General features: G+C 33.4%; 3 protein-coding genes and 1 pseudogene across 4 annotated transcripts; 3 read left to right on the forward strand and 1 right to left on the reverse strand.

The window, feature by feature from the left end:
* Window positions 1-22245: 22245 nt before the first annotated feature.
* Window positions 22246-26068, forward strand: RPA70B (RPA70-kDa subunit B). Its single transcript, XM_028267095.2, has 12 exons — window positions 22246-22475; window positions 23190-23336; window positions 23427-23645; window positions 23743-23920; window positions 24002-24272; window positions 24353-24455; window positions 24538-24662; window positions 24768-24846; window positions 24932-25076; window positions 25207-25367; window positions 25479-25599; window positions 25691-26068. The coding sequence occupies exons 1-12, from the start codon at window positions 22348-22350 to the stop codon at window positions 25889-25891; spliced, it is 1878 nt and encodes a 625-aa protein (XP_028122896.2). The 5' UTR covers window positions 22246-22347; the 3' UTR covers window positions 25892-26068.
* A 2275-nt stretch (window positions 26069-28343) lies between these two features.
* Window positions 28344-33797, reverse strand: GDPD6 (PLC-like phosphodiesterases superfamily protein). Its single transcript, XM_028267096.2, has 8 exons — window positions 33527-33797; window positions 32399-32580; window positions 31611-31794; window positions 31437-31511; window positions 30840-30949; window positions 30365-30583; window positions 29524-29679; window positions 28344-28740 (listed from the first exon to the last, which is right to left on the reverse strand). The coding sequence occupies exons 1-8, from the start codon at window positions 33537-33539 to the stop codon at window positions 28498-28500; spliced, it is 1182 nt and encodes a 393-aa protein (XP_028122897.2). The 5' UTR covers window positions 33540-33797; the 3' UTR covers window positions 28344-28497.
* Window positions 33798-47760: 13963 nt separating this feature from the next.
* On the forward strand, window positions 47761-55869 carry LOC114320022 (putative mitochondrial-processing peptidase subunit beta, mitochondrial). Its single transcript, XM_082908537.1, has 5 exons — window positions 47761-48276; window positions 50774-50911; window positions 51020-51171; window positions 51282-51390; window positions 55116-55869. The coding sequence occupies exons 1-5, from the start codon at window positions 47761-47763 to the stop codon at window positions 55212-55214; spliced, it is 1014 nt and encodes a 337-aa protein (XP_082764663.1). The 3' UTR covers window positions 55215-55869.
* Window positions 55870-64783: 8914 nt separating this feature from the next.
* On the forward strand, window positions 64784-66190 carry LOC145813507 (protein FLUORESCENT IN BLUE LIGHT, chloroplastic pseudogene; annotated as a pseudogene). Its single transcript, XR_014356623.1, has one exon. The product of XR_014356623.1 is annotated as a protein FLUORESCENT IN BLUE LIGHT, chloroplastic pseudogene (transcript).
* Window positions 66191-72089: the final 5899 nt, after the last annotated feature.

A 72089-nucleotide genomic window follows, 5' to 3' on the forward strand; every position in this document is an offset into this window, starting at 1 on the left:
GTAAACCATAAAACCAAGCAACTTACAAGCAAATTAAAAATGAGATTCATGTATGGACCTTGAAAAAAACAAAGTAAAAAAAAAAAAAAAAAAAAACAGAATATTGAAGCCTTTTACTATGAAATTTGCGTGTGATTATCAATTTCACTGTGTTAATCCAACACCATTGCTTATATTTGATTAATGGTTTTAGTTCAAGAATAGGTTTAGTCTAAGAAAAAATTGGAAGGAGAAGAAAAATTAAATTGAAGAAAAAAAAAATCTTCAAACACACACACACACACACAAAAAGAACTTCCATTTGTTTTCACATCCTAAAATCACAATTGAATTTACAATTTTTAGAGTAATGTTTGATTTACAATTGGCCCTTCAATAAATTTTGTGACTTAAAAAAATCATGTATAGCAAATAAATAAAAATCTTTTATGCTAATTATTAGAATAGAAAAATAAGCTTATACAATAATTTAAACAATGCAAAAATAACATAAAGTTATTACTAATAAATATGGGAAGAATGAGTTATTTATTCGTCAGATTAAATATTGTTCAAAAAATTACCACTCTTAAAAATATGTTTAGACATCTTATTTTATATTGATAGTTGTGTAACAATGAGGAAATAGTTTTTGTTGTTAAAATTCAGTATTCATAAGTTCTATTAATTAACAATTTTGATTAGACATCTTATTTTATATTGATAGTTGTGTAACAATGAGGAAATAGTTTTTGTTGTTAAAATTCAGTATTCATAAGTTCTATTAATTAACAATTTTGATTATTAAAGATTACAAATTATTAGGGGATTTAATTTTTTAAATCTCTAACTAGGAAAAAAAAAAAAAAACCTATTTTTTCACTTGCTTTCATTTTGTTATATTTCATTGCACCTCAATTTAGGGCCCACTTAAGTCGTATATGATTTTATTTCTTTTCGTCGTTTCTCTTTTCTACAAGAGAACACGCATCCAGAGAAAAATTATTGTATACTATGTTAAAACAAAAAGGTCAAGAGCCACAAGGTTATTGTTGGGAAAAATGATTTTTGGGACTTTAATTTAATATTAAAATGTAGTGATTTTAATTAAATATTAAAGTGGGTCCTAACTATATTTTGTGTGGGGTCCAAGTGAGCCAAAAATTATTGGATTTTGAATAAGAAATTGCCAAGAAATTACTTCATGATGTTAGATTCATGAATAAGATTTTAAAGAGTATTTAAATCTTTTTTCTTGACTAAAGGGTGTGAATCCTTTGGGCATCCATACTTTTCATTTTGTGGAAATGGGCTATGGATGCTTGGTGTTTTAATGACTAGCCTTAAAGGCTGGAGGCTTTTCCTCTCTCCCCTATACATGTATAAATTGAGACCTTCCTGTCAAGTTTCAATATAGAAATTTTTGCTTCCATTTTACAAGTCAGTTTGCTTGATAGTTCCTATTGTGAGAGAGTGCTGCCATTGTTTTGTTCGCTAAGCTAGACAGATAGTGCTTCTGCCGTAGCTGGTTTTGACCGTCGTATCCTGGGAGACAGACGCCGGGTTTCCTCAAGCACTCGACCCGTGAGGCGGCGAAATCTGTTTTAAGAAAACTGCTTCCGTGCAGGCTTCGGTTTTGTCTCTTTACCCTTTATTGTTTTTTTGTGTATTTCTGTTAAAATTTAGTTGTAATTATCAGCATATGTTCTTGGTATATAATTTGTTTTCTTCATAAATCTATTTATTTAATTTCACAATTTTGAACAACAAGCTTAAAACAGATTTTATATATCTTTTCTATGAAATTGATCGAATAGATTTATATAGACTATTAGGTTAGCTTTGTATAATGTTACTAGGAATTGTTGCGAAATTGCTCACTATTTTAATAATTGTAAATTATGCAATGGTACTCTTTAATTGCTTAGTTTAATTAGAATGCTCTATTATAATTTGCATACTTAATTGTATTAGTATGATCTTGTTTTATGCGTATGGTTCATCATTTCCCTACCATGATTTGCATGAATTTTAAGGTTATAAAATATAATTTATGGATGTTGCAATTTTGACATGCTAATTCTATTCTAGTCTCAATTTGTTACATGCTTATTATTTTCTAGGCTAGATTACATAATTTAATGTATTTGGAGTTATAGAGTTTTATGAATTGTGTACATGATTAATCTAAATTATCTAATTGTGTGCATTAATATGAATTATTTAATTGGGTGCATTAATCTAAATTATCTAATTGGGTGCATTAATCTGAGTTATTTAATTAGGTGCATTAATCTAAATTATTTATTTGGGTGCGTTAATCTAAATTATTTAATTAGGTGCATTAATCTAAATTATTTATTTGGGTGCGTTAATCTAAATTATTTAATTAGGTGCATTAATCTAAATTATTTAATTAGGTGCATTAATAATTATTTAATTGGATGCATTAACTTTGAATTTGACTTATCTATTTGGAGTTATTAGTTTAAATGTTTATTATGAATTAATTTCATTCATGAATCATGAGTATTGAACTTTATTTTAAAGTTGTAATTTAATTTTGAAGTTACAAATTGTATTTTGTTTTGGTACCTTATATTAGTTGGTTACTTATATAATTAATAGTTGGGTAGATGGTTTCAATTATTTATTATAATTAAATTTTTTAGATTATTTGTTTGTATTTTGTTGTGGTTTGCTACTAACTTTCTTTGTAGGGATACCAATGCGAAAAACAAATATAAAACCAAATGAATAGAATTTGGGATGTAAAAACAAAAATGTTTGGACTACTAACGTTTGTGTTGAATAGGAATACCTAAGCGTGGAAAAGCTTTTGGACTACATAGAATCCTTATGGATTGGCTATTTTATCAAAATGTTTGAAGCATGTTTGCTTGAGATGTAATTGATTTGTTTACCAATTTGTAGTAGCAAGTTTTATTTGCTTATATTGTTGTAGCAATGGTTTTACATTGCTTGTAAAAGTTTTGGACCCAGGTTTGCTTTAACCTAGTTCATCCCTAAGAAAATTTAATTCTTAATTTGTTCATCACGGACTAGGAGTCAACATGCTCTTAAAAGTTTTGTCAAAAGGTTAACTGGGTTTTAAGTGGGACCGATGTGACCCCTCCAGTCTTCCTGGGAACTTTCTTGACCATGTTCGATTCTAGGTTTTGTGGTGAGACTAATTTTTGAATTAATTTTTCTTCTAAGGGATTTTCTAAGAGTTAAGTTTAATTTCTGGAAACACAGAAGTGATATTTTGGTGTAATTTTCAGAAATAGAAACTATCACTGATGCTGCTGCTACTGCTAATGTTAGTGGGGATTTGAACCCCGGGGCAACTAGATTGCCAACCCCTACTGCTGTGACCTCTGTGGTCAACCCTGGTGTTACTCCGGCTGTTTCGGGAGGACCGCTTAGTCACCATGAGTGCCTAGAAAAATTTGCTGGGGAAAACTTTAAGAGATGGCAGCAAAAGATATTGTTTTACTTGACCACGCTAAACCTTGCCAAGGTTCTGAGTGAGGATCTTCCAGCCGTGGCAGAGAATGAGCCTGACAGGCAGAAAGTCATGGCGCTTGACACATGGAAGCAGACAGACTATCTTTGCCGGAACTATGTGTTCAACAACTTGGCAGACTCACTCTATAGTGTGTTTTGTTCCAAGAGCTCAGCAAAAGAATTATGGGAATCTCTGGACAAAAAGTACAGGACTGAGGATGCCGGGGCAAAGAAATTTGTGGTTGGCCGTTTCCTTGATTTTAAAATGGTAGATTCTAAAACTGTGATAAGCCAAGTCCAGGAGTTCCAAGTGATTTTGCATGAAATTCATGTTGAGAGGATGCCTTTGAACGAGTCATTCCAAGTTGCTGTGATCATTGAGAAACTTCCCAATGGTTGGAAGAATTTCAAGAATTACTTGAAGCACAAGCGCAAGGAAATGTCTATTGAAGAGCTGGTTGTCCGACTCCGGATTGAAGAGGATCATAGAAAGAAATGAGGGAGTACCTCCTCAGTAAAGGCCAATGTCGTTGAGCATGGCAAATCTTCTGGGATAAGGAAGAAGCCCCCCTGTGAACAAGAGCTCTAAGCTGGGGCCAAGGGGTGGTGTTGCAAAGAAGTCGGCTTACAAGCCGCAGGAACCTGGTTATCGGTTCTTTGGGAAGTGTTATAACTGTGGTAACGAGGGGCATCGGGCTAGTGACTGCCGCAAGCAGAAGAAGCCATACAAGACCAAACCTCGTGCTCATATGGCAGACTTACAAGAGCACTCCCATGAGGAGGATGATATGCACTTGTCTGCCGTTGTCTCTGAGGTGAATCTGGTGGGTTCAAACCCAAGAGAATGGTGGATTGATACTGGGGCTACACGCCACATCTGCTCCGAGCAGAAACTGTTTACAACTTTCGAACCGGTTACAAACGGTGAGAAGTTGTTTATGGGAAACTCTGCTACCTCGATTGTTGAGGGGAAAGGAAAGGTAGTCTTGAAGTTGACGTCAGGAAAGGAGCTGACCTTGAACGAAGTCCTGTATGTTCCGGACATTCGTAAAAATCTTGTCTCAGGGTCTCTTCTTAGTAAACATGGTTTTCGCATGGTTCTTGAGTCCGACAAGGTCGTTCTTACCAAAAGCGGAATGTATGTGGGTAAGGGTTATATGTTGGGGGGTATGTTTAAACTCAATGTTATGACTGTTATCCCAAAGATGAATAAATGTGCATCTTCTTTTGTTTACATGCTTGAGTCTTCCAATTTGTGGCATGGTAGACTAGGACATGTGAACTTTGAATCTTTACGTAGATTAATCAAGTTAGATCACATACCATCTTTTAAGATTAATCCGAAACACAAGTGTGAAACTTGTGTTGAAGCGAAGTTGACAAGATCTTCGTTTCATTCTATTAAAAGAAGTTCAGAACCGTTGGATTTAGTGCATAGTGATGTGTGTGACTTAAAATTTATACAATCACGTAGTGGCATTAAGTACTTCATTACTTTTGTTGATGATTGCACTAAGTATTGTTATGTCTATTTGCTCAAAAGCAAAGAAGAGGCGATTGACAAGTTTGTTCTTTATAAGAATGAATTTGAGAATCAAGTAGGCCACAAGATTAAGGCTCAAAGAAGTGATCGTGGTGGTGAGTATGAATCTCCGTTTATTGAGACTTGTGCTCAATCTGGGATTATCCACCAAACCACGGCGCCTTATTCTCCTCAGTCTAATGGGATTGCTGAGCGGAAGAATAGGACGCTAAAGGAAATGATGAATGCAATGTTGATAAGTTCTGGATTGCCACAGAACTTGTGGGGGGAAGCAATTCTCTCTGGAAATTACATTCTGAATAAAGTACCCTAGAAGAATGTGGACAAGACGCCGTATGAGTTATGGAAAGACGTTAAGCCTTCGTATAAATTCTTACGAATGTGGGGGTGTCTTGCAAAAGTGGCGATTCCTACACCCAAACGGGTTAGGATAGGCCCAAAATCTGTGGATTGTATATTCATTGGTTATGCACATAATAGTAGTGCATATCGGTTTCTTGTTCATAAGTCTGAAATTCCAGACATACACAGGAATACCATCATGGAGTCAAGGAATGCATGTTTCTTTGAAGACATTTTTCCTTGCCGAACCCATGCAGGGGTTCCAAGGTCTTTGGAGCAATTTGATGAGCTTGCTAGTGAGGATGATCATGTTGATGATCCAGGTGATGATCAAATTGAGGTTTTAGATGAGCCCAGACGGAGTAAAAGGGCTAGGACATCCAAATCTTTTGGTCCAGACTTCTTGACTTATATGGTTGAGAACGAACCTCAAACTTTTCACGAAGCTGTGACTTCTCCTGAGAGTCCTTTATGGAAAGAAGCGATCAAAAGTGAGATTGACTCCATCTTACAGAACCACACCTGGGAGTTGGTAGATTTACCTCCAGGTTGTAAGCCTTTAGGCTGCAAATGGATTTTTAAACGAAAGATGAAGGCCGATGGGTCTATTGACAAGTATAAGGCGAGGCTCGTTATCAAAGAGTACAGGCAACGAGAAGGCCTGGATTACTTTGATACGTACTCACCTGTAACTAGGATAACATCCATTCGCATAGTGATTGCGATAGCAGCTTTGCGCAATCTTGAGATACACCAGATGGATGTAAAGACAGCTTTCTTAAATGGGGATTTGAATGAAGAAATCTACATGGAGCAACCTGAAGGGTTTTCAGCTCCAGGACAAAGCAAGAAAGTCTGTAAACTTGTCAAATCTTTGTACGGTTTGAAGCAAGTGCCTAAACAATGGCATGAGAAGTTTGACAATGTAATGTTGTCAAATGGGTTTCGAATCAACGAATGTGACAAGTGTATTTATGTCAAAGACACTGACAGAGGTTATGTCATTTTGTGTCTATATGTTGATGATATGCTCATTATAGGTAGTAACGATGAAATGATCAAAACTACCAAGAAGTTGTTAAACTCTAAATTTGACATAAAGGATATGGGCATTGCAGATGTTATTCTGGGAATTAAGATTACCAGAATCTCTGGCGGAATTGTACTTTCTCAGTCTCATTATGTTGATAAGATACTTGAGAAGTTTAGTGGATCAGCTACGAGTGTGTCATCGACACCTGTAGACTTAAGTCTACATTTTACCAAGAATAATAAAGAGAGTGTCTCTCAGTTAGAATATTCTCGGGTAATTGGAAGTTTAATGTATCTGATGAGTTGTACTAGGCCAGATATAGCTTACTCGGTTAGCAGGCTTAGTAGATACACAAGTAATCCTGATGCTTCTCATTGGAAGGGCATTGTGCGGGTGTTAAGGTATTTACGCTACACTCGGGATTATGGGCTGCATTATACTCGATATCCAACGGTGCTTGAAGGATATAGTGACGCGAATTGGATATCAGATATAAAGGACTCAAAGTCCACTAGTAGATATGTGTTCACTCTTGGTGGGGGCAGCCGTGTCTTGGAAATCTTCCAAGCAGACGTGTATATCTAGATCAACGATGGAATCAGAGTTTATTGCTTTGGATAAAGAAACGGAAGAAGCAGAATGACTTCGTCATTTCATTGAAGATATTCCACGTTGGTCTAAACCTGTGCCAGCTATTTGTATTCATTGTGATTGTCAATCTGCAATTGGTAGGGCACAGAGTAATATGTATAATGGAAAGTCTAGACATATCCGTCGTAGACATAATTCCATACGACAACTACTCTCGAATGGAGTTGTCTCTTTAGACTATGTAAAGTCTAAGGACAACATTGCGGATCCGCTAACCAAAGGGTTAAGTCGAGTGTTAGTCGAAACGTCGTCAAAAGGAATGGGGTTAAGGCCTTTGGAAGTTACCGGAATGGAAACCCAACCTAGTTGACTGGAGATCCCAAGATCTAGGTTCAATGGGACAACCTAATTGCGTGTAACGGTGGTATGTCACTGAGGAGGTTAAACCTCCAGTCATTCCTTCTATTAGTGATACCTGCAAGTGTAAAGGATAAGCTGAGCTTTTAATGACTCTTATGTGTTAAGCTGTTGAGCTAAGTATTGCAGGATACTTTAGTAGAGTCACCTATGTGAGTTTGAAGTTGGGCCGCTTCTAGAAGAATTGGGTAGGCCAAGATTCTTTGAAACCACTCGTTGAACCAGGCTAGTGTCTAGGGCCACACAGGGCACACCAGTGAGAACATAATGGTGGTAGGAGTAATTCCCGTGTGAGATCTATTGTCTCAGTTTACATAAACGGTAGAGCAGTTCAAGATGTCTTATTCACTGATCTGCCAGTAAACTCGATAGGTTTTCACTGGGAGAGGTTCAAAGCCAAAAGCTACCTTCTCTGATGTCGGGGTTAGTCCGTTGTACTCTCTCTCAGAGTCTTTATTGTTGAACGATGTCCGTTTGTTGAGTCATTCGGTCAATTTTTATTCATGTGGGGGATTGTTAGAAAAAATGATTTTTGGGGACTTTAATTTAATATTAAAGTGTAGTGACTTTAATTAAATATTAAAGTGGGTCCTAACCATTTTTTGTGTTGGGTTCAAGTGAGCCAAAAACCATTGGGTTTTGAATAAGAAATTGCCAAGAAATTGTTTCATGATGTTAGATTCATGAATAAGATTTTAAAGAGTATTTAAATCTTTTTTCTTGGCTAAAGGGTGTGAATCCTTTGGGCATCCATACTTTTCATTTTGTGGAAAGGGGTTATGGATGCTTGGTGTTTTAATGACTAGCCTTAAAGGCTGGAGGCTTTTCCTCTCTCCCCTACACATGTATAAATTGAGACCCTCCTGTCAAGTTTCAATATAGAAATTTTTGCTTCCATTTTACAAGTCAGTTTACTTGATAGTTCCTATTGTGAGAGAGTGCTGCCATTGTTTTGTTCGCTAAGCTAGACAGATAGTGCTTCTGCCGTAGCTGGTTTTGACCGTCGTATCCTGGGAGACAGACGCCGGGTTTCCTCAAGCACTCGACCCGTGAGGCGGCGAAATCTGTTTTAAGGAAACTGCTTCCGTGCAGGCTTCGGTTTTGTCTCTTTACCCTTTATTGTTTTTTTGTGTATTTCTGTTGAAATTTAGTTGTAATTATCAGCATATGTTCTTGGTATATAATTTGTTTTCTTCATAAATCTATTTATTTAATTTCACAATTTTGAACAACAGTTATGTGGGATTTTGCATTAGCAACCTGAGCCTTACATGATATTTCTCCTTTTATGATAGTTTAGGAGAGAAATTAAGGGATTATGGACATGTTTGGTGTAATTTATTATAAACTAAAAATTAATAGTTAGAAAGTATAAGTTAAAAGTTCTCATTCTTTAACTTTCAGATAATCAACTTTTTTCAACATATTTAAACTATTTATGCCTACTAAACTGTAAGCAGAATTAAGATCACACAATGTTATACAAACTTCCAAATTTAAATAAGCTATAAGCAGGTCATTTAAGTTGTAACAAACACCCCTACATTCGGTTATACTCTTTTTTTTTTAGGGTAAATTACACTAATACCTCTTGAGGTTTGAATTTAACACAAATTCCCCCTTTACATTTGGAAAATTATACTAATACCCCTAAACCTTTATAGTAGAAACTAATAAAAAAAATATAGATATTTTGTTCACGTTACTTTAGAGAAAATGACAATCACCTTGTTTGATTTTTATTTTTTAAAAGCAATTTTTGAATTTTCAATTTGTATTTTTATATATTTTTATATTTTTTACAAATATTTTAATCAAAATATTTTAATTTTTAGATCACTTAATCTTAATATACTTGAAAAGTGAAAAAATTGCACAAAAAAAATTTTAAAAATTCATTAAATACAACAAAATACGAATATGTATTGAATTTTTGTATTTATTTTATATTTGTTGAATTTTTAAAAAGTTTCACAAGTGTTGTACTTTTTAAATGTATTTAGATTATATGTATCTAAAAAATTAAAAAAATTTTTTTTTGCATAAAATATTAAAAAATTCACTATAAAAAAAAAATCAATTTTCTAGAACTAAATATAGTGAATAATACCCTTTTATGCTTTTTACCTACCCCAAGCCATATTTGGCAGGTAAATGAATTGTAAATGCAAGTGAAATGGTGTAGAGTCTATTGTGATTGGATTTTTGTTTTTGGTATATTGATAATTTTAAATAGGACATAAGGTTACAAAGGACTTTTTAAGGCTCCAAAAGACAAATCAGTCACTTACACTTTCTTTTTGCTTATGTCATCAAGATTCTTCTAACAAGTCTAACATCCACTTCATGGTAAGGAGAATTTATGAAATTAGACTATTAACGAGTGAGAATGTAATCGAGCCAAATGTGAGGAGGTGTCAATGTAATTTACCCTTTTTTATTTAGGAAAAGATAAATGAAAAAGGAAAAAAAAAAAAAAAACTTGTACAATAGGAAGAAGGATAAAAATAGAAACTACTTCATAAAAAAAATAAAATAAATAAAGTAATGACAAAATTGATAACTATCAAATCATTTCTTTCCACATTTTATCAATTTTTTTTGGAGAGATTAAAAAAAGAATTATTCGGAGCAAAAAAAAAATTCTCCATTCCTTCAATTTAATAGGAGTGACTACCGTTTCTTTCAATTTATCTCGAAATGCAAACAAAATTTATGTGTGACCTTGCTTTTGGAACAAGCACACTTCCTAATTCAACTTATTTTCAAAGGCTTTGTACCGTACGTGACCATCACAATGAAGCGCAATAGAGAAGGAGAGTGAGAAATGCCTAAAGCTACGGTAAGCCTTCAATACCTTCCTCTGTCTCACCCTCTCTCTCTTTCTCACTTTCTCTTCCCTTAGGTGACCCTTCGTTCACTTTCTACCTCTTTCTCTCATATAGATTTTGTTGATTTTTATTGCAAGGCAACGAAGAGACTGTTGATTTGGAAACTTGATATCAATAATCCAATCATCAGTCTCTTCAAATACTTAAAAAGGTAAGTCATGTTTTATTCTATTTGTTTGGTCTAGAGATATGTTTCTTTCTCTTTTCTCTTCTTGTTTTCTTGATAAATGTTACATGAAACCATAATGTTTCTTGACGGATGTTATGAAAAACCAAGATGTTCAATAATTCCCATTGCTTTCATATTTAGATTGTTATTGAGAACGTTGAGTTATGGATGAATCAAAAGCTTGAATATCAAACGTTTGCAAAATTGCAATTGTAGTAAACAGTATTAGCAATATAAATTATACGTATCCCAATGCTCAAGGCTCCCATTTCAACAGGGTCTGCGAATGGTCGGATATGTGTAGTCTTACTCTGCATGTAGAGAGACTGTTTTTGTAGTTTGAACCATAATACCTAAGTCACAATGGAGCAACCTTACTATTGCGTCAAGGCCCACCTTACCCAAAACGTTTAAGTGCATGGTGAAAATTAGAATGCCGATGTTGACATTTCTTATGTCTATGGAGTAATAATTTAACCGTAGCCTCCACCACTTTATTTTCATCTCTTTTGAGAAACTTTAAAAAACATATGAAAAAATGCAAGATCTCAACAAAAGCCCAAAAGGAGTTTGTAGGATCATTTCATAATTCAATAATAAAGGACAAATAGCTCAAATTTTACATAATAAATTGCATAATAATCTACTAGTTGTGGTGAAACATTGATTTGATTAATTCAAACTTAGGTTGTATTAACATAAATTGTAAAAACAATTAGACCTATAATTTTGCATCCAACAATACAAATTTCCCTAGAGGATTATGATACAAGAAAAGATTCCCTGCATATGTTAAAAGAAATAAAACAAACTCAAATCGCACACAAGAGAGCACACAAGGTAGTGTAACAAAAGAGCGAGACAACTTGTATTGCTGACGACCCAGTGCCTTAACGTTGGAAGTAGAAATTTTATATTATTGAGAATATAAGATAGCTTTTATCATGGTATTCACATGGAATTAAAGCTCAAAAGGAATATTAGTGGGTGATTTTTTAATTTGTGATGATTTTTGTTGTGCTCTAGCATGTATTCATTTGTACTTGTGACATGTACGACTATTATGTAAGAATATGCGATCATTATGTATTTAATCCAATACTTATAATAAACAATGCCAGTTAAGAGTAAATCCTCTCCCACCAAAAAAAAGGAAAAGAAGAAGATGATAGTAAGTGTTAAAATATCTAACTCAAAATCAATTGGTAATGAGTGCAGATGGCTCTTAAGTATATTTACCATGTTTAGATAGCTTAGAGAGATGATGTGAGATAAGTTTAACCTAAGAGCATGTCACAAGGGGGATCTTAAGTATATTAATCAAGCTTAGGTTGCTTAAAGAGTTGACGTGGGACAAATCTAACAATCCCTTGCACATGTAACCTGGATAGCATGTGAAGGTGACCAAGAGATTAGACTTCAAGCAAATACTTGACTTACTAGAGACTAAATAAGACTCATCTCGGATACCATATTAAAGCATCAAACTTAAAACTAATTGGCAATGAGTGGAGGGATCTCTTAAATATATTAACCAAGTTTTGGTAGTTTAGAGAGACGATGTAAGACAAGTTTAACCGTTAAAAAAAAAATAAAGAAAGAAAGTGACTTTTGAGTTGGTAATATAAGAGGGTGATACTTATATGTGTTTATCCATGTAATTATATATATTTATGTGTATATGTAAATAATGTACATGAGTTTTTTGTCACGGTAATCCACCTTTGGTTGACTCATATTATGTTATTGGCTATTAATTCTTAGTATAATGTTCAAGTTTTCTTTAGCAAAGGAAAAAAAAAAATTGTTCCATTATCTTTTTTGAAATTTGTTTACTCTAAACAAAAAAAACAAAAAAAGGTGAGTGGGAGTGTATGCATGGATTTTCAATTTTGAGGACATGGGAACATATTCCAGTATCTTTCAATTGTACATTCTTTTCTCCTTATATGTTATTCAAATATTCAAATTTGTTTCCATTCCATCCCTCAGTTGTCATGTTGTTCATGGATTTATTTTGTTGAGTCTTTTAAGTGAAACCTTACATACTTTATGTTTAATTCCCAAAAGAAATAATTGGTTCATGGATATGTTTTCTTTAGTCTTTTAATGGAAACTTATATACTTTTATGTTTAATTCCCAGACGAAACACAAGTAACTTACATGGTATGAGTACTTTGAACACTGAATTGAAACAAACATCGTCAGTGACAGAATTCGAGCATGAGAGCACCTCCACTAGTGGTTTGAGGATACATTTTAATTTTAGATCACTTAATCTTAATATACTTGAAAAGTGAAAAAATTGCACAAAAAAATTTAAAAAATTCATTAAATACAACAAAATACGAATATGTATTGAATTTTTGTATTTTTTTTTATATTTGTTGAATTTTTAAAAAGTTTCAGAAGTGTTGTACTTTTTAAACGTATTTAGATTATATGTATCTAAAAAATTTTAAAAAAAAATTGCTTAAAATATTAAAAAATTCACTATATATAAAAAAAAAATCAATTTTCTAGAACTAAACATGGTGAATAATACTCTTCTGTGCTTTTTACCTACCCCGAGCCATATTTGGCGGGTAAATGAACTGTAAATGCAAGTGAAATGGTGTAAAGTCTGCTGTGATTGGATTTTTGTTTTTGGTATATTGATGATTTTAAATAGGACATAAGGCTACAAAGGACTTTTTAAGGTCCAAAAGGCAAATCAATCACTTACACTTTCTTTTTGCTTATGTCATCAAGATTCTTCTAACAAGTCTAACATCCACTTCACGATAAGAGTTTGTGAAATTAGACTATTAATAGGTGGGAATGTAACCGGGCCAAATGTCAGGTGGTGTCAGTGTAATTTACCATTTTTTTTTATTTAGGAAAAGATAAAAGAAAAAAAAAAACTTGTACAATAGGAAGAAGGATAAAAATAGAAACTACTTCATATAAAAAATAAAATAAAAATAATAATGACAAAATTGATAACTACTAAATCATCTCATTTCTTTCCACATTTTATCAATTTTTTTGGAGATATTAAAAAAAGGAATTATATGGTGAAAAAAAAAAAAATCCTCCACTCTTCCTATTTAATAGGAGTGACTACATTTTCTTTCAATTTATCTCCATAGGCAAACAAAATTTATGTGTGACCTTGCTTTTGGAGCAAGCACACTTCTTAATTCAACTTATTTTCAAAGGCTTCGTACCATACATGACCATCAAAATGAAGCGCGATAGAGAAGGAGAGTGAGAAATGCCTAAAGCTACGGTAAGCCAATACCTTCCTCTATCTCACCCTCTCTCTCTTTCTCACTTTCTGTTCCCTTAGGTGACCCTTTTGTTCACTTTCTACCTCTTTTTCTCATATAGATTTTGTTGATTTTTATTGCAAGGCAACGAAGAGACTGTTGATTTGGAAACTTGATATCAATAATCCAATAATCAGTCTCTTCAAATACTTAAAAAGGTAAGTCATGTCTTATTCTATTTGTTTGGTCGAGAGTTATGTTTCTTTCTCTTTTCTCTTCTTGTTTTCTTGATAAATGTTACATGAAACCATAATGTTTCTTGACGGATGTTATGAAAAACCGAGATGTTCAATTATTCCCATTGCTTTCATATTTAGATTGTTATTGAGAATGTTGAGTTATGGATGTATCGAAAGCTTGAATATCAAATGTTTGCAAAATTGCAATTGTAGTAAACAGCATTAGCAATATAAATTATACGTATCCCAATGCTCAAGGCTCCCATTTCAACAAGGTTTGAGAATGGTCGGATGTGTGTAGTCTTACCCTGCATGTAGAGAGACTGCTTTTGTGGTTTGAGCCATGACACCTAAGTCACAATGCAGCAACCTTACTATTGCGTCAAGACCCACCCTCACCCAAAATGTTTAAGTGCATGGTGAAAATTAGAAAGCCAATGTTGACATTTCTTATATCTACAGAGTAATAATTTAACCGTAGCCTCCACCACTTTATTTTCATCTCTTTTGAGAAACTTTAAAAAATATTTGAAAAAATGCAAGATCTCAACAAAAGCCCAAAAGAAGTTCGTAGGATCATTTCATAATACAATAGTAAAGGACAAATAGCTCAAATTTTACATAATAAATTGCATAACAATCTCCTAGTTGTGGTGAAACATTGATTTGATTAATTCAAACTTAGGTTGTATTAACATAAATTTTAAAAACAATTAGACCTATAATTTTGCATCCAATAATACAAATTTCCCTAGGGGATACAATAAAAGATTCCCCACATATGTTAAAAGAATTAAAACAAACTCAAATTGCACACTAGAGAACACACAAGGTAGTGTAACAAAAGAGACAACTTGTATTGCTGACGATCCCGTGCCTTGACGTTGGAAGTAGAAATTTTATATTATTGAGAATATAAGATAGCTTGCATCATGGTACTCACATGGAATTAAAGCTCAGAAGGAATATTATTGGGTGATTTTATAATTCGTGATGATTTTTGTTGTGCTCTAGCATGATTTGTACTTGTGACATGTACGATTATTATGTAAGAATATGCGATCATAATGTATTTAATCCAGTTCTTATAAAAACAATGCCAGTTAAGAGTAAATCCTCTCCCTCCAAAAAAGAAAAGAAGAAGATGATTAAAATATCTAAGTCAAAATCAATTGGTAATGAGTGCAGATGACTCTGAAGTATATTTACCAGTTTAGATAGCTTAGAGAGATGATGTGAGATAAGTCTAACTTGATAGCATGTCACAAGGGGGATCTTAAGTATATTAATCAAACTTAGGTTGCTTAAAGAGATGACGTGGGACAAATCTAACAATCCCCTCCACATGTAAGCTGGATAGCATGTGAAGATGATGAAGAGATAGGCGAGAGATTAGACTTCAAGCAAATACTAGACTAATAAGACTCAACTCTGATACCATATTAAAGCATCCAACTTAAAACTAATTGGCAATGAGTGGAGAGATCTGTTAAATATATTAACCAAGTTTTGGTAGTTTAGAGAGACGATGTAAGACAAGTTTAACCGTTAAAAAAAAAAGTAAAGAAAGAAAGTGACATTGTGTTGGTAATATACGAGAGTGACACTTACATGTTTTTTAAAGTGAAACATATATGTGTTTATCCATGTAATTATATATATATATATGTGTGTGTGTGTGTGTGTGTGTGTGTGTGTATATAAATAGATATGTATATATGTACATGAGTTTTTTGTCATATTAATCCACCTTTGGTTGACTCATATCATGATTATTGGCTATTAATTCTTAGAGACTGTTTGGAAACCATCACTTTTAGTAAAAAAGTCAAAAAATTATTAAATTAGTCAAAAAGCCAACAACTCATGTCAAAAAGTCAAACATTCTATTTTCTCTCTACTTTTTGCATATCTTTTTGTAAAAAGCCAAAAATTCATCCCAAACATATTAGTTTTTTTTAACTCATATTTTAGCCGAATAGTCAAAAAGTTACTAAATTAGCCTGTTCCCAAACGAGGCCTTAGTATAATGTTCAAGTTTTCTTTAGCAAAAGAAAAATAAAATAAAATTGTTCCATTTTCTTTTTTGAAATTTGTTTACTCTAAACAAAACAAAAACAAAAAAAAAGATGAGTGAGAGTGTATGCATGGATTTTCAATTTTGAGGACTTGTTAGTAATATAGGTAACATGAGAACATATTCAAGTTTCTTTCAATTGTACATTCTTTTCTCCTTATATGTTATGCAAATATTCAAATTTGTTTCCATTCCATCCCTCAATTGTCATGTTGTTCATGGATTTATTTTGTTGAGTCTTTTAAGTGAAACCTTACATACTTTATGTTAATTCCCAAAAGAAATAATCGGTTCATGGATTTATTTTCTTTAGTCTTTCAATGGAAACTTATATACTTTTATGTTTAATTCCCAGAAGAAATACAAGTAACTTATATGGTATGGATACTTTGAACACTGAATTGAAACAAACGTCTTCAGTAACAGAATTCGAGCATGAGAGCACCCCCACTAGTAGTTTGAGGATACATTCTGACTCTGAGGTGAATGGTGTTGATCTTTCCCCCTCAGGGAAAAAGTTAAGATCCAGATCCTCATCCTCTAAGTCTTCATCTTCTTCACCGGACTCCCCATTTGATAACCCCTTTAAAGATGATGAACATGAAACCAACAAATACAACACAGATACTATCCCTTCTAAACCTGTTGATGATCCTCATTTGGCTTCTAATTATGGTGAAACAAATGTTTTGGGAAGTTCAATACCCAAAGATGAAAAATGTAATGTTGAATCACCGATCACCACATCACCACCAACAGTTGCTAGTGATTCTCATCAGTTAAGCTTACACAACACATCAACAACAGAGTCTCCTCCTATCCAGGCAATGGATAGTTCTGGAAACCCAACATACAGGATTCCAGATCGGGTATTTTCTAGAACCAAGTCTGCAGCCCCAGTGGAATGGAGTGTAGCGTCTAATGAGTCATTGTTCAGCATTCAAATGGGGAACATGAGTTTTAGCAAAGACAATATGCTTTGGCGATCTGGAGAATTTCCAGGAGAACATACCACATCTTCTCAAATTGTCAATTTATCACCAAACCATACCCCAATCAATAAAAGAATTGATTCAAGTAAGTCAAGCAAGAGCAATGTGGCTGAAGCAGTAGTTGAGACTATGAATGAAGTCACAAGGGAAAGTGCAGAAGATAAAATTAATGAGCAATTACCTCTTGCTCCATGCATTTCTAACCGCTCTGATATTAGTGGCACTAGTGTCAAATCCTTTGCATTTCCCATGTAAGTTATGCTAATTCAACTTCAATTAATATGCAACACAAGTATGCAACTCTAGCTTCTTCTTTTTTTGCTTGAATAAGTACTCACTCTTATATTTACTTTCATTTTATGTAAACTTATTCCTATAAACATGGATATATGTGTTATGTGTCCTAAGTTTGGCTATCACCTATCATTTTTATGTGCATATAACTTGCATTTGTATATTTATATATTAAAATTATTATGACATCATAGTTCCTGGGTGTGAATATGTACATGTTTATTTTGTTGGGTAAATTACACTTTGTCCCCTTATGTTTGGCTATTTTTTTTTATTTACTTTGGCTCTTAAAGTTTTTGTCTTTTCAATTTGGCTTTTCATGTCTCAATTTTTTTTTAATATACTCCAAAAGCTAACTTATATTCAAAATTAGACAGAAAATGATACATTTACAGCCATGTGACAAAAAAAATTAGTATATATAACTCGTACCTTTAACACAAACCCAAATTCTAATATAATAATATATTTTTCATATCATGTGACAACTAACGCGTCATTTTTGTCTAATTTTGAACATAAGTCAACTTTAAGAGTAAATTGGAAAAAAATTGAAACATGATGGGTTATAGTAGGGGAAGAAAAACTTCAAAGATTAAAATGAGAAAATGATCAAATATAAAAAGTGACAAAATATAATTTACCCTTATTTTGTTTGTGTTTGTGCATGTGTGTATGAATAAGAGTGGGTGACTTTCACTGTTTACCAGAAAAAAGAAAAAAAAGAATAAGAATGGGTGACTGAGTAAGAGAGAGAATGCCATTTCCATCTTGTTGTTTTAAATGTATCGGGGTTAATCATTTTTACATTGTAAAATAGTATTTTAATTAATAGTAGTTGTGTACTACTACAATTGTTGTGCAATACATAAAGCATCTGCAATATAGGCTTTCCATTTTTTGACATTTGGTAAAATGTGTCCGTATTTAACATGCATAAATAGGAATTATACCCATATTTTTCCATGGGTAACTTGAGAAACATGAGTTTACTGATTTGACATACATGGAACATATTTACAAGTTTAAATAAAATAATTTAGAATCTAATAAATTTATGCCTATTACACTGTTTTAGACTTAAAAAATTAGTGTTACATTATATTTTGTTATTATATTTGAATATAATAATTGGTTATCTCTATATGTGACATGTAAAATGTAAAATAAGTTGAGAGAGGGATATTGAGAGAGTAATCTTTGTATTTCAATATATCTGAAACCATATAGAGAGTCTCCATTATATAGGAGCTTTTGTGTCACAAAACATAATTATGAAAAGGGACCGAAAACAGACTAAATCCTATCTTACTTGTATCCTATATACATTAATATATTATACATTAGTTGTATTGTATTCTATATACATTAATATAACCAATTTATTGGGAAAAAAAAAAAAAAAAATCCTTTATGGCCATGACGAATGGCTCTTGCATTCCATCAGAAGAAAAAATTTATTGGTTGCCTCAACAAAATAGAACATAATATTTGAAGAACTTCTAAAATGGAGGGAAGTGTTGACTACCTAACAAAACCAAAAAGTCAGAGAGGAAAACAAAAGATGCATGGATATGAAATTAATCATTATTATTTCAATATGGTTGTTATTTTGTTAGGAAATTAATTTGATCAATTTCCTTGTATTACCCATTCTTAAAAGACAACTAAATCGATTGTGAAATTGTAGATTGACAGGAGATGGAAATGGTGATTCAACCAAGATAAGTAGTTCACCGAGGGTAGGCCCAGAGCCTTTACAACAAGAAGTGCAAACACAGACACTACCAGAGCCAAAGTCAGAGTCGCAACCAAAGCCAAAGGATCTTTCTCAACCATCTACACCTTGGACCAAGTGGCTTTCTTGTTTCACATGTTGCTCATTCTGTTCTTGACATAGTGGCAGACCCAAACCTCCTTACTTTGACAGAAAGATGCTCGTATGACTTTGACTAATCCATTCTGGTTGATCCATTAAATGGTTAAGAAATTCAAAAAAAAAAAGGTAAAAATTAAAGGAAGAATTGTTTGAATCTGGCTGTTTTTCTCTAATCAACCAGTTGACATAACATGCTTTCTTCCCACATCTTGGATTCAGGAATATAGTTTTTCTAGCAAGCAAAACAGAAACCGATACAATTTATCTCATAGAATGCTAGTAGGTAGGACCAGTTTGATTTTGAAATTGAGAGAAGAAACAAGAATATCTAGTGGAAGTAAGGATTCTTTTCCAGATATAGGATCTTTGAGTTTAGTTTTGTTCGATTCTAACATAGACGCCCATGTCTAGTTATGGTTGCTGATAATATGGCATTGTTGCCTTGCATTTATTTTACATGGTAGCTTTTGTAAAGATCTTAAGTTGTCATTATCTAGTTTTTTCTCTAATGTATATTGATTATGTAAAGTATAATAAGTTCAATATAAATCAAGAGTTGTTGAACAATGTGATTTGTTTTATCAAATGTAACTTGTGCATTACTTGCGGTTTTTGGTACATCGAATGTCGGAACCTAGAAGTGGGAGGAGTTTTGTTAGTGAACCCTTTACTTCCTAGTAAGGTGAAGGCAATATAGTAGACCCAGCTGATTTTGTATTTTTGATTCTTAGGGTTCATTGTTTACTTTTACATTTTTTACACAAAAATTTTTTAACTCAAATTTTTTGTTTCAGTAGCATTGTATTGAAAGGAAATGTTAATGTTGTTAAATACCTACTCATATCTACCAAGTAAAACTCACAAATTTGTCAAGATGATTATTATTATATTGTATAAGACATGAAAGATTGAACATTAAACCAACCTGATGACATCATAATAATGTACACATTGTAGGAACATATATTAGTTTTTGTGCTATTGTGAATGTTTTGAACACTACACAGAAAATAACTTGTGTTGATATAAATAAAAAAAAGTATATGAATTAAATAAAAACGAAAAACTCACAAGCTATATGAATGTAGAGAACAAAGATGATTAAGGCTAGTGTTGAACATTAAAGTCTTTGAGTCAGATAATAAGATATTATATTAGGGGTGGATAGATCTAAGATCAGGATGACTCGAATTTACACTATATAAGAGGATATGTGTCATTCTAACCCTAGCATGACATCAAGCTTAAACTAGTCATCTCAAGTTCGATCCTTAAAAAAATTTAAATTATAAATTTGCCACTTAACCCAATAAATATGAGTTATTAAATTTTTATTTTTTATTTATATTAAAATATTAATTTTTTAAATGTATTATTTAAATTTGGAATATTAACAAAATTTAATGGTAAAATAAATATAATTTTTAAAAAATGTTTTTAATTTGAACCTTAAAAAATTATACTTTATTTTAATATTGAATAGTATAAAATTATAATTAATATTTTATAAATAGACAGGTGGAGTGGGCACTCTTATCCCATACTCAACCCATTTCTTAAATGAGTCTAAGGAATGTTCTGAGAAGTTGATAAAAAGTTAATTTTTTTGACTTTTTTAGTTTATTTTGTCTTTTTGTAAGTAAGAAATGTGAGTGGTAAGAGCATCTCCAATGGTTCATCAAAATTTTCACCAAATTTGAGTAAAAAAATGACCATTTTCTCAATCTGATACAGACTGCTTCAATGGTTGTTATCAAAGCAGGGGTCGACCGGCCGGTCGATCGGTTAGTGTATTTTTTTTTTACCTATTTGAACCTTTTGACCTGTTTGAACCAAAATATTTACAAGGGAACCGGTCCACTGGTTGGTTAACCGGTTGGTCACCCCCAACGGTAACGCACAGTGAAATGGTGAAATCTGGAGCCTATTCTCATTTTGGTGAAACTTTTGGTGAATTCTCGATTTGAAAAAATCGTTGGAGCACCAAAAAGTCACTTTTTCACCAAAAATTAAATTTGATGCCAAGTTTGATGAAGCGTTGGAGATGATCTAAGTGAATCAAAATAGGTAAAAAGCTAAAAGTCGGCTTTTTACCCTCTTCCCAAAAGACCCCTAAGTCTTGTTTGGCAAGTGAGTTAGGCCTCGTTTGGCAAGTCGTTATTTTAGCCAAAAAGCCAAAAATCACTAAAAAAATTAAAAAACCAACAACTTATACAAAAAAGTCAAAGATTCTATTTTCTCTTTACTTTTTGTACATATTTTCATAAAAAGTCAAAAAGTCATCCAAAACATACTAGTTTTTTTTATATCACATTTTAGCCAAAAAGTTACTAAAAAAACATGTTCCTAAACGAGGTATAGGGCTTAGATTGAGACTAAAAAAGCACAAAAAAAAAGAGAAGAAGTTAAATAAGCCAATAAAATATCACATATAAATTATAATTATTATTTTTTTCTCTCAAAAAAAATAAAAAAGTTAATTTTTTTTTTTAAATGGAGCTAATTTAGATTGGCCAAAAAATAAAAAAACCAATTAAAAAAATTCTTTCCAAATGAACCCTAAATTTCAACTAAACCCCTACAAGTAAAATAAAATTTTCAAAACTTAAAAATATCAAGTTGACGGACTATCGGACCCATAACCACCCTATATTGTATATGTGGGACAAAAAGAGAGAAAAAAAAAAATAATACTAATCGATGGGTAATTATATTCACCATTGCAAATCTGGTGGCGCCAAAGCCAATGTATATTTTAACCCTTTTTTAAAAAAAACCTCGCAATACTGTGAATAGTTCAAAAAAATTGCCGCGAAAAAATTTTCATATAGACTATTGCTATTACCAGAAAAGTTGTGAATTTTGCCAATGCAAGGTACAAGCTTTTTGATGCACACCGTAGTTCTGTGTACTCTGGTAAAAGTTACGTTTTATCTGGCAGAAACAACCCATATATTTAAAAATAAAATGAAAAAAACTAGCGGCGATGAAAAAGTTTTTAAAAACGACTTCGCGCCAAAAAAAAGGCGTACAAAACAGCCCTCGCTTCTGAGGTCCTTTTCTCTCTACATTCATACAATTCGATTCTAGAGAGAGAAAGTGAGAACCCAGAGAGAGAGAGAGAGAGAGAGAGAGAGGAATGGCGAATAGGGTAACCCAAGATGCGATTTCGACTCTACTGGCAAACCCATCTCCGGATTCTTTATCGGAACCCCAGGAAATGGTGGTCCAAGTCCTCGATCTGAAGCCTACCGGAAGTAAATACATGTGAGTTCTCTCTCTCTCTCTCTCTCTGAATGTTTGCTTTTTTCTCTTGGATTTGTTGGGAAAATGTGTTATAGTTGCTTGATGAGAAAAGGGTTTTGGTTTGATTGACAAATTTTGATTAGTTTTTTGGGTTTCATTTGCTTGGTTGCCGAGAAAAATGAAAAAAATTGAGTTTTTTTTAATTTTGTTTTTTTAAAGTCTGTTTATGTTGTTTTTGGCTTCCAAAACTAAGAAACTCAATCTGACCGATTTTTAGCATTCATAGTAATCTGGATTGATATTTTCCTGTATTTTCTCGGAAACCAAACATAGCATTCCTTTAACTTGTGGTGGAATAGGAATTTGGGTTATGTTATCAAAATACAGAGACATACATGATCTGGTTGCTTTAATTTTTGATTCACCTGCTGAATTCTCTTCTAATCTCTCAAATGTTTTGGGATCTGTTTGTTTGATTGCCAACAGATTTGTAAAAATCTATCTTCATAGTATCAAATATTTGGGTATTTTATGTTGTGTTTGGATCTTAAATTTGTGATGGTATTTGTGGATGGAAAATAAAAGGAAAGTCATTTGTGAAACAAATTTAGCTTATGTGTCAGTAATTTTTCTCTCTGCAAATCCGTTCCCAAACATAAGATCCGAATACAACCTTAAAGTCCAAATCTTGAATGGAAACTGAGCAGTTGCCTATTTCATCATGTTTGGTTGCAGGTTTACGGCTAGTGATGGAAAAATGAAGCTAAAATCACTTTTACAATCTAGTTTGTCGTCCGAAGTCTTGTCCGGAAATATTCAGAACTTGGGTCTCATTTCCATTCTTGATTATGCAGTCAATGACATTCCAACAAAGAATGAGAAGTGAGAATTTCAGCAAAAATGTCATACTTTTAACTCTTGCTAATTTGTGGGTCTTGAAGTTTATTCAAAGTGTATTTCAACTTATTGTAGGTTTTTAATTGTCATAAAATGCGAGGCGGTATCTCCTGCTCTTGAATCAGAGATCAAGATTGAGCAGAAAAGTGTAGAATCTAACATTATTCTGAAACCAAAACAAGAAATTGGTATCAAGAGTGAGCCAAAAAGTGCAGGTACTGGCATAATTTTGAAGCCAAAGCATGAAATGGTTGCTAAATCAGCAGCTCAGATAGTACATGAACAGAATGGGAAGTAAGTAATAAGTACCCATTTCAAGTACACATATCTAAAATGGTCATGAGAGCTATTGGGTTTTGAGGACTAATGCTGTATCATTTTGAAATTTCAGTATGGCACCTTCTGCGCGAATGGCAATGACAAGAAGAGTTCATCCACTTGTTTCTTTAAACCCATACCAAGGAAATTGGACCATAAAAGTCCGGGTTACAGGCAAAGGAAATATGAGGACTTACAAAAATGCCAGAGGAGAAGGCTGTGTTTTCAATGTAGAGTTAACTGATGAAGATGTAAGTAAACATTTGCTATTTGTGAAGTGTTCATATAGAAACCTCTGTTGATGACGAACTAAGTTGATTGTTTTGGTGCAGGGTACACAAATACAAGCAACAATGTTTAATGAAGCTGCAAAGAAGTTCTTTGACAAGTTTCAGTTGGGGAAGGTTTATTACATTTCAAAGGGAACACTAAAAGTTGCTAATAAGCAGTTCAAGACAGTCCAGAATGACTATGAAATGACTTTAAATGAAAATTCTGAGGTGGAGGAAGCAAGTAATGAAGCAGCTTTTATTCCTGAAACAAAATTCAATTTTGTCCCCATTGATGAATTGGGTCCATATGTAAATTCAAACGAGCTTGTAGGTAGGAAACTCCTCCCTTAGTTTCTTTGATTTTATTTATGTCTCTTTCTTATATGATTCATTCATTGTTATGAATTGCAGATGTTATTGGTGTGGTTCAAAATGTGTCTCCAACATTGAGTATTAGAAGAAAAATTAACAACGAGACTATTCCAAAACGTGACATAACTATTGCAGATGAGACGTAAGCTTATGCATAAATTACAAATTTTTTTTTTTTGATTTTATTGTATGTTATATTTAAACTTTGAATTATTGTGCTTTAGGAAGAAAACAGTTGTGGTGTCTCTATGGAATGATCTCGCTACTAACATTGGACAAGAACTGCTGGATATGTCTGATAAGTCTCCTGTAGTTGCAATTAAATCCCTGAAAGTTGGAGACTTTCAAGGTACTGTAGATTACCTTCTGCCTCTGGGCTTATCTAGTTAGTACCAAATTCGTAAGTATATAACTAGCTTAATAATATTTGATTTGATTTGTTTTGTTGTTTCAGGTGTATCTTTGTCAGCCTTGAGCAAGAGCATTGTAGTGGTAAATCCAGACACACCTGAATCGAAAAAGTTGAGATCTTGGTAAGTGATAGTCCCTTTAGTTTAGTAACTTGGTTGTTTTTTCTTTCAAAAGTTGCGGCAAGTCATAATGTTGTTTTGTATACAGGTATGATTCTGAAGGTAAAGAGGTTTCAATGGCTTCTATTGGATCTGGAATGAGCTCCACAACCAATACTGGAACAAGATCTATGTACATTGATCGCGTCACTCTTTCTTACATAACCCAAAACCAATCCTTGGGTGAGGACAAGGTAATCATATCATCAGTTCTTCATGGTTGTTTTTAACTCTTTGAATTATTTATTTAGAGTTTTGTGTATCATAACTTGAGTTGAATTTGGAGTTCTGAGTTCTGACACTGGACTTTATTATGTTGGGCAGCCGGTATTTTTCAGCATGAGAGCATACATTAGTTTCATCAAGCCGGATCAAACTATGTGGTATCGTGCTTGTAAGACATGCAACAAGAAAGTTACTGAAGCTATTGGATCTGGTTATTGGTGTGAAGGATGCCAGAAGAATGATGAAGAGTGCAGTTTAAGGTTTGTTTGTTAGAAAAAGTAGAGACTTAAGAATTTCACAACAGCATTACATATAGTAAGCTATTCTACAAATGTTTTAACCCATTCCTATTTCTTTGTCTTAACTTTCAGATATATAATGGTAGTGAAAGTCTCTGATGCAAGTGGTGAAGCTTGGCTCTCTGTGTTCAATGAACAAGCAGAGAAAATTATTGGGTGCTCTGCTGATGAACTTGATAAACTCAAATCCCAGGTAAACCATTCATACATACCAAATCAATTCCAAATTTGATGCTTCCAGGAAAGCAATTCTGAGCTAATTTTGTTAATGTTTTTCTTTCCAGGAGGGAGAAGGAAATCCTTTCCAACTGAAACTGAAATCATCTACATGGGTACCTCATCTTTTCCGAGTCAGTGTTACACCACATGAGTACATGAATGAGAAAAGGCAAAGGATAACAGCCAGAGCAGTTGTGCCAGTTGATTTTGCAGCTGAATCCAGGTTTTTGCTAGAGGAGATATCAAAGATGAAAGTGTCTCAATAGTGTTTTGTCTTTTGGTTTTGTTGAAACATGATGTTTTTTTGCACCATGACTTCGTATTATTATGTTTGAACATGAAGTCTAATCCTAGTTAGGAAGTGACTATTGGTTTTTCAAACCAGTGCTTGTAATATATATCACTGTTTTGGTTTAAATTTTTTGAATTCAATTTTTTATAAATTGAATTTTTTATTTTTTTGTTTTTAATGAATATTTTAAAATTGTAATTAATTTTTTTAATTTTTTTTAGATGTATGTATTTAAAAAGTAAAATATTTATAAAAATATATTTTAAAAATTAATAAATATATAAGAATACAAAATATTTATAAATAACCCAAATCCTTTGGTTTTGGGTTAGGGTCACTTTTTTTAGAGTGGGTTAGGTGATTATTTATTATTCTTGGTATCAAAATATTAGGTTATTTTTCAAAAATCATGAGTTTTTTTATTGTCATTTTTTTAAAATTCATTATTAATACAAAAAGTATAATTATGACAATTGATATTTGTAAAAAAAATACTATCAGAGGATAATTTTAAAAAATTAATTTTTTTAAAGTACAATAATTATATTATCAAAAAAAGTTAAATTTTTTTAAAAGGAATTATTATTTTAGAATGAAGAGAGTAATAAATATGAGGAGAATTACATATATTCTTTTTGTTTTAAAATAATAATCATTTTTGGAGAATTTAATTTTTTTTGATAGTATAATTATTATATTTGAAAATATCAATTTTCCAAAATTTTTCTATAATAGTATATTTTTTTGGAAATATTAATTATTATAATTGTTTTGTGTTATTAATGAATTTAAAAGAAAGATAAAATAGTAAATTCACATTATTTTATTTTTTAATTTTTAAAAAGGGAGACGAGAATCTAGTTTGCTTTTTAACTAGGTACTATGATTTTATCTTTGTTTTGGTTTTTTTTTTTTTTTTTAGTATTTTCAATGGTGTATCAATTTTTTTATTAAATTTAAGTAAAAGTTTCATTTGATATCAAGTGTTTCAATAGAAGATTTTGGAGTTTTATCAAAATATCGGTTGATTGGGTTGATGTTTGACCTATCGATTGGTCAATGTAATTTTTTTTACAAATTTTTGCGTTGAAGTGGTCATTTAATAGGGCATTCGAAGGACATCCGGTAATGAAAATCAAATGATTATGAACAGTGATTTGATGAAAGGTACATTCGTCCTTAGTTTGATGAAAGAAAAAAGAAATTCTAAATTTAATACTATTCGATGAAACTGTTGGAATAAAAAAAAAAAAAGAAGATAATTTTTTACCAAATTCAAAATTAATAACAAATCTAAATAACCATTGGAGATGGTCTTACTCCCATCTCCCTTTTTCAAGTGACTTACTTGCACTACTATGTTCAATGGTTCAATCATTCACATATTCAAAGGGGGGAAAACAGAAACTAATTTGCTTTTTAACTAGGCTCCATAGTGAAACATGTTTTTAAGATGTAGTATTAATAGTGTATTTGGATTATAAATTTTAATAACGATTAAAAAAAATAAAATAAAATGATTCCTAGATAACGAGTCTTAAAGGTTTTTAACGTGTAAGGTTAATGAATTTCCAGGATGAGATTGTTGTTGGTTGATCTCAAGAGACTCATTTTGTTGATTCAAATTATTCACTTATCCAGCTCCTAGAGAAATTGAAATTTTTTGATTAATCAATAATCGTATCCACGTGATCAAATCATATTTGTACTCAAAATCATATTTGATGTCCAATTTTGAATAGAGTAAATTACATTGACCCCTTAAGATTTGAAAAAAAATACAATAAGCCTACAAATTTGACATAATTTCATTGACTTCCTTAAACTTTTAATATAACATTTGACTTAATTTTTATCAAAAATTTGTTAGATGTATGGAAGAAAAAAAATGATATTGTCGTCTTTTTTACATTGAAATGTATATTTTATTTTATTTTGTGTAGAATTAATGTAATTATGCCAAAATGGTAAAAGAAGTCATTGTAATTTACCCTTTTAAATAATAAAGGTGATATGGTCAATGGTTGCAGCTATCCAATCAATTTGATTTTTTAAATGAATAATTTACTTAAAAAATCTTACAAAATAAATAGATCGTCAAAATGAGTACCGTGGTGAGCCACCGAAGCCAAAAAGTACAGTCAGGTGGCAAATCCCATCTCATTCAATAACACCACCTACACTACAAGTTGCTAAAGGCAGCTTCTTTCTGTTTTTCTGGGTAAATTAAGGAGGCATGTCAAACACATAATATTCAGTCATAATTTTCTTTTTTATATTCATAATTTTGCAAGAATGAATATATAACGACCGGTTGTTTTTTCCTAATTTACTGTCCCTTTATTCCCTGTATAATGTCAAAAATTGAAGCAACTCGGCATCATCTTTGAACGAGAAATCTTTCGCAAAAAGACTCAGAATCATATGGAAAAAATTGAACTTCCTATGGGTTCCAAAAAATTTGTTTCAGAAAAATCTTTTTCTATTAAAGAAGTAACAAAAAATTATTAACACTAATCTACGTGGAAGAAACATCTGAAAACTAATGTCTAAAAAATGACAAAAACAAAATCAACTATCTCAATTCTTTTGATACTTTGAGATCAACGATGCAATCTTACGCAACAGTGTAGACGACTTATCTTCATGATTGACAGAGAGAGGGGTGTTCCATTCCTGATACTCGTGGAGGCTGCCTGTGAAGTCTGTGAAGAGTCCGTCCACGCCTATCTTGTTTATCCAGTAATCGTATTCAACAAAGGGGTCTTGTTTGAAGTTTAAGTGTAGGAACATGTTCTCACTGCGGAAAGTGTATGGGTGAACCTGGAATGAAATCACAGAACCAAGTAAAGTTTTGAATTACATAAATTGGAAATTAAATGATAAATGAAAATCTCAGCTATAATGTAGTCAAGCAAACAAAAAAGAACAAAAAAAAGAAAATAGGACAATTTTAGCATACTCTTTGAACAAGATTTATTACCTTCTTGAGTTGATAAGTACACTCAATGTGAGTAGTAAATCAGGTGTAATTTCTTAGGGAAGTTCAGAAAGTCACATCTGAAAATCTTTTCTAGACTGCATCATTTTCTTATAATGCTCAGTTTGTTTCAACGGAAACATTTTCTGAGAAAATGAAAATGCTTTCCTAATATTTGGTTGCAGCATTGAAACTAATGTACTAGTACTCCTATTAGTGGTGGTGCAGTTGCATTAGTAAGGTTTTAGTCTGGAAAAGTTTTCCACCTTTTAGAAGTGAAAAACATTTTCAGCCCAACTAATCTTTTTTTCATTGACAACACTTTCTTTTTCTGTAGTACCAAACACTAAAAAATGCAGAAAACATTTTTCATTGAAACAAACGGAGCACAATATTGTGTCAAATTTATTTTGAAGAGTTACAAAAATCACTTAAACATATGTTTTACATAATCATATGAAATCAATAATCCTGTCAAGATAAATTTGGTAACCATAAACTTGGCTTCTTTCGACACATGAGATTAGTAAAATACAAACCAAAGAGAAACAATTCGTGAGATTTTTTTGACATTATAAGCTTGATATAATTGTCCTACCGGCAAATTTCAAAGAACGCATACGCACCTGTAAGTTGCAGGCATGCGCTTTGGCGACAATATCAGTAGGTTTTTGCAAATAATTATTCACCACAGGTACCAAATTATCCTTCCAGGGTCCAATTCCCACTACGTAATCTTTAATGAAGTTGAAGTAAGCGTCTGAAGTGATTTCCGAAAATGACTGCATTTAAAGAATAGCAAATTACTTTCATATCATTATTAACACAGTTCACAATTTCAAAATGAACAATTCTCATATAAAACAAATATCTGAGGGTTAAGAGAAAAATCATTAGAAGAGCTCAAAGTTGTGTAACTATGGGCCTAGGGTAGTAAAATGAACCAAGTTAGTTGAGCTCACCTTACTGTTCGATCCTTAAAAGACAAACGAACAAAGGTTGAATACATTTTTAAAACTAGTGAAGTGTTCAAACCAAGCTTGAACGACGTACTATTTGACTCGACTTGGTTTGTCTATAGCCAACCCTATACAGGCCACAGTGCATGCCAATTAAATGGGACCAGTTGGGTGAATCTTAATTGTGTAAAGTTGGCACACCAGATGACAAAATTTGTCCGTAGACTCCTTGTAAAAGATTTAAATTTAGATAAGGAAATCTTCAACTCAAACCGTGATCTGATAAAGAAAATAAAACTAACTACAAAAATTACAGAGTTCATATACTCCAAGTTCCATAAAACATGGATATTATGTCTCAGATTGCATAATTTTTCAACTCTTATGTATAAATTGATGTGGGAAGGTTCAAGTCACAGTGTGTTTGTTGGTTTAGGCCAAGCAAATTATTTATCAAAAAAATAAAATATAAAAGGGAGGCTAAGAAAATAATTTAGTAAAGAAGAACCTGATTTGTGTCCTGGGTTGGTATTGTCACGTCATCAATTAAAAAGAGTTTGGGCAAGTCTGTCTGGTTTGAGATGTAAATAAGCGACGTTGGAGCAAATGACTGGACAAATGCAGGTTGTCTCAACCAATCTTTCGACATATATGAACCTTTGTAGCCATACTTCTGAAGTGTCTCCACGAATATGTCCTCGTATCTCTTACCACCTGGCCATTTCACCTGTTGCAAAGCAGTAGTTTGAAAATAGGAAATGTGAAAAGTAGTCACTCTATTTGGTTTCGTTTCCAAAATCTGTTTTCTGAAAAAATTTCAAAAAAAAATTCACAAAAAAGACTAAAAACTAAGAACTAGCTAAGTGAGTGTTTTTGGCAGATAATAATAATCTGATTCAATCCTGTCAATATCATACTAAAACAGAATTTTATTTTTTCATAAAATCATTTGGCAGCAGCATACCAGACGAAGGTTTACTCACATGCTGGTTCATTAATACTGGATTTTTAATCTCGGGATAAATTCCAACAACTCTTGGTGCATCCAAAGCAATTGAAATGTACTCCTCAAATGTGATGATCTGAAATTTTCCTGCATTGTACATCAAAAAAGAGATCTTAGGAGACTATTGCCTCACTTTTGCGAACAGTTTCCTTTTACAATCACTTACAGAGAACCTATGTCTGATGGTACAAATGTGTGCGTATCTATTGTTAATTTGATATAAGATAATATAATTATTTTATTGATTGGAAAATAAAATGTGCTCACTTAATATAAGCAATAGTCATCACGTCATATTAGAGAACAGTTTTGATCTTGCTAGAAGAGACCGACTCATCCAACTTTGGTCACGTTAAATTTCGTCAATATAGCATATTTAATTTGTTGTACAATGAATATTAGTAAAAGAGAATTGATTTGGACTTTAGATGGTGTAAGAATTAGCTATCATAGATTTTTCCGTATTTAAATTTCCCTTGTAATCTCATTAGATAAAATATTAGTTTTTACAAGTTGAATAGAAGAAATAAGTGGGAAGACTTGGGCTCATGATAAATCTCAAAAGGGAACTTACCATTATATTGCTGATCCCGGAAAGGGAACCTCTGCTTCAACCTCAATGACTTTAGTTCTTTTAGTGTAAAATCAACTGCATAGGATTATTAAAAAGAAAAGTTCACCCGCAATGACTTTAGTTCAACAAATGAATATTATTATTACATTACAAGCATGAGGTAAACGAAATTACCAGTGAAAAAACCAGTTGTGTTGACCCCTTGGACGTTGTAGGTCCTCTTCCGATTTGCAAACTCCTTGTGTTCTGCTATATCAGTAGTAGCATCAAGCGTTACATCATGCATGCATATAAGAAAGCCATCTTTGGAGGCTAGGATATCTGATTCTATGAAGTCCGCGCCCTCTTCAATAGCTTTCTGCAAGAAAGTCATTTTTCAAGAATAAAAGTGATGCAGAGCATGTGATAAAGAGGGGCAAATTTGAAATTTGACATGGAACCCACTTCAAATGTTCTATATTAACTTGCCTATGGTCAATTTGAGTCCTATTATTATTCTTGGGTAATGTTTACATCCTTAGAAAAGTCACTTTTTCTGCCCAAAACCCTATTAATTGCACCAAATCAATCCTGACCCTCTTTCCCCTATTTATTGGCCTTCAATCAAACCGTTAAAACCACAAAATGGCTGCAGTCAAATCCATAGAATCAAGGCATTGACATTTTTTTTTCCCACACAGTAGGATGTTAGTATGTTAGTAAAGTCAGATTACTGCAACAAGTTGATGTCACCCCATTGGATTGAACCTGAGGCCTTACCTCACTGGCACCTAAGGGTCCCCTCAAGACCATTTGGGGTACAGCCCAGGTCTAAGGACAGCCCAGGTCTAAGGCATATCCATTTACAGAGAGTAATTTTTTACCGAGTCAACCATGAAGTAGACATTTTTTCCAAATTCATTACATGATCAGGACATGAAAATATTTTTTCAGATAAGCAAAATGTTATCCGGCAAGCTTACCATGTATGCAGGAGCAGATTCTTCAGGAAGCTCTCCATTTGAACCTCGATGTGCAAGGTTATATGGGCGAGAAGTCTGCAGAGGCTGTTTGTTTTTATTTTCAATTTTGCTAGGGAGTGAATAGAAAGGCCTCGCGGAACAACACTCAACAAGGAGTAGCAGGAAAATAAAAGGGACAACACCTGTTTGAGTGAATTACTGGAAGAATGAATCAACAATTACATTTGAACATAGTAAATTTTGATGAATGAATTCATGGACTTAAATGAGAGCCACCACACATGTATAAGAAGAACATTTTCACATATGGCTAATGGAAAGCTTGATTACTTACAATTCTCCTTATAAAAATGAAGTACACCACTAAATTCAGCTTTGAAATTTAACAAACTGACCAGTAGTAGCTCTATAGTAATTGACATAAAAATTATTACATCTCTGACCCATAGGTGATTAAAATTAAACTCAACTCTAAACTTAAGTTTTGAAGAAAATTCTGACAATTGTCTCTGCATAATGTTTTTAAGCATTGTTTAAAAAGAAAGGAATCGGACGTAATCTTAACTTGGAGAGACTTGTTTCCGTGTTTCAAGATGCTTAGGTCATAATAGAGCAACTTTACTGCTGCACCAAGGCCTGCCATTTCCAATAACATATATATATATATGCAAAATAATTCTTACATATAATACATTCTTAATCTAGAAAACCTTGACCTCATCTAATTAACAATTCCCAGTTAATGCATTCACATAAAGTTGCAATTGCTAAAACACACAAAATTAAGCTATGATTTGCTAAAACAAACAGTCCATACTATATCTCATAACAACTTAAAAATCACTTTGCACACCACCATTTTTCTCAATTCGTACCATTCTTTTTCCAAATAAAATTAATTACCTAACAAAAATTAAATTGTTTGTTCAGATATCAAGTACCCAAGTGAATTTTCAAATATGCAATTACATAGAAAATGTTAGCATTCAAAATCAAACCCTGGTTTCAACTTTCACTCAAAATCAAAACCCAGAAAATAAAAAAGAAAAAAAAGAAAACCCAAAAGATTGGTTTCAAAGAGAAACAAGAATACAATCATTTTGGAGTGAGTTAGAGTTAGATGAATACCGATTGAAGCCATGGTGAATGTAGAGTAGCGTATGGATTTACAGCATTTCAGTGTGAACTGGAAAGCTATATATAATGGGGAATTGGTGGGTAGGTGGCAGAAATTGCCGTGGATTTACTAACAGTTCTACGAATATTCGTTTGAAAAATATAGACTATGGATTTTGATGAAGAAGAAGATTTACAACTGATTTGAAAATCCATCCTACTAGGAATTCTAACTGAATCAGGATTCTAGTGGGTTGTTTTGAAACTTTTATTTTCCTATCTCAATGAAGAGAAACACAAATACAATATGTTCTCATGAATTATTCTAGTTAATCACTCATAACATTTTCATACTATTTTTTTTCTTTATTGTAAGGTGTATACAATATGGTACATACCCAAAGTTTATTTAAAATATGGATTGTTTTTAAAAATTACAAATATTTCTTTGTAAGATTTTTCTATTTAATAAAATTAATTAAAAAAATAAAATTTTTAACTGTTCTCTTATATAATAATAAAATTAGTATCATTAAAAATTGTTAGCTGACTTGATAATTTATTAATAAAAGAGATAATTTGTTATGCCATTAAAAATTTCAAGGGATGTGATGTAATTTTCAGAATCACAAGAAACAATTTGTATTTTAAACAAATCTCAAAACGTGTATTTATATTTTACTCAAATAATAATAATAATAAATTACATTCACTTTCTGTTGAAATTTTTTAAAAATATCATAAGTCTTATTAGTTTGATATAATTATACTAAATTTCTCTAAAGTTTTAATTTACATAATATTTAATAATTATTAATCATATGGATGAAAAAAATGATATTATCATATATTTTATATTAAAATATATACTTTATGATGTTTGTTTTTGTATCTTTACACTATTTACATTAGTTTCGGTTGTTTTATAGTTACTAAAAAATATGTCAATGTAATTATGTCAAAACTATAAAACTTGTTTTATTTTCTCCCAATGTAATTTATCCAAATAATAATAATAATAAATTCTGGAAGTATTTATAAATGAGTTAATTGCATTTTTTGTCCCCAAATACGAGTTTTTTGTCATTTTGATCTCCAATATTTGAATTGTATCAATCTAGTACCTAATGTATAAAAAGTGTTTTAATTATATATTAGAGATAATATTGAAGACCAAATTAAAACCACATTTATACATTTGTGACTAAATTGACACAAATAAAACATTAATCACCAAATTGAAACACTTTTTATATATTGAGAATTAGATTGACACAATTTAAATATTAGAGACCAAATTGAAATACTTTTTATATATTGAGAATCAAATTGATAGATCTTGATGAGAGAATTCTAAAGATACTAATTTTATTAAAAATCAACATCTACATCAAAAGTTATATTATTTTAAAATTTAATATTTTGGTAATAATAGTGTGTGTTGGATTTTTCAAGGAAAACTTTTTGTGTTTGTCCTTAATACATTAAAATTTTATTATGAGGAGATTTTAACCAAATCCCCTTTAATAAAACTGGACAAAACTAAGCTTAACCAAAAGCAAAAGCTTAGGCCTCAACACAGAGGCTCATCTTCAGGTGACTTGGCAAAACGGTTGATTCCAAGACAAACTCTAATGCTAAACTTCCTAATGCTCACTTGCATATATAGGAGAACGGGGGTGAGGTAGAAGCCCAATAAGTAACATTAATGTAAAGGGTTAATGAATTAATTCCAGATTTATAAAAAAAACTCTTATCATGATCAAAACATTGTTCATAATCAAACCATTTTAAAGATATATATATATATATATATATAAAACATAAAGTTCTTCAAACCTTTCAAAGCTAAACATGACATTATTCAAAGGCATATTGCTCAAAAATTTATCAGAGCTTTCAGAGAGTGTCAGATGATGGGATACTTCCCAATAGCATTTAACAGAGCAGACAACACATAACAGATAGTAGGGGTGAGCACGTGTCGGTTGCGGCCATGGAACCTCCAATTCGCTATTCGTCCGCCAGATTGGCGGATTGGAGAAAATTAATCCGCATCCGTCCGCCAATCCGGCGAATGTGGATTAAGCGGTTTGGCGGTTTGGCGGATGGATGCGAATCGGTTTGGCGGTTTAAGATTTTATAAATTTTCAACATAATTCAACTTGTACACTTCCTAAAAAAAAAAGAAAAAAAAAGAAAGTATTACAGTCAATGACTTAAAAAACTATTACAATCATTGTATGTCTTATCTAAAAAAAGAAAGTTTAAAACTTTAGAATATCACAATCACTGCATGGCTCATCCACATATTACAATTACAACATGATTCATCCACATAAAGTATTACAATCTGTGGTTCTTAAAATATAATAACAATTCAAACCACCAAAACCATGAATAGGGCAGTAGTAGAGATTGCATGTCTCTATATTGTTACATCTATATATGTTTTTGAAAACAAAAACCAACCAGCATATATCATATTTTCTATTTATTACTTTTTAGAGTTAAATTTAAAAACCAAAAAATATAGATAAACAATACGTTTATTTTTTTCAATTCAAAAAATATATTCAAGTTGAAAACTTTTTTTCAGCCGAATATTTAAACTCTTTTTCAATTGAAAACACAAACAAAATATTTACAAATTTAAAACATAAAGTCTTATAAATTATTAGGGGTGCTCGCGGTTTGGCGGTTTGGTTGCAGCCAAAGGAAACTCAAATCCGTCATCCGTCCGCTAAATTGGTGGATTGGAGAAAATCAATCCGCAACCGTCCGCTCGTCATCATGCATCCGTCCAAAATGTGGCGGATCGGTTCGGTTCGGTCGGTTTTGGCAGATCGGTATATCCGCTGCTCACCCCTAATAGATAGAGCAAAACAGACAGAACATAACAGAGCTTGACAAAACGACCTCTGGTCCAATATATGACAGAACAACTTTTGGTCCAATACAAATAGATAACAGATGTATCAAAACGATGAGTTGATCTTTGGCCCAACATATAACAGATATTGCATATATAATGGATAACAGATGTAGCAGACATACATAGTAGATATAACAGATAACAGATATGGCAGAACGACCTATGGTCCAACTTATGTATCATCATGAAGAAATAACAGAGGTTTCTGAAAACCAAAGCGTATTTTGTAGATGTTACATTAGTTGATCAAAAAGAAATCTCATTCATTTTTAGCAAAACATCATTTTCAGAAAATTTGTAATATCATAACAATTCGAAAGTTCTTAGCATATCTTAGCATTTCAAAAGTACTTATGCAGAAAACTCATCATATTGAAACATTTCGTAAAGAAAATATATCAATAAACATCATATAACAGCCATTTCAAAATCATTTATATAAAAATATCTTTACAAGACATTACTACAATGACCTGGTCAAATGCTATCCTTGGCGGATCAACTCACACATTGCACACCAATATATACATAGAAACATAACATTATTTACTTAATTGAATTTTTTTTCCTTTCTTTTCAAATAAATCGAATTCTTGCTTTGTTTCTTTAACCAATTAACTTATGTTGCTTCTTAACTTATTATTTCTTCATAAAGTTTAAATCATGTCTAGGAACGCTCATAAAAATAAGGGAACGTGTCACGACCCAAACCCGGTACCCGGAGGTTCGGCATTGCGACAAGATAATAACTGAAGTCATAATAAATTAATAGTGTAGCGGAGTAAAATAAAGGGGTACCCAAATTTTCTTTTAAGTATAACAAAAATGTGTACATTGAAACTTCTATTCGATTACAATACCAGAGCTGTACTATGACTACAAAGTGCCTTGTGCCTACCCCATGCACTGGTTTTGACACGTCACCTGAAAGTGGTTAACAACTATAAGCACATAGCAAAGTGACAAACATTATACCGTGAGCATGAGGGTACAAAAATCACTATGGATAATTATTTGTCTAAACAAAGATTAGTTTGGCAACTGAAATACATAACTAATTTTAAATAACAGAAGTAGAATGTAGAAATCATATAAGCAAATAATTATAATCATGGTACAGAACAGAACAAAATAGAACAGAGGTCAATGGATCCATGACAAACAGAGGGTCACAAAGTGACCAAACAGAGACTAATGGTTATTTAAATCCTCCAAGGCATGGGACTCCCGTGGTGGTACTTACAAAATATAATTGTTTATAAAATCATTGTCAAATAATGTCTAAAATTTAAACAAACATATCCATGGGTTTCATTTTAAGCAAATAAAGTTCAGAAAATAATCAATGTAATTGAAATATCATTATAATTTATAAAATTCGAGTTGCGTAAAATAAATTATGGTAACTCAAAATATACGTAAAATATATTATGGTGGCTCAAGATATAATATAACTCACTTTAATGTTAATTTTAACTTTTTACTTTTCATTTACTGCGACCTATTAAATACTCCAAATTAAACTCAAAGTTTTATATATATAAAAAACAAAACTAGAGACCAGAGAGAGAGACAAAGAGTTAGAGAGTTCGGGGAAATTGTGAGGATCCTTAGATGATTGCATCTATATAAATAGGCGAGAAGGCATGCGGGGCAAGACGCGTGGGCAACAAGCAAGACAACTTGGGGGGCACGCATCCTTATTGTACAGAAAATGTTATGTTTCAGTGTATTTTGGTCTAGAAAAAAAATATAGAGAAAGATATAATAAAAATACCATAATACTCAGAAAATAATATCAAATAATAATATAAACCTAAAATTATTTTTTGAAATATTTTTCACTATAAAAATATACAGACTATTAACTTTCTAGAACAATTCAGAAAATATTCTATTTATTTATTTTGTTTTCTTTTTATAACTTAATCAACTCCAATTCGGACCCAATTAATAAAATTTCAAATTTACTAAACTGGATTGGATATTTAATTAAACTCTCATATGGTTCGATACTCGAAATTAAAATAATTCAATTCGTCAATTTCACCTTATTGAGAATTCCACAATTAAATTAGAATAAGAATTAATTAAATGTGAAATATTATACGTGACGGGGTTGTCACAGAATGAAAATATGAATAAGATGTAATTTTCCACGATATGTTGAAAAGAGCTATCCACTCAAGCGCACCAATTTTCCACAATATGCTAAAAAGAGTTGTTTGCTCGAGCGCACCTTTGGTCACTCGAGCGATCTGTAAAAATACTGGTTGCACGCGATGTACATTCGAGCGATAACTATATCGTTTGAGCGGTCTGTTATTTTTCAGAATTTCGAATTTCATAAAAATGGCTTCCAAACACATTTTCAAAACCTGGGGTCATGCATGGCTTGCTTAAAAACATAGAAATACTTTAGAAAACACTATTGCATGACCATTTATAAACCATTTGCTCAAACCTCATCAATTAAAAAGATTGAACCCAAAACTTCCATGCATCAACACTTTAAAATCCAAACCCATAATCATGAAATATTACATAATCTTTCTTAATCTATTATTCTAGCTCAAATTCTTCATGCATGCAAAAATCTTCCAACTCTTTTCTCTTACTTTTTTCAAAACATGAAATTAAATGCATAAATCCATGAAATTGAGAGTATAAACTTACGAAAATTTATGAAAATATACAAAAGGTTAGCTCTCATGCATGCAATTCCAAAACTCAAAATAAAATGATGAATATAATTTAATCTTTCTTAGCTCATAATTATAATTCAATTTCTTCATTAACTATCTAATTTCATAGATATGATTCCAAACGCTCCTTAATCCTAAGTGTGAGACTAGGAAAATCTTTTCACATGGATTATAGAGATCCAATGAAGAGATGAGCTTTGCCCCTATAGATTTGCAAAGATGAACATAGTTGGTGCCACCCAACCAGGGTTGCCGGCCGAAGACACTTCGATGATAAAGTTAGTCACTGGATTCAGATAAAGAAGATGAAGAAAATGAAGAGTGTTTGTGTGCTGTATGGTAGAGAGAGATGAGGCATACCTTACTCCTTGGGATGCCCTCTATTTATATAGATAAGGAATGTGATATTGTTTGGTGGGCTTGTTTGTTTGGGCTGGGCCCATTGTTAGGCCTTGATTGGGTTAGTCCCAATAAACTGATATAGATTTTTTTTTTGTTCCCAAAATTGCTCCAAAACTTTCATTGTTTGCGGTAGAAGGAATGAAAGTTTTTATTGCCGAGTTACGCTGTTCAAATAGATGTTAGGTTTCTTGATAAAGAACATTCTGGATAAATGAATAAAATGAATGAACGAATGACTATATGAATACATGTATGCTTGAATGTATGTGCAAATATATGTATATAAGGGAGATGGGTGAGTTAAAGTCCAGTGAGTAATATTAGTATAGTGAGATTAAATGAATGATGTCTAACATAGGGACCCCTTGGGTCTACATCAGAGATCTTTGTAACGATAGGCTACGGTATTGTTATCCTTAGGCGAAGGTCGTAGGCTACGGTATTATTACCCTGGGCAAGGGTCGTAGACCGCGGTATTATGACTCCCGGGCAAGGGTCGTATAACATAGGCCATGGTACTGAAGGACTTAGATCAGACGGATGAGAAACAATCAGAAGTTGTTGGTGATGATGATAAGAAGGGGATGAAATGGGCATTGCCAAGACTGCAACAACCTAAGGTACCCGAAACACTGGTCTCTTCTTCTTCGTTCTGCCCATCGGATTTTTTCGTGACATCAGAGAGTTTAGGTTTGGATTCGCATGTTTCGTCTTCATTAGATGGAAGCCATGGAAGGTTGGTTATAATAATTTGATTAATTTTTATTCTCTTATTCCTTCTTTTAATCGTTTCAATTTGGATCCTAATTGGGTTTGCTTTGAATTATTTTCTAGCTTCACAATTTCAAACAGGACTTCTGGTGGTGGTCACAAAAGCCGATGAAATGTAAGCATTTTTTTTTTCTAATTCTAAAATGAAAAATGAACTTGTGTTTTTTTTTTATTTTTAATATTCATTTTTTTCAATGTAGAGCTCTCAATCATCTGGGACCTTTAGTGGAAGTCATTGGAAGAAGAAGCAGTTCAAAGCAACCTACCAAAAACCTTTCAAGCTTCGAACAGAGGTGTGTGTTTTTGGTTTTGTGAAATTGACTTTTGCTTTTAAATCCTTCCGTCTTTGCCTCAATTTACTTGAAATGATGTTAATTTTGGTGATTGATTTTTATTGCAGCAAAGGGGAAGATACAAGGAGGAAGAATTCGTCAAGAAATTATAACAAATGATGATGGAGGAGGTAAAACAACAGATACCAATCGCACAAGGTCTCCCATGGACAACATATGAGCCAGAGGTAATTCCATTTAATTTGAGGAGAAAAAAAATGGATGTTTCGCTTCGTTGTACAAATGTTTCTATCTCTAATTTCATATGTAATATTTTGTTGAAATGTGCAGCATGAATATATGCTTTTTGTTGCATGTGCTATGCCAAAATCCATATCGAACAAATTTTATAGACTTTGTGTCATCTTTCCAAATGAAGTCAAAACACCATAATCACTGAGGTTAAGATTGAACAACTACAGAAAAAAGTAACTCATTTCAAATGCTATCGACTTTCGAAATTATTGGGAATGTTCGAAAGGCAACTTACTGGATTTATATATATATATATATATTCTTTTGGGGTGCGAAAATGCCAGGTTGAATTATTTTATGCCATGCTTTGCCAAATGATTGTAGTCGACAGTTTAAGTAATAAGCCTAATATGCATGTCTGGACTCTCCCAAGTTCATTTGAATTGATGTGGTCGATGGTATTACAGTGCTTAGTAAAACCTGCCGTCAAAGAAATCACAAGACCGGTTGATCTGGTGTTGCATAGCGATGTGAGGGCTATGGAGCATGCTGAGTTTGACCAACAGGTGAATTTTTAACTTTCTTTAAATATTTTTACTCAGGGTTTTCATGTATTAATCAATTGTTTTAGGCATAATGACCATAACTTCACTTACCTATCAGATAGAGTGTTGGCATTGTGTCATTACTAAAGTCTTTACCCTTCACTAAATCTACAAGATTCCATGTTCTCGCGCATCTTACGTGGCAATAATGAAATGCCCTTTATTGAATTGCCCTTTAATTTTGCTTTTGTGATTGCATATTAGGTGGCTGAGAAGATGAGCCTTATTGAACAGTACAGGGAGGAAAGGGAAAGACAACAAAAGGTACATGACAGAAAAAACCTTATGGGTGTGTTTTGGTGATATTAGTCTTGGTAGTTTACTGATATATGTGTGCGTGTTGGGTTTTGCTCCTATAGTTAGCAGAAGAAGAGGAAATCAGGAGACTAAGAAAGGAGCTCATTCCAAGAGCTCAACTCATGCCCTATTTCGACAGGCCTTTCATCCCTAGAAGGTACCAAATAAAATCCAGAATTTTTAAAAACTTCTTTTGTTATACGTGGCTTTGCATTTGAATATGGATAACCAAAAAACCTAATGAATAGAAAAATTATCTAGTAGGTTTGGCCTATAGGACACATGGTGTGTCTTTTCAATATTAGAAAAACATATGATCCACTTGTTTCTATTTTCTATACAAGAAGATATCATGACTATTTTGGTGGGCGCGGAAAGCTGAACCTGCCAGATAACTTCTCCTATTAAAGACTTCAAATAGACCCTCTCATTCAAATGATTCTTAAAAAACAATATGTAGTTTGTATACATTGCTTTCTTTCTTCTTTTTTTATATACATTTTTCCCTCTCAGTGTCACTTACTGTAGTTGCAACTTTTCCAGCATATTTTATTAATCAGGTGTTGTTTGGATCTCCAATTTTGTAAAATAAACCTCAAATCTTCCTTTTACTTTCACCATAAATCCTTTGGAAGGCACCAACACCAAGACCCTGTCTCGGGTATATCTTCCTTGACATGGAAGTTGCCATAAAATTTGGATAATAAACAACCAGGAACCATCTAAGTCACAATAAATGACCAACAAATTTCAAATAATTCATGCAACACCAACATAATTGTGAACAAGCATGTGCTCACCGACACACTAACTCACCCATAGAGAGAGCTTACCAGCTCGGATATAATACCAATCTGGATCATAAGGGGCAAGGTCCTTGAACCTACCAGTCTTCACAATGTCAGTCCAGTGAGGTAATTCCATCTGCTCAAAATCAATGAAAGAAAAAAGGAAGCAAAATTGTGATATCTACAGCACTACTGAAACCCAAACAATATCACTTCAAAAAATATCAATTACATATCATAATGTTCCTTTAAGCAGCAAAATTACAACGAAAAAGCATAATTTTCATTTATACGGTACATAATGTGTCCACCAAGAGAAACGTTTTACTTTAAACATCAATTGATTATAAAAAGCATTCATCAACAACACAAACAATACATAGAAACATATATATATACACGAACATTTTGTTGGAAAAATGGTGTTTTATAAGGCTTATTTTGGGCCAACTTTGAGCCCAAAATTGAGTGGGCCCCGAACGTCTTTTGGGGCGGGTCCGAAGAGGTGACGTGTTCTTTGCCACGTGGCAAGTCACAAGGTGAAGACGGTTCGTCAAAGCCATTTATGAGTGAATGAGAAGTTGACGTCCTTTTCGGGTTTGTGGAATTGAACATTTAAGTTTTAAATGTAAGTTTCTTTGTGAGGCTTGTCCCACATTGAAACTCTAAGAGAGTTTTGTTGAGTATATAAGCTCTAGCCTACAACACTTGGGTTAGGCCCCAAGGGGCACCCCAAGTTTGTAGAAGGGAGGAGTTATGGACAAAGTGAACCTTAGCCCAAACCACCACGCGCGCGCCGCGTTCTCTCCGGCCGGGCCGGGAGCGGGTGGGGGTGGTGGGTTGGGTTAGGTGTAACATTAATTTTTTGGACAAAATTTATTTGAATTTTTTCAATAAATTCTTGTAGAAAAAAATTAATTTAAATTTGAATTTGAATTCAAATTTTAGTCCAAAATTTGTGCCTCCTATAGCTCAAATTCCATACAGAATTTCGGACAGATTCATTTCAAACTGCTCAAGCAGTTACAAATTGTAGACAGATTCAGTTATCTGTTGCACCTGTTCTTTTGAAATCCATATCTATCTATTTCAAATGACGCACCTATACAAGTCTATATATACAGATCTATTCCAGCAATCTCTACATCCGAAAATCTGTATGCATTTTGTGCTTTTGCTGTCCAGATTTTATTCTTTGCATTTAATCTTTATTATAGTTTTAGAGATAATTTAAAGAGAGTATAAGAACACAGGGTTCTAGTTCGCCGTACAAATTTGTATGGAGTGCTACTACAAGTTTGTGAAGATCATTATATCCTGGGAGATAAACGCCACTCAACCGTAAGCACCATAGCGGGACGAATCTGTCTTAAGGACAGAGTGTCACACACTCGACTTGGTCTTTAATTATTTATTCGGTTCAACAAAATAAATTATGTAATTTTTATTTTATTTTGTTTGAATTATTTCAGTTTATTTTATTTACACAAGATTGTTCCAACAATCCCGCCCCAAAAGACGTTCGGGGCCCACTCAATTTTGGGCTCAAAGTTGGCCCAAAATAAGCCTTATAAAACACCATTTTTCCAACACATTTATATTAACGTTTAGTGTATCATTCCAATTTTCCCACAATTAGACTCCGCATTTGCACATTTTTCATATAATTGGAATGCATAGCCATATCCCAAAATAAATGCAAGGTTTTAAGCAAGGAAACAAGTAGCATTAGCAAAAGGGATGGTTCAAAGTCCAATACTAAATCCATCATAGCAATCCAAATAATATTACATGTGTATGATCAGTGTGCGAATACCAAGCAGAAGAAGATAGCAGCAAGATGGGTAAATTGACACATGTATAAGGTTTTTTTTTTTTTTTAAACAATAATTTATGTCTGACTGAAATTGGAGATTGACAGGTTGGATTCAACTAGTTTATTTGCAATTTATATTTATTAAGCCAAAATCTAGTTGCCTGTTCATTAAACTTTCACGGCATCCAAACAGAGAAACTATCAGTGTAGAATTTGACATTATACCTTGCCTGATCGCTTGAGATGGGCGGAGTAAGCCTTCACAAACTCGTGAGGTGAGACGTCCTTGACCGATTTCGCAGTCGCTATGGCTGGATTGATACGAAGAAGAAGAAGATGTCACAGGCGACAAAGATGACTGGAGAGATGTCCACCCAGATGTCTGGTGGAGTCCGGTCGTCAAGGATGACTTCTGTGGATGCCGAGGATACTGCTGGGTTGACAACCGGTGAGAAGAAAATTTGAACTAAAGCAAAAATTGAGAAAAAAGCCGTTGGCCGGTCGTCTAGCCGGATGTCCACTTGGATGTCCGATCTGGACTGTTTGAACTGCTAGTTTGAACTGCTGTGCTGGGCTGATTTGGACTCTGTTTTTGGGCTGTAATAATCACCTGATTAAGCATATATTTACTCCAAAAATGTATTTAGAATAAGAATTTTGGTAAAAATAATGGAATAAAATATAAGTTTCAATATATTTTTTTTTCCAAATAAATCAAACAAGGAATCAAAATAATCATCAAAATAAATAAGTCCAACAAAACTAATAAGGGGACTTATATGTAGGTCCTAATAAGTAGACTTATAACCCAATAGGTCCTATAATAATTAATGATATTTTTCACTAAACACTATTAAAAAATATTAATAATTGTTAATATTCAGCGACAATATGAAAATTTTGTCACAAAAAATGTAACTAATTATAAGTTTTAGCGATAGTTTAAAAAAATCATCACAAAAAATGTCACTAATTCACAACTTTTAGCAACAATTTAAAATTCGTCACAGAAAAACGTCACTAATCGTAAGTTTTAGCGACAATTTATAAAAATTATGACAAAAAAGTCACTAATTGTTAATTTTTAGTGACATATGTAAAAAAACGTCACAAAAATCATTTTTAGCGATGATTTTATTAAGACTTATTTTCAATAAGACTTGATGAGAATTAAGTCAAATTATTAGGACCTATTGGTAGTTTACGCAACTAATAATATTTAATTGGTTGAGGACTTAAAATAAAAGATTGTTTGGGATAATATATTTTTTAATTTTTTATGAAAAAATATGTAAAAAAATAAAAAGATAATATAACTAAAAAAAGATTAAAAAAAATAAAAATATGTTCTAATATCCAACTTTCCAAACAACCTCTAATTCACCTCCGGGTGAAAGAATAATTTCCTTCTTCACATACATACACACACACCCCCCCTCCTCCCTATAAGTATTTCCAATTTTTTATCAAATCTTTCATTAAATTGAAATTTAATAAAAATTTTAGTGAAAATGAAATTTAATCATTTTATCAAACTTATATCAAATCAATGAAGAAACAAAGGTAGTGTTTGATAGAATTTTCTAAATATGATTTGAGAATAGAGTTGTATTTTGAGTTTGTGAGTTTTGGAATTATAATTTGAGTGCAGAAAATTTGTTTAATTATGAGTTTTAAAAAGAGTTTTAAATTGAGTTTGAAATAAATGATGTGACATATGATATTTAATTCAAAAACTTACAACTCTAACCAAACACATAACCTAAAATTCTATTCAAAGCTCATAAATTTTTTTTAAAAAATTCTAGAAATATTTTTATTTAGAATATAAAAATAACAAGTGCAAAAAAACAAAAAAAACAAACAAACAAACAAACAAATAAACCGAACACTATTCCGATCAATCAGCCAGATGTCTGGGTTAGCCAAATTTTCCCGCTTAGAAAGGAATTTTCAAAAGTGGGTGTGAAATTATAATTTGAAAACACAAAACAAATATCACACTGAAATCAATGGGTGAAAATGTGTTTAGATAGCTTCTCCAAACACGTCCAATTTTTTTGTCAAATTAAGGATGAACCAAATCTTTCACTAATTGTTTGGGATGAATTATATAAATGCACTTTTTGACTTTTTGAATAAAAAAGTAGGGAAAAAAAAGATGATTGTTTGAGATAACTTTTTGACTTTTTACGAAAAAATATGTATTAAAATATTTTATAAAATAGCAAAATTACCGTAGTACCCCTATGCCCTATGCGTACTGACATTGATGTTCTAAGGAACAAGTAGGGATTACTTTGAAATGAGATGGTGCCTTCAGAAGATATATATATATATATATATAGGATGAAGCTTCTCTATATATATTCATTGAACTAGAGGGTACTTACGGGTCCTGTTTCGATAATTTAAACCGATAATGTGTAGAACTCGTCAAGTACTATATAGATGTAAAAAGTCACATTGATCAGATATCGATAGCTATGTGATCAAATCAGTTTTGTAAAAAAATGGATGATGAAAAATAAAAGGCCGACAAAAATCTAATTTGATCACATAGCTATCGATATCCGATCAACGTAGTTTTTTACAGGCATATATTATTCGACCAATTCTACACATTGAACGGTTCAGATTATTGAAACGGGACCCGTGGTGGCTCTCCACGGGCCCAACAGTACCCTCTAATTCAATGAATATATATCTAAGTTTTTTCATAAGATATATGAAAAGTATCCCACGGGCCCACACGTGAGTTTGTACCATCACTGGCGAGTACAATTTTGGCTTGTATTTTTTTTTTTTTTATGAATAGTGATAATTTTTTGACTTTGTTAGTAATTTTTTGGCTTTTTGTTTTTTATAGACTATCCCAAGCAAGTACTTTTCAATAAGCTTTTTCCTTTTAAATTTGATTCCGTCCCAAAATAATAGTCTATTTTGGAGAATTTAATTTTTTTTAGTAATACAATTATTACATTTAAAAAAAATTAATTTTCCAAAATTACTCTTTGATAGTACAATACATTTTTTAGGAAATATCAATTATCATAATTATACTTTTATGTTAATAAATTTTAAAAAAAGATAAAATAAGAAATTTATATTATTTTATTCCTTATTTTTTTTAAAAAAAGACTTATATTTTGAGTGGAATGGAGAGAATAATAAAATTTAAGATGAACAAGTGATTTTTCAAAAACTTTTGATGAAATTTAATGAAAGATTGAAATAACTCATATCAAAACAAATTTTTACTCATTTAAAATCGAGCAATTGCTTAGTAGTTAGAATATGAGGTTAGTTCGAATGGCTCGAAATTAACCTTGCCGGTCTTCTGGGCAGACGTCTAAATGGTCGTCCGACGAGGAGACTAACAGTTAGACCACAGCCCGCAATGGTAACAATCATGATAGACAATCTTTTACCCAGTCGTTTGGACAAACGTCCGGCCAACACCCATTCGGCCATTCAAACTCCCTCCAATTCGAGCTATACGCTTTTCCCTTTAAAATCAAACCTCTCCGCCAAGAAGTTACTCATTTTATTCCTTAATTACCGAGTCGCCACCGAGTCCAACCTCTCCGCCAAGACCGCCACCGTCGGAGTCTGGATCGATGCCAGAAGCAGGTTCGAGACTGATCAGACCAACGACACTGCTCATTTTCTGGAGCATATGATATTCAAGGGCACTGAGAAGAGCACTGCCAGGGAATTGGAGGAGGAGATTGAGAATATGGGGGGACGTCTCAATGCCTATACTTCCAGGGAACAGACTACTTATTATGCTAAGGTTATGAATAATGATGTGCCTAAAGCGTTGGATATATTGGCCGATATTCTGCAGAACTCTAAGTTTGATGAGAATCGGATTACTCGGGAGTGTGATGTCATTTTGAGGGAGATGGAGGAGGTAGTAACATTCATTCTTTGATAAAGTTTGTGTTTTGCTTCAATTTTCCTCATAATTTGATTTGTTTTCTGGGAATGATTCTATATTCTAATTGTTTGATGTAAAAAGCCATTGCACTATAGACCATATGAACCTTTGGTGGCGTAAATTGCGTATGAGAATTATTAGAATTGGTGTTAATCCTAGTAAAGAATATAGTCAATAGGAAAAGGCACATCATGATTCATAGGGTAAACGGTAAAGCCTATGTTGCATGGGGAATAAGAGCAGATAATAGTTTGTTAAGGTAGTTATTGTTTTAATAATGAGAAGGGGACGCGAACACTAAGGAGTTGTTGGATGATCAAAATGTTTTGATTTAAGAAAAAGGAATACAATGAGTTCTATTAATTGCTATTAGTTGCTTGAGCAGTTGAAAGAAATGCCTTAGTGTGACTGACCTCCTTGTGCTTTACTTTCTTCTACCCTTTGCATTGATGTACCAATAAATGCTGATCGAGTCAGTTTTCTGAATGATGAATGCCTTTGCGTATTCATTTGTGGTCTCGTGATTTCATCAATTAAATCATCTCTATATTTTGCTTTTACAAAAAATTCTAATTGCATTGTCGTTAGTTATTTGATTTTTTATTGTGATGCTTGTATATTATTTAGGAAAAATAACCCATAAATCCTATCTACAGAAAAGTTATACCATTTAGTCCTTTAAGTTTTTTTATATACCATATAGTCCTATTTTATTGGCAGATTTTTGGGGGTGTGATTTGATTCTATTTGTTTTGACATCTATACCCTTTCCATGTTTGTTTCGTTTAACATTCAACTGATTCCGTAATGTCAACGTATTGTGGGCATTGATTACCATTGTTTTCATTGTTATTGGGAGTCACAATACGGTGAGTGCCATTTTTACCGGTCAATACCCTTTGCATGTTTACTCCCTTAAACATTTGTTTATGTTTTGTATTGGGTTTAGGTAATGTTAATGGTTTGTGGGGATTTTTTATTTATTAACATTGTTTTTCACCATTTCTGTAATCTTCCACCATGTTCATTGATGGCCATTTTTTCCACTGTTTTTTTTATTGATTAACATTGTTTGGTTATTGATTAACATTGTTTTCATCATTGATAATTGATTACCATTGTTCTCCTTCATTAACTTTGTCTTTCACCATTGGTTTTTGGAGACAGAAAATGGTGAGCACCATTTTCCCCGGTGGTGGGCGTTATTTTCCCGGTTGGCCACCGTTTTTGTCGCACCGTAACTGTACAGTGCAGGGTGTTGGATTGCTGTGTTTACACTGCTGTGGGGAAGATTTTCAAACGAGTGTGTGGTTGTTTATTTTATTTTATTCCCCCCCCAATGTCTGTGATCTATCAGTGGGATGACTTCAATTAATTACAGCAATTTCATGGAAAGAAAAAGTGTTTTTGTTATGTTTTTCCTGGGTATGTTGCCATAGTAATGGTTTCAATTGTGGGGGTTTTCCGATCTGCTGCGAGGGAAAACAAAGATCAACAAATTAAGGACTTTGGGCATTTCAGTAAAATCCACATTGGAGTATTCCTCAATTACCCTTACTAGAAGGTGGTAAACAGAGTCAAACACGGGTAATGTTGTCATTAACACTAGATTGGGACTAATTGGATTATAAGATAAAAAATAGGACCAAATGGGTTAGAAGATAAGGATATGGGATTTATTGGTGCATGTCCCTACTATTTATTATAGGTCGAAGGGCAAACTGACGAAGTAATTTTTAACCATCTGCATGCAACTGCTTTCCAGTACACTCCTTTGGGCAGAACCATTCTTGGACCTGCTCAAAATATCAAGACGATCACCAAATATAATCTTCAAAAGTATATATCGACACACTACACTGCACCTAGAATGGTAGGTGATATTCATATTGATTGTTAAGTCTACTTGGTTGGTTGGTTGGTTGGTTGGTTACATGCTGGCTTCACCTTCATTTTGTCATCAATTATTTTACTCTATTGACTTACTTATTGAAGTCTTAAGCATTGGTCTGTTGGAACAAAGGCTCTTGAATTCTTCAAATGGTGGTTTTCGGGTCTTCAAAATTTGACAATGACCTCGTCTATATAGAATAGAAAATTAGTGCTTCAAGTCGCTTTCCTAAAGACAATATTTGTACCCACCAAAAGTGCAAAGTGCACCATTAAACGCCACACAGCCCACACCACGCGCGCGTGTGAGTGAGTGTGCGGATAGTGCGAAGCACCATCCTTGCGGTGTGGGTGCATGTACACTAGCTTTCATCCCATAATTCCATATTCAAAAGAATATTCCATGTAACACTTTATTAAATGCTCCATGTTTTGCTTTCTTTCCAATGTGGGACAAAGTCCCCAAGCTTAATTAATGCTTTCCAAAGAAAAACAAGGAAGGTTTTGAAAACACCCAAAAATTAAACTATAAATTTTAAAAACCATTTTGAAAATTCCCCAACATGGTCTTCTATTTTAGGTAATTGCTGCTTCTGGAGCTGTGAAGCATGAGGACATTGTTGAGCAAGTAAAGAAATTGTTTACCAAGTTGTCAACAGATCCAACTACAACGTCTGAATTAGTTGCTAAAGAACCAGCAATTTTTACAGGTTCCGAGGTGTGCTTATATCATATAAATATTTCACGATTTGTTTAATTTAAACATTCTCTTCCATCTTGTCTTTCTACAAAATTTATTAATTGGCATTCGTTATGTGAAAATCAGGTTAGGATAATTGATGATGATATACCTTTGGCACAATTTGCAGTTGCTTTCAATGGGGCTTCTTGGACAGATCCAGATTCCATTGCTTTGATGGTCATGCAGTCTATGTTGGGATCTTGGAACAAGAATGCAGGTGGTGGGAAGCACATGGGGTGAGCTGTTTGAACATCATTTGTGGGTTTTTAATAACTAAGTCGGATATTTTCCTGTGATATAACCTGTGAGCGCATGCATTAATTAGTTTTTGACAATTTGTAAGCAGTTCTGAGCTTGCACAGAGGGTTGGCATTAATGAGATTGCTGAAAACATGATGGCCTTTAACACCAACTATAAGGACACTGGTCTATTTGGTGTTTATGCCATTGCCAAGGTGAGATTATGTCCTATAATTATGATTTTGTTAGTTTCAGGGCCTTCTTGCCCTCTTCATATCAGGTTCTTTCAGATTTTTGACATCTTTTTGCCATGACTCCATATTTTGTTAGCAAATTGAGAACATCTATAAGTCACTCCCTGAAATGATTGGGTTGTATCTCTTGTTCCCTCTTGTTCCATTTCTTTCCTCACTCACTTTTCTGATGGACTAGGTCCCCATTTGGCACTACTGTGTGTTTAGCTTGGAATTACTTTCTTTCCCTTGAAATAATGCTTTAGGTTGTGTTTGGCTGCATCTTTAAAGTACTTTGATGTGTAGAGGCTCCCCTAAAGGCACTTTTTTAGTGAAATAGAACATACAAGAGGATATGCAAGTGCTTTTGAAGTGCAGCAAATAAACACTCCTAAGCCTTTTTACAACATCTTCTATAGAGCTCTTAACTTATTGGAGGCCTATACACCACAAAACAGGCCTAATAAGTGAAACATATTATTGGATGTTGAGGTGGACACTGGTTGCTTGCATTCTGGGTGAGTTCAGACCTGAAATATAGTCAAAAGTACAACAAAATAGCCCAGCTGGTTCTCTTGTGGGTGATTTAGGTATGTCATCCCAGGTTGATTCATAATAACGTAGAATGGTGATTTTATGTTCGTCTTTCTTGCCATCAATTTTTGCTTCGTTCTTATTTCTACTCTTAGATTATCTAAAGTAGCATTGCATCAGTTTTTTTTTTCTTTCTTCCTTGCTCTTTTCCAGTACACATATTGCTTATGTTGTAATAATTTCAATATAGTTTGCCATTCCTTCTATGAAATTTTAATTTTCCACGTTCTTTTTCGACTTTTAACATTCAGTTCTTTTTGCAAAAGAATTGAAACAAGAATTATTTAGTTGATCTCAAATAACGGGGACAAGGCTTTGTTGAATTGAATTGAGTTCTTTCTTACTTTTCATAGGCATTTGGTCCTTTTTTGAAAACTATTAGAGCAGAAAATCTGAGAATCTATCCTATGAGTTTTATGATAAAATAGCCCAGTAATAATGAATCTGTAAGCAAGGTGAGTCTGGTTTTATGCATGTACAAGCCAACATTTTTGGCTTGAATTATAACTCTACCCTTATTTTTTCATTGCTTCTATATGTGAGTAAAGATCAAAAGATGCTTGTATCTTTAATGTCTAGTATATACGAGGCTGCTTCTCTAATTGCATTCTAATATAAGCTTAGAAGTTCATATCCCGGAGGAAGTTCCCAAAGAGTTTGGTATACCAGTCATTCATCGGACTAGAAAGGTGTTATTCGGTCCAGTAGGCCCACTATTGAGATTTTTTTCAATTATTTGAATTACTTATATTTTAAGATACGTCAAGTACATATGTTTGTAAAAAATTAAATTGATCGGATAACGGTAACCACGTGTTCAGAAAAAATTTGTATAAAAAAATAAATGGTGAGAAAATAAACAGTTAGTACAAAATTCATTCGAACACATATTTTTCGTTATTCAATCAACTCAATATTTTATAAGAATGATATAAATGTAAAGGATTTGAATCACTGTCCAGTAAGATGAAACACTGAGACAGTGTAGTCCATTTTAAGAAACATAGAACTAAGCATTACTCCACCGTGATTTCTCTGTTTAGGAAAATGAATTTGTTAGCAGCTGGGTTCGTCAAGCTGATAAGTTTACACTTAACATCGTGATTAATTGTTTCTGTAAGTTGAATCGAGTTGATTTGGGTTTTTCTATTTTGGGGATCTATTGAAACTTGGTTATGAACCAAACATCACAACCTTCAATACCCTGATCAACGGGCTTTGTGTAAATGCTAAGATCGCTTTGGCGGTTAAGTTTCTTGATGAAATTGTGGAGAAAGGGTTCCAACCCAATTTTATTACTTACAGCACTATAATAAATGGACTGTGCAAAATTGGAAATACTAGTGTTGCTATTCTTTTGCTGAGAAAGATGGAAGAAATTGGAGGTTGTGAGCTTGGACTAGTGGAATACAGCACGGTCATCGATAGCCTTTGCAAGGATAGGCTAGTAACCAAGGCTTTCAAGCTCTTTTCGGAAATGATAGGTAAAGCTATTTCACCAAATGCGGTCACTTACACGTCATTAATTCAAGGTGTATCTAGTTTGGGTGAGTGGGAAGAAACTACAAGATTGTTGAATGAAATGGTTGGTAAGAATATCTGGCCAAATGTTCGAACTTTTAGCATTTTAGTTGATGCACTTTGTAAAGAAGGAAAGGCCAAAGAAGCACAAGATGTGGTTGAATTGATGATCCAAAGAGGTGTGGTACCTGATGTTGTCACTTATAATGCTGTAATGGATGGGTACTGTTTGTGTGGCCAAGTAGATGAGGTAAGGAAAATGCTTGATGTTTTTGTCAGTAGGGGTTGCGCTCCTAGTCTTTTCACTTACAACATCTTGATTAATGGGTACTGTAAGATCAAAAGCATAGATGAAGTCATGAGTCTCTTTAAGGAAATGTCTAGAAAAAGATTGCTTCCGGATACTATTACCTATACCACTCTTATTGGTGGCTTGTGCCAAGCAAGAAGACTTCGAGACGCACTTTTGCTTTTTAATGAGATGCAAGTTCATGGCCAAATTCCTAATCTGTTTACTTACTCTGTTTGTCTGGATGGCCTATGCAAGAACCAACATCTTGATAAGGCATTAGCATTGTTTAAAAAGCTTGAAAACGCTGGACTAGCTCCTGATATTGTGATATACAGTAACCTAATTGAGGGTATACAGTAACCTAATTGAGGGTATGTGCCTAGGTGGGAAGCTTGATGATGCGAGGAAAGCTACCTGATGAAGCCAGTGAGTTGCTTGGGAAAATGGAAGAAGAAGGATGCTCTCCAGATTTTTACTTGTATAATATATTGGTTCAAGAATTTCTACGAAATAATAGAACACAGAAAGTATTGCAATTTCTTCACGTAATGGATGATAGAGCTATCCCTGCGGACGCATGCACTGCAACCATTATGGTTGACATGTTATCTGACGATGGATTAGATAATTCGTCAAAGGAAATGCTTCGTGCGTCTTTTGGAATTACTTCATTTTCCAAGTAACCACCTAGGTTTTTTGGAGCTACTTTATTTTCTAAGGTATCATAATGAGTCAAGGTGTTGCATTGATATATGTGCTTTATTGATAGTTGTAACTTGTAAGTTGATTCAACTCATGTTTGCTTAGATATTGCTTTTTATATAAAGGTCTGTTTTTATTGCTCTGAAATTTTATCTTTCCTTCTTTTTTTCTTCCACATATGTAGTTTTGCGAAAGGTATATATTTATTTTCCAAGGAGGATTTCTATTTGAAAGACATGTCTCGTGTTCTTGTCTAGATTATTTGACTCATGCTTATGATCATAAACTTCAGAAAGTAAGGCATATAATAGTCTCAATAACTCCTCATGCTTTTTTTTTTTTTTTTTTGAGAAAACGAAAAACATTCCATAGCAATTAGCCAAAGTTTACATGGTTTGCGAGCTGATGGGCTGGTTGGATTACATACCTGGGAACTTTAACAATCCAAAGATACCTAAAATACTTGCTAAGTAACTTAATATCTGATATAACATTTTCTACATCCCAGTCTGGTTGCTGTTTGTCTTTTCGGATAGTAACCAAAATTTGGCAATCCATATGTATGAAGACTTATTCCATTTGCTGCATCCTTGCCCAGGTTATCGCCTCAAAACACGCCTTTGCTTCCGCAGCCAAAGGGGATGGTAGATGCAGTTGTTGTGCCTGCTCTGCTATCTTGTTACGGTTGTGGTTGTGACAGACCCAAGCAATTCCATCTGTGCCTCTTTTTGTCCAGACCTGATTTCCTGCCATGTTATTATTGGAGTTTGCAAGAAAAATTTGATCATCTAAATCTTTTTCATGTGATGTTGTGCTTATTTGGTGAAGATTTAGTTTAAAGAAATGCCCTCTGTTTACGCCTTTTCCCAGTTCCGTTGCCACATTGATAGCTTGCGATATTGTCATGGGGATGTTATCGAAAGAGTGACTGTTGCGTTGCAACCAAATGGCCCATAGGATTGCAATTGATCCGATGATAATTTCCTTGTCCTAAACTTGCATTCACTAGTGTTGAATCCATTGTGGAAAAGTCACTGGGCAACCCCTTGAGAAATCTGAGTCCCATCCCAATGATGTTCCTCTCCAAATTTGCTGATTAATCAATTTTGAAATTTAAGCTCATACAAATAAGTTCTGTAATGTACTATGCAGCTCGAAATAACTACTCATGCTTTGATATAATAGACATGATGCCAAATATGAATTTGCCTCCTCTCTTTTTTAGTTATTAGTTGAATTTTTACTGTGATTCTGTGAAGAATTTTTTTTATTTATTTATTTTTTTAACTAAGCATCTTTACTCTGCTGAAAGGCTATCTAAAATTATTCTTGAATCTCTCAATGTGTTAGCTAGCGACCTTATCTGATTTCCTATTATCGCCCTATTTATTTTTTTCATTGCTCTTATAATCATTAAATCAATTAAGTCTGTGTTTGGATCATAAATTTTAGTAAGGGTTTAGATCATGAATTTCACTTACATTTTCATTTTCTCTTTTTAAATTCTTATCATTCATGATCTAAACATAGTATAAATTTTATGTTGTTCATTTTCAAATTTGTAATTTCTAGAGATCTCACAATTTTCTTTTATAATAAGATTTGAAATTATTTTTAGGGGGTGTGGTGCTTTCTTTACAATGTTGTTATTATCGTGGCTTTTTTCTTCTATTTTTGTAATTAAAACTCGAATTGGTGCTTTTGGACAAGGGATTTGTTTGACTGCATGTTCAGACAAATGACTCAAATTTTGGACTTGGTACAAAAAAATAAAGTGCAACCTTAGGCGACGATTTTAATAATCTAATGATTGAGTCACCCCTTATTTTTAGTGGAAGTAGCAACATGAAATAGGAAATAATACTTGTCATTGTGGAACTTCTTATTACTATTTTATTGACGTCTTTTTGACTTCGTAATTTGAGGGAAGATTTGTCAAGAAAAAATAATTTTAAAAAAGAAGGAAAACATAAATAAAATAAAAGTTTTATTTTTTTTATTTTTTCTTTTAAAATTCTAAGATACAAACTCAACGTCCAAATGTGAGCAATTGCAATTCAACTGTTGGCATATCACATTGTTTCGTGGTGTTACAAGAAGATTATTATCAATCAGATGCTTATACAAACATGTATATAGGTTTAATGATTTGGATTTCTTTGCAATTGATTGGAGGATTCAATTTAAAAAATGTGAGAGAGGTTATGCATTCTGAATCTGGATCATCTGTATTACATTGTCTATAGTTTCTTAAAACGACATCGTTTTGAAATTAGAAAAATTATTTAAAAAATACATATAATCAACCCTCCTCTTCTTTTTCCATCCCTCCTCAAAATGACTGTGTTTTGGGGCTACAAAAGATCCTAGTATCTTATGATATAGCATTCAAAGGGTAATTTTGTTAGGGAAAATTGTAATTTAGAATAAGTTTTCAAAACAAATTGCAAATCAATAGTAAAATTTACAAACTTTAACTGAAGTGATAAATTTTTTTTATGATTTTGTAATTTTTTTTTTGTCTTACCACTGATTCACAATTGCTCCATTTTGTTATGAATGTCTAAACTAAAAAAAATTAATAAATGACGGGGGTTAAATTCATAAATGACGGTGGGTTAAATGTTATAATTTTTTTAATTAAAAGTGATAAAGTGATATGAGATAATAGTTGAAAAAGATGAAGTGTAATTTTCTTTTTTTATTATGTATCAACATTTGTTTCGATAATTTATTTATGAAAACTGTTTATGACCTTGTTTATTTAAATATGATATGAAAATGTTACAAGTCTTCGATGGTATGACATGAAGCCATGTTTTATAAATGTTTGGGACTCATTCATTAATCCTTTACTTTGATATTACTCATTAGGTTTTAACTCACCCCTTTCCCCTATATGTATGTAGGTGATCAGCATGAGGAGTGACCATAGAGATTTGCTTTTGAAGAACCTTTTTGTGATGCCCTTTTGGTTGTGGCGCCTCCAAGTCGAGGCTTTTGTTTTGCAACTTTTTGGAAGTCTTTAGAGTGTCTATGAACTTTTGTACTTTGGTTGTAAATATTTATACTTGATGTAAAGTTTAAGAAATGTAATATGCATGTATTCTTTTCATTTTACTTATGCACTGCTCAATGGACTTATTAATTGTGTTAAATAAGCTTCCACTTAGCCCTATTATATTATATACGACTGTGTTTGTCTAGAAAGGTCTTTGGTAATCCAGGATTGCTGGCCGGTCACCTCCCTATCCTTTAAGGGCGGGCTTGGGGATGTGACATTGCGTCTCTCTCTATACTTGATCTGTCTTATAACTATCTATCTTCTTCAATATATAGTTGGTTGTTCAACTTTAGTAGTAGCCTTATTGTTGTAGACCTTTCTAGTAACCAACTAAAAGGTCCAATTCCTTATTCTTTTGGAGGTATGATTTCCCTCACAAATCTCAGTCTCGTTGACAATCATCTTGAAGGTGAACTTCCAAAATCCTTTACAAATTTAAGTCATTTACAATCTTTAGATCTGTTTGAAAACAATTTAACTGAAGAACTTCATCAGTTCCTTCAAAAGTTGCCTAGGGTGGAGGACTCATTACAGGTTGTGGAAGTGGATTACAATCGACTCAGTGGTCCATTGCCTGATTTTATAAGATTTTCTTCCTTAGGAGAGTTGTTTGTTAGCTTTAATCAATTGAGTGGGTTAATCCCAGAAACTTTTGGGCAACTTCTTAGTCTGGTTTCTCTTCAATTGTATGGAAACCAAATTATAGGGTCGCTGCTTGACCTTTCAATGTTTCCATCATTGAAGAACTTAGACGTTGGAGACAATTAATTGAATGGGACCATGCACAGAAATATTGGAAGACTTTCCAAGCTTGAGTTTTTCTATGTCTATTTGAATTCATTAAAAGGCATAATTTTTTAAGCTCACTTCTCCAATCTCTCCAGTTTGACGTATTTGTTATTTTCTTCAAATACGCTCTTTGAGTCTTAAGTGAGTTTGGATTTTCACATTTAGATGGCAAAAGACTAACTAATGAAGAATTTTTCTTCTCTCTTCCGTTTCTTTGTTATTTCTATTTATTTATTTCAGTTCTATTGATCTGCAGATAGACAAATTTGTCAATTTTGGCATAATGAATAGTATAGTGCCTCCTCATATTGTAGGTTCTGTTTGTTCACAAATACAGCGGAAGCGTGGTTATGGACACTGCCATTCTTGTCTCGGTTGCCTATTTCATCTCAACTGCAAGCTTGATATATGTCCAACACTTGACCAAAGGGTTTCCTGAGCCATTGATTGATCTGAAATATCTAGGGGTTGTTATATTTTTAGTGGAAATGTTTGGAACCTTTTACCACCATTACCTTCTTTCCAAACTTAGGGAGAAGGGTGACAAAGGATACAAACTTCCCAAGGAGGCCTCTTTGATCTGGTTATTTGCCCTCAATATCTCTTTGAAATTCTTGCTACTGCTTTCATTCTCATGTGCTTTGGGCTCAGCTTTATACTTGGCTGCAAGGAGTTATGTCACTAGAAAATGGTATCTCTCAAAATTTGAAATTTTCCTCTGCAAAGTCAAGGCTTTGATTCCATATGTTTTCTAGATCATTGCATGGGAGTGTGAAAATTATCTTGAAGCTGTAATTTTATGCATATATTTTCAGAGCAATGTACACCAATACAAACAAAGGAATTTGATAGATGATGTTTCATTTTACAGTCAGCCCTCCTTGTTGGAGAGGGGAGAAGGGGAAGAGAGGGTTGTTAGTTAGGGCCAAGGAACAAGAAAAAGAATATAATCTACTACTGAAAAAGTTGTTAGGGTTCTTTCAATAATCACTTTAAATAAAAGTTTCTCAACACTATTCCTACATAATATAATCTACTACTGAAAATGCCAGCATAAAAAACAAAATAAAAGAATAAGAAAAAGAAAATAACAAATTTGGTCTGTTTCTAAAAACAATGATTTGTGATTTGTGTTGATTCCTCAACCAAAAAAATCAAAAGCTAAGTTTAGTCTCAAAGCGATTGAATAATCCCTCTTATTTTACTTTTTAGATAAATTATAAATACATCCAATGACTTTTGCTTCAAATACTAATTATTTTTTATGATTTGAAAAATTATAAATATCTCATTATTATAATTTTTTATTCAACAAAATTAATTATAAAAATAAAATTCCTAAGTGTTCTATATAAAATAATAAAATTAATTAAATTATTAATAGAAATATTTATTTATTTAAGATTATTAAAAACTATTAAATTACTTGATAACTAATAAATAAAAGATACAATTTATCATAAAATAAGAAACATCAAAGGCGAAATGTAATTTCTTGAACTATAGGAGACGATTCTTATTGTAAACAAATATCAAGCGAGTTGTATTTATAAAATTTCAAGTAATATTTATATGTTAATTATATTTTGGCTTTTAAAAAAAAAAATTATGGAATATTTTGGATCTTCTAATTAAAATATGTATATATATCATATACAATGCATCTAGTGTGTATATACGAGTGTGTGAGAGTGAGAGTTTTGGAGAGAGAAGCTGATAATGATGCAGAAAATCCCAAAAGCTTGTGTGGTTTTCAGAGATGGTGTTTGTGATCTTCACAAAGGTATTCTGACTTCATTCCCTTGTGTTTTAGCTTTATTTCATTCCCAAACCCACTTCAATTTGTCTTCGAAACAGAATTTCCAATTCCAATACGGGTTTGCTAACATTGACGATGCCCTAACTCAGTTCGATCACATGCTTCAAATGCGACCTTTGCCCCCAATTCTTCGATTCAATCAACTCTTAAATTCAATTGCAAGATCAAAGCATTATTCCACCGCGATTTCTCTAATGTTCCGACACTTAACATCGTGATTAAATGTTTCGGTAACTTGAATCGAGTTGATTTGGGTTTTTCTGTTTTCGGGAAAATATTGAAACTTGGTTATGAACCAGACACCACAACCTTCACTACCCTCATCAAGGGGCTTTTGTCTTAATGGTAACATGGCTTCCGCAGATAAGTTTTTTCATGAAATTGTGGAGAAAGGGTTCCAACCCAATTTCATTACTTATGGCACTATAATGAATGGACTATGCAAAATTGGAAACACTGGTGCTGCTATTCTTCTGCTCAGAAAGATGGAAGAAATAGGAGGTTGTGAGCCTGGACTAGTGGAATACAGCATGGTCATAGCCTTTGCAAGGGCACACTAGTAACCGAGCTCTTTTCGGAAATGATAGGTTGTCACTTACACGTCGTTAATTCAAGGTGTATCTAGTTTAGGTGAGTGGGAAGAAGCTACAAGATTGTTGAATGAAATGGTTGGTAAGAGTATCTGGCCAAATGTTCAAACTTTTACCATTTTAGTTGATGCACTTTGTAAAGAAGGAAAGGCCAAAGAAGCACAAGCTGTTGTTCAATTGATAATCCAAAGAGGTGTGGTGCCTGATGTTGTCACTTATAGTGCTGCAATGGATGGGTATTGTCTGTGTGGCCAAGTAGGTGAGGCAAGGAAAATGTTTGATATTATGGTCAGTAGGGGTTGTGCTCTTAATGTTTTCACTTATAATATCTTGATAAATGGGTACTGTAAGATCAAAAACATTAGATGAAGCCATGAATCTCATTAAGGAAATGTCTCGAAAAGGATTGCTTCCTGATACTATTACCTACACCACTCTTATTTGCGGCTTGTGCCAAACAAGAAGACCTCAAGATGCAATTTTGCTTCTTGATGAGATGCAAACTCATGGCCAAATTCCTGATCTGTTTACTTACTCTACTTTGCTGGATGGCCTATGCAACAACCAATATCTTGATGAGGCATTGGCATTGTTTGAAAAGATTGAAACAGCAGGAATAGTTCCTAATATTGTTGTATATAATAACCTAATACATGGTATGTGCAAAGCTGGGAAGCTCGATGATGTAAGAAAACTCTACTTGTATCTTTCTGCGAATAGGTTTAAACCTGATGTCTGTACATGCAATATAATGATCAGTGGACTTTGCAAGGGAACGCTACTTGATGAAGCAAGCGAGTTGCTAATGAAAATGGAAGAAGAGGGATGCTCGCTAGATTTTTACTCGTATAATAAATTGGTTCAAGGATTTCTACAAAATAATGGAACGCAGAAAGCATTGCAACTGCTTCACGTAATGGATGATAGAGCTATCTCTGTGGACCCATGCAATGTAACCTTGCTAGTTAACCTGTTGTCTGATGATCGATTAGGTAATTCATCAAAGGAAATGCTTCGTGTGTTTTTTGGAACTCCTTCATTTTCCAAGTAACAACCTAGGTTTTCTGGAGCTACTTTGTTTTCTAAGGATCATAATGAGTCAAGGTGTTGCGTTGATATATATGCTTTATTGATAATTGTTGTTACTTGTAACTTGTAAGTTGATTTAGCTCATACATACTTGCTTAGATATTGCATTTTATATAAAGGCCTGTTTTTGTTGCTCTGAAATTTTCATCCTTCTTTCTTTCTTCCACATATATGGTTTTGTGAATTTTTTGTTTTTTGTTTTTTTTTTCCTTGGAGGATTTCTAGTTAAAAGACTTCTCTCGGGTTCTTGTAGAGATTATTTGATGGCATAAAGTTGTTACATGCTTATGATTATGAACTTTAAAGGATTAAGGCATATAATGGTCACAGTATTTAATAACTCATGCTTTGATATAAAAGACATGATGCCTAGTGTGAATTTGCCTCCTGCATTTTTTTTTCATCAGATCTAATATGTTTCAAGTTTGTATTGAATTCATGGATCCGAACACATGGTTGAAAAGACATTAATAGATCTATGTCTATCCTTGAGCTTCTCCTTTTCTAATCATCAATATTGGCCATAGATGATGGAGATATAGAACACCTTACTTGTACTTGGAATTTCCAGTTTAAACTTTATGTCTCGTTCCATGGAACTTAGCAGTTGAATCTTTTATTGCTTTGCGGTTGTGTCCCAGGCAACCCTAACCTAAATACTGCTAACTACATCATATTGTTGTATGCTATGAAGGAGTTCCCAATTCCTTGGAAAGCAATTCTGTAAATTAGTTGCTCTCACTTGGCCCCCAGAAATATCAACTGAAGAGGAGCTCAGTTTCCTCAATAACAAGTTTGGCTGTTTCATTTTGTAATTGTCTTTGTTTGTGATTTTGTCTATGATTGAAAGTTTCAGAGATGACTCAATCAATGAGCTTAACAGAGCTGCCAGAAGATGCTCAATTGGAGCACTGGGTGGAAGCATAAAGTAAGTAGCAGGATTGTTGACACAAGTGTTTTAAGAGCTGAACCGGACCTGCCAGTACAATCGATTGACACATCATCCAGTTTTGGTTCTGATTCAGATGAACTACCAAACCTGTTATGAACCAAAAACCGACTTCTTTTAACCACCATGCCATGTTTCCTCTTTGTTAAATATTTTATAATCACTCCATCTTATTTTGTACAGAAGCAAATCATTTAAAATTATATTTACTCTTTATATTTCTATTCATCTCGGAGATTCCTCCTATACTATTCTAGTAAACGGCAATCGTGGATAGGGAACTACTATCATATTTTTTCTTCTAAACAATCAATATAAATATATTATTAGGTATTGGACAATAATTTTTTTAATTGCATTTTTAGACTAAAAAGTATGGGACTTTTTAAAAATTGAGCCCTAAAAAACTACCTTAATGACCTAACGAATGAGCTAACACTCATTTTGTGTAAAAGTAACCATACGAAATAAAGAGTAATGGTTGTGACAAATTTTATAGTGATTCAAAAAGAGTTTATATTTTAACTAAAGTACACAACATAGTTCTTATTATTACTTTATTCAAGAGATACTTGATGAATTTGTTGATTGGAGTAACAGTATTGGTAGATGTCAGAAATGATGAATCAATTTTTTTTTTTATTTGTCACTTTCTTTTTGCTTTTTTAATACTGTCTATAAAATGATTGATTAATCTGGACTTCTAGTTACAATTTTATTAAAGTTGTGTTTAAATCTTGAATATAAACAAAAATTTGCTGGGTAAAAAAAAAATAATAATAAAGAAAGGATATGTGACGAGGATCATGTCCCACATCACCAGGGAGGGACTCCCACTTCTACCTTATAAGCGCATTAGGCCCCTCCACCTGTCAACAGACCTTTTCCTCCGAGGAGAAACAAAACCATGAGCCTCCAGCCAAAGTGAACAATATGTTGACGAGGTGCGAGAGGACAGGCGCCACGAAATTTGGCCTCCTTTTATTGATGATGGGATCTGTGGAAATCTTTCGGTTGACAGTTGTGTTCATTGTCGCCAAAAACGGTTTCCTTATCACCCATCTTCAGTGTCGGAGTGAATGGTTGCAACACGATTCATGGCTTCACAGCACACCATCTGAAATCCTCAAGGTTTGCAACTTAACCAAAATGACCTTGAACCCTTTCAAAACCACCATCGACAACAACAAAACACTGCCACCCATGAAAGAGAAGCTAGCAGTGTCCAACCCTCTCATGTTAGAGGAGACAATATCCCTGTTTGAGACGAGGAATTGCGGGCTGTCAAACTCCAACTACAAGGGGTTATAGAGAACAAGCAAAATAAGACTTCTTTGGCCAGTGTCGGATTGAATGGTTACAATACAATTCATGGCTTCACAGCACACCATCGGAAATCCTCCAGGTACGCAAGACAACCAAAATGACCTTGAGCCCTTCCAAAACCACCATTGACAACAACAAAACATTGCCACCCATGAAGGAGAAGCTAGCAGTGTCCAACCCTCTTATGCCAGAGGAGACAATATCCCTGTTTGGAACGAGACCAAATCAGCAACTCTCCCTTTGCTGCGTCCATCAAAGATAAGCCTTTACCCTCAAAGTTTAAAATGCCCTCTTTCTAGCGCCAAATTTCGCGATGCTTGTCCTCTCGCGCCCCCGTCAACATATTGTTCCCTTTGATTGAAGCCTCACGATTTTGTTTCTCCTCAGGAGAAAAGGTCTTATAAGTGTGGTAGGTAGAGTTGAGTGTGTTAGGTGAGAGTTGAGTGTGGTAGGTAGATGTAAGTGTGTTAGGTGAGAGTTGATATGTGAGAGTTGAGTGTGGTAGGTGAATATGTTTTTCTCTTCTATATATAGGAGAGTCATTGTATACAAAAATATCGATCAATAATATCAATGATCAATCAATAATACATTAATTTTCTACATGGTATCAGAGCAAGTTTAGAACCTAATATTTTCGCTTCACCGGCGGGCGGCAACCTCACCTTAGCCGTCCGCCGGACCTCAACCAAATTCCGCTAAAGTTTTCTACACGCCCTCACTCCGCCGCCGTATTTCATCGCCGCTCATCTTCCTCCGGCCAAATTCCTCTCAAACTCCATGTCTTTGCCACTGCTAGGCAGTCGGTCTATGCTTACAGGAGTAAATGATGTCAACACCTCTGTATCAGAAGGAACTTGTGATACTGTCCATACACAAGTAGATTATGACACCACTCTGGAAGACTTAGTTGCTCAGGTGATGGTTCCTGTAAGATCCCCAGCCGTGGCACTTATTGTCACTAATGCCTTGATGTTGCGTATGCCTTTTGAAGCTCTGGCAGAAACATGTGAGGCTGATAGATCTGTTTTCGACATGCCCTTACTGCTATTTGTAGCCCTTGTAGGGGCCACAGTTGGAGGACTGCTTGCAAGACACAGGAGAGGAGAATTGGAATGGCTGAATGAGCAGTTGCGCCAGATCAATGCAGCACTAAGAAGGCAAGCAAAGATCGAGTCTTATGCCCCCACTCTGAGTTATGCTCCTGTTAGTGGTAGAATACAAGAAAATGAAGTAATTGTTGATCCAAGGAAGCATGAATTGATTTCCCATTTGAAATCTGGAAAGAATTTTCTGAGGAATCAAGATCCAGAGAAGGCATTTGTGGAGTTTAAAGCTGCTGTGGCTGTTCCATCGCCATGGGAAGTACATGGCTGTGGCTGTTCCAAACAGATTCATCTCATCTCTCTCTCTCATCTTTGATGTGGTGCCCAAGGATGTCAACACTGCTGTGTTGTTTTTGAGAAGAGTCAGAAAACTTGCATCGAAATTCCTCTCTCTCACTTTACTTTTTCAAACCCACAGCTCCTTTTTCTTTCACCACATGATCCCCTTTCTTTTCTTTTCTTTATTTTCCACTTTCAAACCCATAATCCTTTTTTTTAAATCAACCCACTCAACTTTCTTTTATTTTAATATATATCTATATATATATATATATGTTTATTATAACATATTGCACAGACTCACAAACCCATTTTCTTTTCTTCTTTTCTTTCTTTATTTATTTCTTTCTTTTCATTCCTTTATTACATCTATACCCATATCCATCATCACACTCTTTCTTTATTTATTTCTTTTAATCACCTTTTGCACCTCCCTCACCGACTCCCTCACCACAAAATAGAATTTTTATTTATTTATCTTATCTTTTTTTTGTGTTCCATTTTTCACAATAAAAAAAATATATATATATATATATATAGCTTTGCACACCAAACCATATTTTATTCATCTCAGGGATCAACCCCGATCACAATTTTACACACAAAAACAAAAAAAAAAAAAAAAAAAAAAAAAAAAAAAAAAAAAAAAAAAAAAACCAAAACACAAACACCCAAAGATTTGTTTTCTTTTCTGCCGAAGGCCACCCACCGACCTCACTTCTTCGCCTATTCCGCCGGTCTTTTCTTCTTGCCTCCGTCCTGGGCGGTCCTTGACGGTGTTGCCTCCGTGTTTCCCACTCCACTGGGCACGATCACTACTCCCTGCTCCTCCACTGCAGCATATGGCGGACCTCCAAATCGGAACATCACGGTGGCCTTCCGCTTCAGCTCTTTATTTTCCGCCTTTAGCACACTTATCTCTGCTCGCGCATCCTTATACATGCGTTGGAGCAGAGCCAGCTGGGAGTTTAACTGTTGCACCTCATTTGTCCTGCTCTGCAGCCGGTGCGACAAGTTTGTGACCGCAGTCATGGTTTCCACACATGACTTCAATGTATACTGATTGGCTTCAATATCCGTTTGCACCGCCATTTTTTGCTCCACCGACCGCATCGGAAAGTTCAGCGGAGCAAAACCAGAGGTGTTTGGTTGAGGTTCACGGGCCACCGCACCAGTTATCTCTCTTGTTGACTCCTCGTTGAGGTCTGGAAAGAGAGTGAGCAGACCCCGGGAAGACGAGGCCATGTTTTTTGGGTTGTTGAGTATTTCAGCGAAGCAGCGATTTTCGACTGGTACTTTCAGAGAAGAATTGGTTACAGAGTATTTCAGAATACAAATGTTCGGCGGTTTCAGACTGGTTTGCACAGCCTCCGCCTCAACCTTGTTTAAATAGCCGAGGCAGACACGCGCATCATGCGCCGCTCGACGCTCGCCGACAACATGGGCGCGCCTTTTGATGGCACGTCTTTTGATGGCACGCCTTTTGATGGCACGCCTTTTTATGGATTGGGCACGCCTTTTTATGGCACGCCTTTTGATAGATTAGGCACACCTTTTGAGGGTGCGACTTTTTAAGGGTCCGACAAGACTCTGTAAACTGTCCCGACATTGATTCCGGTTAGCTCCTTCATGGGTCCGACAAGACTCTGTAAACTGTCCCGACATTGATTCCGGTTAGTTTCTACAAGGGTCCAGCAAGACTCTGTAAACTGTCACAACATTGTCTGCTACAACGGTCCGACATGACCCCATAAACTGTCTTCTACATCGGTCTGACACCGCCATCCAGTGTCCTCTACACCGTTATGACACCACCATACAGTGTCCTCTACACCGTTATGACACCACCATACAGTGTCCTCTACAACGTTATGACACCCCCATACAGTGTTCTCTACAACGGTCTGACACCACCATCCAGTGTCTTCACCAATGGTCTGACACCACCATACAGTGTCTCCTATCCTCTTTTATTTTTATGTATTTTCTTGTTTTGTTACTCTCTCCAAACTCAAGTTGGTTAGTTCCTATCCCCCTTGAGTTTGAGGGGGGCTGTAAGTGTGGTAGGTAGAGTTGAGTGTGTTAGGTGAGAGTTGAGTGTGGTAGGTAGATGTAAGTGTGTTAGGTGAGAGTTGATAGGTGAGAGTTGAGTGTGGTAGGTGAATATGTTTTTCTCTTCTATATATAGGAGAGTCATTGTATACAAAAATATCGATCAATAATATCAATGATCAATCAATAATACATTAATTTAAGTGTGTTAGGTGAGAGTTGATAGGTGAGAGTTGAGTGTGGTAGGTGAATATGTTTTTCTCTTCTATATATAGGAGAGTCATTGTATACAAAAATATCGATCAATAATATCAATGATCAATCAATAATACATTAATTTTTTACAGGTCTATTGACAAGTGGAGAGGCCAGTGCCCTTATAAGGTAGAAGTGGGAGTTCCTCACAGGGATGTGGCACATGGCCCTTATCAATATGTAAATGAAGACACAAATTAAACTATTAGCTTTTCACATTATTCAGTGGATTTCATAGTTCTTTAATATTTAAATTCCATTGAATTAATTAGGAAACTAGTTAATATCTTGTTACCATTATATTTTCTACAAAATCAAAGACGAACACAATCAAATCAAACATGAATGCTAATTTTTTCTGGTTTTTTTTTTTTTTTGAAAAATCAAAATTTGTTTGACAAATTATTTATGAAACTATGTTTGAAAATATTTTTCAAAAACAATTCACATTTTAAAAAACATAAAAAATAATTAAAAATTGTACAAAAATAAAAAAGTGAATTACAATGAACCCCCTAAAATTATGATTGGCGAATTACACTAACAGTCCTTATAGTTGGGGCTTGTATCACTTTAGTCTCTGACTTTTCAATTATGACACATTTGATCCTGAATTTTAAATCTTATTCCAAATAAGGTTCAATCATTGCTAAATTTCAAGGGCAAAGTTATCAATTTGATAAAATATAAACTAATTTGACAAAAAAAAAAAAATTTGAATTTTTAAAAATTATTTCTACCTACCAAAGATAAAATTATGTAAAATTGATAAATCACAAATAAATTTTTATAATATGTTTGGATGATAATCATGTAATGTGTGGTTGTTAGGCTTTTAATGTGTAATCAATATGTTTAATATATGAAATATTTTTAGTTTTGAATTTTTTGGTTTAATGGATTGGTTTAATAATGATATCAAAGTGCTCGCTATATTTGAGTTTTGGAAAAAAAATAGAAACTAATTTAAAGAAAATAAAAACAACCATCCATTACATGATTATCATCTAAACACATAATAAAAATCAATTTGATAAAATAAATAAATAAATGTGTAAAAGATTTATCAATTTTACATAATTTTATCTTTGGTGGATAGAAATAGTTTTTAAAAATTCAAAAATATTTTTTTGACATTTATTTTTGTCAAATTAGTGTATATCTTATCAAATTGACAACTTTACCTTTGAATTGAGTGATGGTATTTTCAATTGTCCGTATTTGGAACAAGATTCAAAATGCAGGGTCAAATGTATCACAATTGAAAAGTCGAGAACCAAAGTGACACAAATTCCAAACTATAGAAACCGTTAGTATAATTCACCCAATTATGATTCATTTGTACTTTGCCTGCAATAGTTAACCTCCTCAAATTATTATCTTATTAAATATCTTTTGTTAGGATTCTATCCCGTGATTTAACCTATGTTAGGTCATGCGCTTCACTTCTTAATTTTCTAAGAACAATAATACATGTTATTAATTTGTTAAGACAATAATATCTTTATCTAATGATTCCATTTGTACTGTCTCCTACATCTTTAGTTTCACACTCATTTTTTCTTTTTATTTTCAAATCTCTCAATCAAACAGAGTGTAAAAGAATTATAACAAACGGGATTAACAATAAAAGGATAATACTTTTGAAGTGATTAACGGTTGAGTTTTGAAATTTATCAGTAAAATGCAAATGGGTGATAATTTAAGGAAAAAATAATAATACTATTCAGACTTTTATTATTTGAAATTATCATCGTGTAGTTCAAATTTATTCTATACATTTTATACAAATTTAATCTCAATCCCACATCATGATTGAAAGTAAGGTTGTGCAAAATACCGCTCAATCTATTAAAATTGCAACGATCTGCATCAATCTACACCGCTCTATCCGCTAACTGCGGTTTAAACTTTAAAATTTATAATCCGCCTTCAAAACTGTTCTGTTTCGCTAGAGTTAATACATATATATTTTTTAACCTATAATGAAATATTAAAGTAAAAATGAGTGTTAGAGAGATTTATGTGAAATTTAGGTCTCGTTTGGGAACAGGCTAATTTAGTAACTTTTTGGCTATTTGGCTAAAATATGAGCTAAAAAAAATTAGTATGTTTGGGATGACTTTTTGACTTTTTACGAAAAGATGTGCAAAAAGTAAAGAGAAAAGAGAATCTTTGACTTTTTGGTATGTGTTGTTGGCTTTTTTGCTTTTTTAGTAACTTTTTTACTTTTTGGCTAAACCAGCATATTGCCAAACGAAACCTTATTAGAAATTAGTAGTTATATATATATATGAAAAATATTATACAAATTATTGTTATATATTATGCGTCAATCCATCAATCCGTCTAAAACCGTTCAAATCACAATTGTCAATCTGTCAATTTACTAATCCTCCATTCAATTTATAATGTTATTTTCAAATCGCCCGAATCGCACCGCGCATATCCTTAATTGAGAGTAGACTTTTATTCTGTGTTGATAGACTTTTGTTCTCGTGGAAATTTACTGTTAACCCAAAGTAAAAAGGAAAATGTTTGGGACTCTATAAAAAAGGATCCTCACGACTCCTACTGATGTATTAATCATGGGTGATTCTATTTACACAACACAAATCCTTTCAGTACACACCAATTGCTTAGTTCATGCTATACACAAATTAAAACTTTTAATTTTGTCTCAATACACACCATTAATTTTTTAATAATTCCAAATTACCCCCATCTTCTCAAACTAACCCTAACCCTAACCCTAACCCTAACACAAATCCAAACCCTTAGCCATCACCAGCCGTCAGCCACTGCCCTATACCCCTCTACCTCTGTCACCTCTCTCTGTGGCCCATCTTCTATCTTCCTCTTCTTTTTTAGTGTCTAGATTTGGAAACCCTAGGGCTCTCTTTCTCTCTCTGTGGCGGAGAAGGCCCTGGGGTTGAGTCGCGATGGACAGGTAAGGGAGATGGATCGCGATGGTGAAAGTAGGTGGGGGAGTTGTTCGTTGTGGAAAAAGGTGGAGCGGGGTTGTTTGCGATGGCAAGATAAGGGCGTACAACGGCAGAGGGGTGAACGACGGAGCTAGGGAAGACGCAACAGGCCTAGGGAGAGAGGTTGGTGGTGGTTGCGATGACAAGGGTTGATGGTGATGGCAACAACGACAGTGGTGTGTAGTGATGTTGGGGTTAGGACAACAGCGTCTAGGAAGCTGTTTGAGGATGGAAAGTAAAGAGAAAAGCTGTGGAGAGGAGGCGACTGAAGGCAAGGGGCTGCAGCGGCGATAGCGGTGGCAGCAGCCTGCGGTGGTTGTCAATAGGTTAGGTTAGGGTTTGTGGATGAAGGAGATGAAATAAAGATGAGGGCAATTTGAATATTTAATTGAAGGATAAAATTATAATTAAAAATTTATTAATAATGGTGTGAACTAAGAGTAATTAAGGTGTGTAAATAGAATCACCCATTAGTCATTGATATGTTTAAATTTTTTTAAAAAATTGTGTCTGACAGTGACATAAATAATTTAGATTATTTTAAAAGTTGTGGGTTTGTGTTTTCTCGGCTCTCTATCGTTACTAAAATAAAAATGATGCAAAAAACCATGTGTTCTAACGCGTCATTTTTTTTGCTTTGAAAAACAAAGAAAACGAAATACGAAAACACAAACGAGAAATTTGTGACGAAACATGACGTTTCAGCGTTGTAGAAAGGAGAGAGAGAGAGAGAGAGAGATGATGATGGCGAGAAGTGCCGATGCTGCTGTGGTTTTGAGAAATGGTGTTTGTGATCATCTTCGCAAGGGTATTTTCTCTCAATTTCCTTGTTTTCTTACAATCTTGCTGAATCCCTATTCTCATCTTCATATCAAAGCTTCCGCGGAAGACCAATTTCAATATGGGTTTGCTAATCTTGATGATGATGATGGTGCCCTAACTCAGTTTCATCACATGATTCGAATGCGACCTTTACCATCAATTGTTCAATTTAATCAACTTTTAACTTCAATTGCAAGAACGAAGCATTACTCCACCGTGATTTCTCTTTTTAGGAAAATGAATTTGTTAGAAACTGGTTTCATCAAACCAGATAAGTTTACACTTACCATCGTGATTAATTGTTTCTGTAACTTGAATCGAGTTGATTTGGGTTTTTCTGTTTTCAGGAATCTATTGAAACTTGGTCATGAACCAGACACCACAACCTTCACTACCCTCATCAAAGGGGTTTTGTCTTAATGGTAACATGGCTTCTGTAGTTAAAGTT

This window comes from Camellia sinensis, chromosome 15 (genome assembly GCF_055761805.1).
Source record: "Camellia sinensis isolate YWXY chromosome 15, ASM5576180v1, whole genome shotgun sequence".
In the NCBI taxonomy this organism is placed as follows: domain Eukaryota; kingdom Viridiplantae; phylum Streptophyta; class Magnoliopsida; order Ericales; family Theaceae; genus Camellia; species Camellia sinensis.

Bases quoted from the DNA above. Each gene is read 5' to 3' on its own strand.
- GDPD6 (XM_028267096.2), bottom strand. The intron at 31,795-32,398 runs GTAAGCTTGCCG...ACTTTCTTGCAG, and splicing joins AATCTGCTCCTGCATACATG to AAAGCTATTGAAGAGGGCGC. The intron at 30,584-30,839 runs GTGAGTAAACCT...GCTTTGCAACAG, and splicing joins CAGTATTAATGAACCAGCAT to GTGAAATGGCCAGGTGGTAA.
- LOC114320022 (XM_082908537.1), top strand. From the start codon at position 47,761: ATGGTAACAATCATGATAGACAATCTTTTACCCAGTCGTTTGGACAAA. The intron at 48,277-50,773 runs GTAGTAACATTC...CTTCTATTTTAG, and splicing joins TTTTGAGGGAGATGGAGGAG to GTAATTGCTGCTTCTGGAGC. The intron at 51,391-55,115 runs GTGAGATTATGT...ATCCTTGCCCAG, and splicing joins GTGTTTATGCCATTGCCAAG to GTTATCGCCTCAAAACACGC.
- RPA70B (XM_028267095.2), top strand. From the start codon at position 22,348: ATGGCGAATAGGGTAACCCAAGATGCGATTTCGACTCTACTGGCAAAC. The intron at 23,921-24,001 runs GTAAGTAAACAT...GTTTTGGTGCAG, and splicing joins TAGAGTTAACTGATGAAGAT to GGTACACAAATACAAGCAAC. The intron at 24,847-24,931 runs GTAAGTGATAGT...TTTTGTATACAG, and splicing joins TCGAAAAAGTTGAGATCTTG to GTATGATTCTGAAGGTAAAG.